The following is a 60,444-nucleotide window of genomic DNA, read 5'->3' on the forward strand; positions in this document are numbered from 1 at the left end:
CCGTGAACGGGTTAAAAACGTCACTTCCGTCGCGGAGGAGGTCCGATGAGTGTGTCGCTGTTCAGAAAATCGTCATTTCCGGCGCGACGAAGCCCGGGGGCGACTGGGGTCGCGCTCCAGAGGCGTCATTTCCGGCGCAAGGAAGGTCCTGCCAGCAGCTGCGACTTAGATGGGTTACGACACGACGTCATATTTACCGCTAAGCGACGTCAACGTGGCTGCGAATCACCCAACCGACGTCTCCCTGAAACTTCACGCTGTCGGTCATCCCCCCCAAAGTGGATTTACACGTGTTTTCTGCCCCGTCTAAACGTCACGCTTGCGGCGGTCTGACGAGCCCTGAAATGTCATGACGTCATGACGTACGTGCTACGTCATTTCGGCAGCGACCGGATATTCTCCCCGAGGTTTGGTCTCGCTGACGACGTAAACGTTTCTCCGGAGGCAAGGTGAGGTCGGTTTTACGTGATTTCCGGCGCCGGGAGACGTCACGGGCTTCAAAGTCGCTTGGGTCGCGGACGCCGGGGGCTTTGGGGTCGTTCCCGCCGCGGCGTGATGTTGCGTCAGGGCCGCTGCCTCGGGCATTCCTGTCCCGCCAGCGGGGACCGGACTTCACGGCGGCCGGGGAGGCCGCACCGGAGCCCCTGCCCGGTTAGGACGGCGGGGGTGTGTTTGGCCCGTCCCTGAGCCGCTTCCTCCTGCAGGTATGCAATCCCTTTATTTTTTAAAGTTGTTGTCTTTTAAATATTGTATCGCAAATCAGCGAGCCGGAAAACACGCCTTCATGAGTCAGTTCGGTCCTGGCCGGTGTGGCTCAGTGGGTAGAGCGTTGGCCTGGAGACTGAAGGGTCCCGGGTTCGATTTAGGTCAAGGGCATGTACCTTGGTTGCGGGCACATCCCCAGTGAGGGGTGTGCAGGAGGCAGCTGATGGATGTTTCTCTCTCGATGTTTCTAACTCATTTCTCTCCCTTCCGCTTTGTAAAAAATCAATAAAAAACAGTTTATTTTTTAAAAATGAGCCAGTTAGTTAAAAGTCACCTTCCTTGCGCGCAGGTTCAGAGCAGGTTATCTCTGTCCAATTCTAAACCCCCAAAGGAGGAAGCATTCTCTTTTTACATCTTTTCAGGTCCTTGAGTAAATTATTTTTACAGAGAGAGAAACATCGATCAGCTGCCTCCTGCACACCCCCCACCGGGGATGTGCCCGCAACCAAGGTACATACCCTTGACCAGAATCGAACCTGGGACCCTTCAGTCCACAGGTGGACGCTCTACCCACTGAGCCACACCAGTCAGGGCGATCCCTTCATTGTTAATGTTACCTGAGGGCCGTTTTGCCTCTCCAGGGGAGTGGAGTACCTTCTAGTTAAACGGTGGCGGGAGACGGTAGATTCTGCATATGATGGAAAAAAGGAATTTGATCCTTACCGCGTGCCGCCCAGGAAAGTGCTGTGAGGCGGTTCATTCATTAAATGTGAATGGACAACAGTCAAGTTTCTCCGAGAAAACGGGAGTATGTGTTTGTGATATCCAGGTAGGCACGTACTTAAACAGGATACAAAAACGCTCTGTCCTAATGGTATTGATTGATAAGTTGATTGAAGCCATCTGTTAAAAAAAAAAAAAAAAAAAAGGCTGCATTCAAAGAGTGCAAGGTAAGCCACGGAGTGGGAAATATATTTACAAAACCTATACCCAACCACGGACTCCTAACTGTAGCGCGTAAAGAACCTGTACAATTCAAAAAGGAAAAAAATATTACTCGATTTATTATTTTTTAATTTTAAAAATACATTTTATTGATATTTTTGCAGAGAGGAAGGAGAGATAGTCAGAAACGTTGATGAGATAAACACATCGATCAGCTGCCTCCTGCATCCCCGTCCCCTTCCCCACTGGGGTTGTGCCTGCAACCAAGGCACGTGCCCTTGATTGGAATCGAACCCCGGACCCTTCAGTCTTCAGGCTGATGTTCTGTGCTCTATCCACTCAGCCAAACTGGTTAGGCCTATCTGACTTTAAAAAAATAAAAAAAAAAAAATAAAAATAAAAAAAAAAAAAAAAATATATATATATATATATATATATTTTTTTTTTTTTTTTTTTAAAGCACATACAAATGGCCAGTTAACATTATCAACAGAAAAACTCTGTATTTTCTTTCCAAAACCCCCGTTCTTCCCAACTGGACCTTAGTCAGGGCTGAGCACGTCTCCCCCGGTTACAGAAACGTTGAGAACTTTGAGGAGCATCCTGTCCAGTCTCCCATCACCTTCGTCCTCTCACACGGCATCGCCTGTTCCTGGAATGCTCCTCCTGGGGTGCAAGTGTGACTGGGTCAAAGCCTTCGCTTCCACTCACTCTGGATAAGGTCTCCTCCTGTTAGCATGGCTTTAGACCTTTTATGATCTGGCCTCTGACCACCCCCAGCCTCTCTTCCTCTGGTGGTTGGGTTCTGGTTAAATCGAAACTAGAGGCAATAGGCCTTCCTTCCCTTGGCTTCCAGCACCGGTTTTCCTCCGGGATCCAGGCCTTCGCTCCGGACACCATCTTCATCTCTGTTGCAGACTGTGGAGTCTGCTCTCTTCATCTTCACTGCGGCCGGAGTGCCACTCCTGTAGATCCCTTTGCCCCCTGCTCTCCCTCTCATAGCAGGAGCCCTGCCTCACCCGGCCACTCCGTGCCTGGAGCAACCGGGCTGCCGCCATCTTTGCCTTCTAATTTGCATACCCCCTCCCGATTGGCTGGTGGGTGTAGCAGAGTGATGGTCAATTTGCATGCTCCTCTTTTATTAGTGTAGATAGTGTAGATTACGGTCTGGCCCCCCCCTTCCTTTATCAGCGCTTCCTCCTCAGCCTGACAAACTCCTACACATACTACAGTGTCCTTGTGCCATCAGGGAACTCATCCTGTGTTCCCCTCCTTCCGAGCTCTTGATCCAGGGTTTGCTATTGGCGTGAGGTTGGCTGTCTCCTTTGTCTCCTTCATCAGACTGTGGGCAGGTCAGAGGCTGCATCTTCCCTCCGGAGCCCCCAGTGCCCGGGAGGGGGCCGTCCCGCAGCCCAGGAATTCCTTCAAACAGGAAGGGTTTTACTGCAGACCAACCCGTGCAGCAGGTCAGGTTGCAGGTGTGGCCGGGAGAGGAGCTGCTGTGGCCACTTCGGGGGAGAGGGCGGGTTTTCTCAGGGGCCCTGGTTTTCACAGGCAGGGCCAGACCTTTGCGGGTGGTGCGGGAATCCTGGGCTCCCGGGCGGAAAGGGGAACTTGGCCTGTGCTGCAATTCCACTTGTGAACACGAGGTGGCGCTCTGTGGCGGCCTCCAGAACCCAGAGTAAGTGAACTGGTACCCGGGTGGTTAGTGATGCTGAGCAGGCTGAGGGATCCCCGCGTTTATTCATTCATGTCCCTACGGAGGTGTAGGGCGAACCTACAAATGGCGCTTCATGGATGTGTCCCGGGGCGCCAGCCCGGGTTTAGTGCTGGCCCCGCTGGTCCTGGGAAGGGGCCCGGCTCGCTCTGGGCTCCAGGTCCCTCCTGCAGAGCGGCGTTCAGACCTGCGCGGCCTTTTTTTTTTTAATACATATTTTATTGATTTTTTACAGAGAGGAAGCGAGAGGGATAGAGAGTTAGAAACATCGATGAGAGAGAATCATCGATCAGCTGCCTCTTGCACACCCCGCACTGGGGATGTGCCCGCAACCAAGGCACATGCCCTTGACCAGAATCGAACCCGGGACCTTTCGGGACGCTCTATCCACTGAGCCAAACCGGTCTCGGCAGACCTGGGCGGCTGTAAGGAGGGAGGTTGGCAGAGCTGGCGGCTCCGTTCCTGGCCCCTCCACCATGCCCGGCAGTGCTCACTTCCCTGGGGATCCCTGGCCACGCTCCCCGTGCCCTCTGACAGCCCGGGCAGACTCTCCCCGCCCCACCCTTTACTCTCCTACCCACCCCCGCCCTCACCCTCCCCGCCCTCCATCAGGCCGGGGACCCCTGAGGACCGGGCGGGTCAGCCGAGCTTTCTGGGTAAACACTCCACCGAAGGATGGAGAAGGATGACTGACCTCCACCACAGACACAGCCGAGTCCTTCAGGCACTTGAACAAGGATGAGCGTGTCCCTGGCCTGCGACTTTTCCCTTCCCACGCGAGACAGTTCAAACCCCTGGAGAGTTTTTCCGGTTTAGCTCAGTGGATAGAGCATCGGCTTGGGGACTGAAAGGTCCCGGGTTCGATTCCGGTCAAGGGCATGTACCTTGGTTGCGGGCATATCCCCAGTGGGGGGGGTGCAAGAGGCGGCTAATCGATGACTCTCTCTCATCGATGTTTCTAACTCTCTATCTCTCTCCCTTCCTCTCTGTACAAAATCAATAAAATATATTTTAAAAAATTAAAAAAAAACCCTGGAGAAATGGGAAGTGGGGGCAGGAGATTCTGGGAACCCCCCAGGTTTTGTAAGCTGGGGGTGGGGAGGTGTGGATCGAGGATGACAGGAGGGGCTTTCCTTCGGAAGATACCCCTCAGGGGCGGGGACAGCGCCAAGTGCCAGACGCTGATTCCCCGGCGCTTCTGTTTCTCTTCTTTTTTAAAATGTAGAAATTACTTTCAGAGAAGAGGGGAGAGAGAGAAACATCCATGACGAGAGAGAATCCTGGATCGGCTGCCTCCTGCACGCCCCACACGGGGGATGGAGCCTGCAATCTGGGCCTGTTCCCTGACCGGGAATCGAACCCTGACCTCCTGGTTCACAGGTCGACACTCCACCACTGAGCCATGCCGGCTGGGCATGCATTGTTAACCTTTTTAAAAAATATATATATATATATTTTTGACTTGTTACAGCGAGGAAGGGAGAAGGATAGAGAGTTAGAAATATCGGTGAGAGAGAAAGGTCCATGCCCTTGACCGGAATCGAACCCGGGACCCTACGGTCCGCAGACTGACGCTCTATCCACTGAGCCAAACCGGCTTCGACACTGACAACATTTTTGAGTTTGGGTTTGTTTATAAACCGAGAGATCTATTTATTGATTTATTATATTATATCTTTATTGATTTCAGAGAGGAAGGGAGAGGGAGATAGAGATAGAAACATCCATGATGAGAGAGAGAATCATGGATCGGCTGCTTTCTGAATGCCCGCACCCCGGGCATGTGCCCTGACCCGGAATCGAACCCGAGACCCTTTGGTCTGCAGGCTGACACTCTACCCACTGAGCCACACCGGCCAGGGCTATTTACTGATTTGAGAGAGAGAAAAAGAGAAACATGGGTGTGTGAGAGGACCATCCACAGACTGCCTCCCATACCAGCCCCAACCGGGAATCGAACCCTCAACCTCAGTCTGTAGGGACGATGCTCTAACCGGCTGAGCTACCCGGCCAAAGCACTCGGGTTCCTTTAAATTAGGGGTGTCGAACTCAATCAGAGAAGGGGCCAAAATCTAAAATCCAGCCTAAATCGCGGGCCGAATGGTTTACTGAACAGTCATAAACTGTCATTGTGATGGAAACGCAGCGGAGTGCAGTGATGACAGCGCGGTGCGGGCCACATTGCAAGGCCTGGCGGGACGGATTTGGCCCGCGGGCCTTGTGTTTGACACATGTGCTTTAAATCAACTTTCTCCAGGTTCCGTGTCCAAGTAGAAAGCTCACCCCCCTCAAGCGGACACCTCGGGGAGCCTGAGGGAGTTCCGAGGAACGGAAACGCCCCCATCGTGACAGACTGGGTCTCCACCCCCAACGTGCCCCACCCCCTCCTGGCCGGGCAGCTCAGTCTGTCCTGTGTTCTGTCCTCAGACTTCACCGAGCTGAAATCGGCCTGTCGGCGTTTTGTCCTGGGGCCCTGAGCATGGGGCAGGTGGGCTTTGTGGTGCCGTGTGAGTTGCCAGCTCCCCCCCCCCTGGACCCCCTGCAGGGAAGCCAGGGGGCAGGAGCGTGGCCCCCCGCGTACAGGACACCCCCACCCCCAGCAGGAGGCAGGTGCTCCCTTTGGGGGCCCCCCTCCCTCCTCCCCTCGCACCAGCAGGCACTTCTGCTTCCTCCCTGCCCTTTCCTGGGGCGGCGGGAAGTCCGGACCCTGTGCCCACAGCGCTGGGAGGCCCGCGCCCACAGGCCAGCTGATCGAAAGCGAAAAGTAGGGGGGGGGGGTCGCTGCAGCCACCATGGGGGCTGCCTGGAAGGAGGCGTTTATGACTGGCAGTACAATCCTAGAGTTCCCAGATGTCACCGCTGCCGGCTCTGCGGGCCTGGAGGGCGGGGGGCGGGGGGGGGAAGGCCGGGGGGAGGTCCCCCCGAGACCAGTGCTCCCGCCTGAAGTGTGCCTTTTACTCTTTCCATCTTGTTGTTGATCCCCCCCTGAGGCTATTTCTCCATTGATTTAAAAATATATATATATTTTTTTTTTGCCGAAACCGGTTTGGTTCAGTGGATAGAGAGCGTGGCTTGGGGACTGAAGGGTCCCGGGTTCGATTCCGGTCAAGGGCATGGACCTTGGTTGCAGGCACATCCCCAGTAGGGGGCGTGCAAGAGGCGGCTGATCTATGACTCTCTCTCATCGATGTTTCTAACTATCTCTCTCCCTTCCTCTCTGTACAAAATCAATAAAAAATATATATTTTTTTAATTTAAAGATATATATTTTTTATCGCCCTGGCCAGTGTGGCTCAGCAGATAGAGCATCACCTGTGGACTGAAGGGTCTCCGGTTCGACTCCAGTCAAGGGCACAGGCCCGGGTTGTGGGCTCCATTCCCCACGGGGGGGCGTGCAGGAGGCAGCCGATCCGGGATCCTCTGTCATCACGGATGTATTTTTAAAAAGCTTTCTTTTTTTTTATTGATTTCAGAGAGGAAGGGAGAGGGAGAGAAACATCCATAATGAGAGAGGGTCATGGATCGGCTGCCTCCTGCACGCCCCCTGCAGGGGATGGAGCCCGCAACCCGGGCCCGTGCCCTGACCGGGACTCGAACCCTGACCTCCTGGTTCACAGGTTGACTGACGCGGCTGCGGGGCCCCGACGGGCATTCCCATCGGAGACCACCGTTCTCCGGGTGTTCCGCCTTCGCCTTGGGCCGTGGTCGGCAAACTGTGGCTCTCGAGCCACATGCGGCTCTCTGGCCCCTCGAGTGTGGCTCTTCCACAAAGTACCGTATTTTTCGGACCATAAGACGCACTTTTTTCCTCCCAGAAGTGGGGGGGAAAAGTCCCTGCGTCTTATGGTCCAAATATAGCCTACACATATACTTTAAAAAAAAAGTTTTTTTACTTGCCCGGCTCTGTGTGGTCTCTGTGTGCTTGCCCGGCTCTAAAATGGTTCTAAATGCTGCTGTTTACTTTACAGGGTTGATTACATGTGTTTATGACTGTGATGTTGGGTTTTAATGCACATAAAATATTTTAGGACACTATTTGTTTCAGAATCTTTTTTTCTTCATTTCCCTTCTCTAAAAACGGGTGCGTCTTATGGTCCGGTGCGTCTTATGGTCCGAAAAATACGGTACCACATTCGGGCGCGCATTCAGTGCGATGGAAACTTCGTGGCCCATGCGCAGAAGTCGTTTTTGGCTCTCCAAAGAAATGTCAGTTGTTGTGCTGCTGCTATTGGGCTCTGTTAGCTAGTGAGTTTGCCGACCACCGGCCTTGGGGAGCGGAGAAGTTGCCTCAGCGGGGTCTCCCCTCGGTCACGGTCACGGTCACGGTCCTCGGATCCCTCCAGCCGGGCGCCCGGGCCTCCTCTCCCACTCCGCAGCCCAGGGGATCCTCGTCCGTCATTGCTCTCGGCTCCCGGGCGGGGCAGCAGGCGGACTCCTCCCTGGTAGAAACATTGACGAGCCCTGGCCGGTGTGGCTCAGTGGATAGAGCAGCAGCCTGCGGCGGGTTCGATTCCGGGTCAGGGGCACAGTTCTGTTTCCCAGCCCTGCACACAGTGTGTTTGGAGGCAACCAACAGATGTGTCTGCCTCGCATCCATGTTTCTCTCTCTCTCTCTTTCCCTCTCTAAGGAAAAAAAAAAAAAGGAAAAATATCCTTGGGTGAGGAATAAAAAAAATAATAACATCGTCCCATAATTTGCTAATCCATTCATCTGGTGATGCACACAGGTTCTTCCCACCTTATTTTTTGTGCTTTCTTTTTAAAACAATTATTTTATTCTTTAAATATATTTTATTGATTTTTCACAGAGAGGAAGAGAGAGGGATAGAGAGTCAGAAACATCGATGGGAGAGAAACATCGACCAGCTGCCTCCTGCACACCCCCCACCGGGATGTGCCCGCAACCAAGGTACATGCCCTTGACCGGAATCGAACCTGGGACCTTGAGTCCACAGACCGACGCTCTATCCACTGAGCCACACCGGTTTTGGCTCCACCTTGTTTATTATTATTATTATTATTAATTTTTGTTGTTGAGAATATTACCTATGTTCCCTCTTTCCCCCACGAGCCCCTTCCAGCCCAATCCGGGCCTTCCCCAGGGCTGTTCCTGCCTCGTGCGTAACGGTACTTACTTCTGCGTGTTTAAATGTGTCTGCGCCCCCGTTTCCCGTTATGTTTCCCGTTATTGGGGGCGCACACGCTCAGGCGTGGGGTTGCCCGGCCGCGCGGTGGTTTCCGAAGGAACGATTCGGGGACTTGCCGCATTTTCCCAGGGGCCGCACGTGGGCCAGCCCCCCAGTCTACGCGCCCCCCCCCCCCCCCCATCCCCAGCTGCAGCAGCCACGGGGCCGGATGGGGAAGTGGCGGCCGCTCTGAACTTTTCCTTTCGCCCCCGCCCGCCCTGCACAGGGGCCGGGAGGAAGGGCCTGGGCTGGAGCAGAAATCCCAGCGCTGATGTCACCCCCGGGCAGGCCCCCCGCACTCAGTTCTGCTCCGCGCCCTGCGCTCAGGCCTCAGATCGTGGCCGTGGCCGTGGAGGGAGGATGGCCCACGGCGAGGGCTTCGGCTACGTGCAGGGCCTGGCCCGGGACTACCTGCGGCACGCGCTGCGGGGCCCGCGGCCCGAGGCCCGGCCCGGCCCGGCGGCCCGGGTGCACCGGCTGCTGCGGGAGACGGCGGGGGCGGTGCAGCGGGACGCCGAGCGGGCGCTGCGGCCCTGCCTGGCCGGCCTGCCCGTGGGCTCCGCGGCGGCCGCCAGGGCCGTGTTCCTGGCCGTGGCGCGCAGCGAGTTCGAGGACGGCGTGGTCAACTGGGGCCGCCTGGTGACCCTGTTCGCCCTGGAGGGCATCCTGGCCAGGGAGCTGCTCCGCCAGCGGGGCGACCGGGAAGACTGGGACCCGGACCAGGACCTGGACCCGGGCCTGGACCCGGACCGGGACCTGGACCTGGACGCGGACACCGCCGAGGAGATCTCGCGCGTCGTGGCCGAGTTCATCACCTCGCAGGCGGGGGACTGGATCAGGCAGAACGGCGGCTGGGTAAGCAGGCTCCTCGCCCTTCACATGGTTTCCTGGCCCATCGGAAGTGTATATATACACGCCCTGGCCGGTGTGGCTCAGTGGATAGAGCGCCGGCCTGCGGGACCGAATGGTCCCGGGTTCGATCGCAGTCAAGGGCACCTACCTCGGGTGCAGGCTCCTCCCTGACGGGCCCTGGATGGGGCTCAAGCAGGAGACAACCCATCCATGTGTTTCTCTCACATCGATGCTCCTCTCTGTCTCTCTCCGGCTCTGGAACTCTCCCTAAAGAAATCAGTGAGGATTGGTAAGGTATATACGCATACAATACCTTAGTTTAAAAAAAAAATGAGAAAAAAAATCAATGGGAAACTATCCTCGAGTGAGGATTAACAAAAAATAAAAAATAATAATAATAATAATAAAGGCCACAATCCTTCGAAAAGAAGAAAGAAAGTGCCGAAACCGGTTTGGTTCAGTGGGTAGAGCGCCGGACTGCGGACTGAAAGGTCCCGGGTTCGATTCCGGTACCTTGGTTGCAGGCACATCCCCAGTCGGGGGTGTGCAGGAGGCAGCTGATCGATGACTCTCTCTCATCGATGTTTCTAACTCTCTCTCTCTCTCTTTCTTCCTCTCTGTACAAAATCAATAAAATATATTTTTTAAAAAAGAAAGAAAGAAAGTGTGTACACAGGCACCGGGCGCTGCAGTAGGCGCCCGCCCTGTGAGTGCCCGTCGCAGCGGCAGCTAAGTCGGTGTGTGTTCCTTTTCGTAGGTCATTCATAATGAAATTAATAATTAAGGGAAGGGTGTCTACACCCCGTATGTAGGGATTGTGGTTGCACATCCGCCCTGCCGGTCCGCAGTGGCGGGCAGCCAGCCCGGGCTCCGCCGTGGCTGCTGTTGTCATGACAACGCACGCTTTTCGCCCCAAGCGTGGGTCTGAGACGCTGTTACGTCTTCTCGCGTGTCCTCGCGAGACCTCCAAGGGCCGGTCTCTGCAAGTGGGTGGCTCCCAAGGTCATTTCCGCCCGGTCTGCTAAACCCTGCCAGGTTCGGGCTGGGCACCCGGATGACGGGAGAGGAACGAGCCGCAGGGACGCGCCTCCAGGATTCGCAAACGGGAGTCCGCGGCGCTGCTGTCAGGGGCCCGCGGGGGACGGGACTCCGCTAGGGATCCAGTGACCGGCCTGTCCCGCGGGTGTCTGCTTTTCCTCCACATCCCACGCCCCGTGCTTCGCTTTTTAAAAACACTGTGTTGCGGCCGAAACCGGTTTGGCTCAGTGGATAAGAGCGTCGGCTTGGGGACTGACGGGTCCTGGGTTCGATTCGGGTCAAGGGCATGTACCTTGGTTGCGGGCACATTCCCAGTAGGGGGTGTGCAAGAGGCAGCTGATCGATGACTCTCTCTCTCATCGATGTTTCTAACTTGCTATCTCTCTCCCTTCCTCTCTGTACAAAATCAATAAACTATATATTAAAAAATAAATAAAATAAACTAGCTCTGACCATATGCCCAATCAGAAATGAAGACTATAAATTAGTATTTCAAACAAAATTAAAATAAAAACACTGTGTTGCATCTCGCCCAGCTAGCTCAGTCGGTAGAGCATGAGACTCTTAAAAACACTGTGTTGCCCTGACTGGTGTGGCTCAATGGATAGAGCATCAGCCTGTGGACTGAGAGGTCCTGGGTTCAATTCCGGTCAAAGGATTGTACCGTGGTTGCGGGCACATCCCCAGTAGGAGGCGTGCAGGAGGCAGCTGGTCGATGATTCTAACTACCCCTTTCTCTTCCTCTCTGTACAAAATCAATAAAATATATATTTTTTAAAAACACTGTGTCCCCAGGCGGCCTCTCCCCAGAGGTACCCCTGCTACCAGCTATTTTAATGCAAAACATAGCTGTGACCACAGCCATAGGAAATACCTATCGTGCATCTTTATTTTATTTATTTTTAAATATATTTTATTGACTTTTTTTTACAGAGAGGAAGAGAGAGGGATAGAGAGTTAGAAACATCGATGAGAGAGAATCATCGACCAGCTGCCTCCTGCACGCCTCCTACTGGGGATGTGCCCGCAACCAAGGCACATGCCCTTGACCGGAATCGAACCCGGGACCCTTCAGTCCGCAGGCCGACGCTCCATCCACTGAGCCACACCGTTTAGGCCCATCGTGCATCTTTGTAAAATACGGATAAATAGCACACGGTGCGCATTCTGCTTTTTCTTTACTGGAGGTATTTAAAATAGTATTTTTATGTATTTATTTTAAAATGTGTACATATATCTATATAGCTGCCTTTTTTCAAAACTTGATTTATTCTTTCCTTAAATATGTATTTTTATTGATCTCAGAGAGGAAGGGAGAGGGACAGAAACACCAATGATGAGAGAGAATCACGGATCGGCTGCCTCCTGCACGCCTCCCTCCTGGGATGGAGCCCACAACCCGGGCGTGTGCCCTTGTTCGGAATCAAACCGGGGGCCCTGCAGTCCACAGGCCGGCACTCGCTAACCACTGAGCCACACTGGCCAGGGCTAAAACAGCCTTTTTAAAAGCGCGCTACCTCCGTGCCGTGTGCAGATGCTCCTCCTGTTGGCTTTCAGAGCCCTGGGTGGCTTCATTTATCATGAACTTTTTCTTTTTTTAAAAAAAATATATTTTATTGATTTTTTACAGAGAGAAAAGGAGAGGGACAGAGAGTTAGAAGCATTGATGAGAGAAAAACATTGACCAGCTGCCTCCTGCACACCCCCCACTGGGGATGTGCCCACAACCAAGGTACATGCCCTTGACCGGAATCGAACCCGGGACCTTTCAGTCCGCAGGCCGATGCTCTACCCACTGAGCCACACCGGTTTCGGCTAAAAATATATTTTATTGATTTTGTACAGAGAGGAAGGGAAAGGGGTAGTTAGAAACATCGATCAGCTGCCTCCTGCACACCCCCCACTGGGGATGAGCCCACAACCCAGGTCCATGCCCTTGACCAGAAAATCGAACCTGGGACCCCTCAGTCCGCAGGCGGACGCCCTATCCACTGAGCCACACCGGGTTTCGGCTCATGAACGTTTTGAAACTTGGTGTGACCTTTGCATGTTGGAGGCTTAACCACACCCACCTCCCCGCAGCCCTCCCCCTTCAACTGACCTTTCCTTCCTGCGATTCCTCTGACTCAGCAGGCCCGGCCGGGGGCTGGGCGGCCTGAGAGATCCTGTCAGTGTCTTCCTGGGTGTGGGCAGCCAGAGGAAGGAGGGGGAAGAAGGAGGAGGCTTCTGCTGTGGGTGCAGGTTTAGTTTCAAGCGAAGGCAGACGTTGGGCCGGGGGCTCAGAGCCCCCCCCCCCCCCCCCCCGTGAGCCTGGACTGGGACTGAGTCCCCAATGTGTGGAGTATCTGTAGCAGAGACAAGGGATGAATATTATTTTAAAAACTAGGGGCCAGCTGAAACCGGTTTGGCTCAGTGGATCGAGTGTCTGAAAGGTCCCAGGTTCGATTCCGGTCAAGGGCATGGACCTTGGTTGCGGGCACATCCCCAGTGGGGGGTGTGCAAGAGGCAGCTGATGGATGATTCTCTCTCATTGATGTTTCTAACTCTATCTATCCCTCTCTCTTCCTCTGTAAAAAAAATCAATAAAATACTTTTTTTTTTAAATTAAAAAAACAAAACGAAAAAAACTAGAGGGCTGTATGCACCCATGGGGCCCCTCAGCTTGGCCTGTATCCTCTCTTCATCTGGGACCCCTCGGGGGATGTCTGGTGCCCGTTGGTCAGCTGAGCGGCACTCCCGCCATGGGAGTGCAATGACCACCAAGGGGCAGCTCCCGCGTTGAGCGTCTGCCCCCTGGTGGTCAGTGTGCATTATAGCAACCGGTCAAACGGTCAACTGGTCTACTGATCACTTAGGGTTTTATAAACAAGATGTAAACGAGTGGATAGAGTGTCGGTCTGCAGACCAAAAGATCCCAGGTTTGATTCCGGTCAAGGGCATGTACCTTGGTTGCGGGCACATCCCCAGTAGGAGGCAGCTGATCAATGTTTCTCTCTCATCCATGTATCTAGCTCTCTGTCCCTCTCTCCCTTCCTCTCTGTAAAAAATCAATAAAATAGCTGAGACCGGTTTGGCTCAATGGATAGAGCATCGGCTTGGGGACTGAAGGGTCCCGGGTTCGATTCCGGTCAAGGGCATGTACCTTGGTTGCGGGCATATCCCCGGTAGGGGTGTGCAAGAGGCAGCTGATCGATGACTCTCTCTCATCATTGTTTCTAGCTCTCTATCTCTCTCCCTTCCTCTCTGTACAAAATCAATAAAATATTCAATAAAAAAAAAAAATAAAAAAAATTAAAAAAAAAAAAGATGTAACCTCGTAGCAATGAATGCTGGGAGCTCCTGGGACTCCCGATCTGTTGGGGGTGGGGAGCTGTCTGGGGAATTTCTAGAAGTGAACTCACCTTCCCGGGAGGCACAGGGAGCAGGGGGAGCCTCCACGCACGTAAGGACACACGTGTGCCCGCACACGCACGCTCTGCCGTCATGCGGCCCTTGGGTTGCTTCCAGCTCCCCATGTGACACCTGCAGGACGTGGGTCTGAGCCGGGGTGGACACACCTGGCGGGAGGGCATTTCAAGGTCGCCCCGGCCTTCCTTCCTGGGCTCCCCCGAGCCCCCACTCTGCACACGGGAGGCCCGGCCCCTCGGAGTCAGGACGCTAGCCGGCGAAAGGGCAAAGGGCACCTTCTCACGGTGCCTGGGACAGACGCGCTGGAATGAATGAACTTGACCTTGAGTGACTCACTTCCGGGGACGGCACAGCCCGGGCCTGCGTGTCGAGGCCCCTCCTGGGAAGCGGGCGGACCCGGTTCCTTTCCGGGGGGGGAACCTGACAGGTTGTGTACCTTCTCAGCCACGGGGCCTCCCTGCAGCTCGGGGTGACCCGGCCACCTCCCGCCTCCGCTGGAGGCGCCCCGTTAACTGCTGTAGGGGGAGCACCCCGAACCAGTTCCACAAAGAGTCCTCAGCCCTCACTGTTACTGTTATTAACGGTAGGATCGCCGAAACCGGTGTGGCTCAGTGGATAGAGCTTCGGCCTGCGGACTGGAAGTTCCCGGGTTCGATTCCGGTCAAGGGCATGGACCTTGGTTGCGGGCACATCCCCAGTAGGGGGTGTGCAGGAGGCAGCTGATCGATGATTCTCTCTCATCGATGTTTCTAACTCTCTATCCCTCTTTGTGAAAAATCAATAAAATATTTTAAAAAATAAAAAAATACTTTAAAAAAATTGTAGTATCGCCTTATCCGAGGTGGGCAAACGGCGGCTCATGAGCCACATGCGGCTCTTTGGCCCCTTGCGTATGGCTCTTCCACAGAAGACCACGGCCTGGGCGAGTCTGTGTTGAAGAAGTGGCGTTAGAAGAAGTTTAGGTTTAAAAAATGTGGCTCTCCAGGCGAAACCGGTGTGGGTCAGTGGATAGAGTGTCGGCCTGCGGACTGAAAGGTTTCAGGTTCGATTCCGGTCAAGGGCATGGACCTTGGTTGTGGGCACATCCCCAGTAGGGGATGTGCAAGAGGCAGCTAATCGATGATTCTCTCTCATTGGTGTTTCTAACTCTCTATTCCTCTCTCTTCCTCTCTGTAAAAAATCAATAACATATATTTATAAAAAAAAAGTGGCTTTCCAAAGAAATTTCAATCATTGTGCTGTTGGTATTTGGCTCTGTGGATGAATGAGTTTGCCGACCACTGCTAAGTTCCCTGAACAAATAGACGGATCCCCGATAATTATATGACCAATTACAAATGGCAGTTAGCTGCCATCTAAAACAGATGCCCTAAGAGGGGGAGGGAGGGAGGGAGGGAATACCAGTGTATCAATAATGAGATTTATGAGCTCCTGCTTTATTCTCTTTCTCATTTTTTAAATGGGTTGCAGGCTCCATACCTAGTAGGGGCTGTGCAGGAGGCAGCCAATCAATGATTCTCTGTCATCATTGATGTTTCTCTCTCTCTCCCTCTCCCTTCCTCTCTGAAATCAATAAAAAAAATATCTATACTAATAAAAGGGTAATATGCTAATTAAACCAGATTGACCGACTTCTCTCCCTCCCTCCCTCCCCCTCTTAGGGCATCTGTTTTAGATGGCAGCTAACTGCCATCTGTAATTGGTCATATAATTATCGGGGAGGTAAGGTAGGGGCGATCAGACCAGGAGGGGGCAAGGTAGGGGTGATCAGGCTGGGAGGGGGGCAAGGTAGGGGCGAGCAGGCCGGCAGGCAGAGGGTTAGGGGCGAGCAGGCAGGCAGGCAGGTGGTTAGGAACTAATTGTCCCGGATTGCGAGAGGGATGTCCAACTGCCGGCTTAGGCCTGGTCCCTGCGGAGACAGACGGTGCAGGCCGGACTGAGGAACGCCCTCTGTGTATGGATTTCGTGCACCAGGCCCCTAGTTTAAAATAAATAAAACATGGTTACCGAGAAATCAGAATTAGAACCACAGACGCTGCTCCCTGAGGATGCTGCCGAGGTGAGAGCCCGGAGAGACGAGCCCTCGGCCTCACCGCGGTGACACGTCCCCTGTTCTAAGACGGTGCCCTCTCTCCTCTCCCAGGAACACGGCTTCGTGCAGAAGTTCGAGCCACGGCCGGGCTGGCCGGCCTTCCTGGGGGCGGCGGCCCAGGTTCTGCTCTGCGTGCTGAGGCAGCTGCCCTGACCGCCGGGACCGGCCTTGGGAGACGGGGACTCTTGCGAGAGGCATTGCCGACGCTCACGTCTCCTCCTCCTCCTGAGCAAACGGCCCTCGTGCTGCAACCGGAGGGCACGGACTCTCTGCCCCGTTTCCATGCGGTGACCAGATTTTCACGTTGGTAACGCCAACGGGACACCACTGACTGGGGTGGGGGTGGGGGTTCTTGATTCAAACTGTGGTCTATATGGAGCAACAAACATTTTCATAGAACACAAACATAGTATTGTAATATATTTTTTTACGTTTCAACATAAGTACAATTTACAAATATGATAAACAAATAAAAATGATGTATAGTATTATTTTATTCTTTGGCATATTTCTCATTTGAGTGGATTTTTTTTTAGTAGATTGCTGTCGTCGTTGAAAAGGTCACGAAATTGCCAAAGCCGGTGTGGCGCAGTGGATAGAGCGTCGGCCTGCGGACTGGAAGGTCCCAGGTTCGATTCCGGTCAAGGGAATGTGCCTTGGTTGCGGGCACATCCCCAGTGGGGGAGTGTGCAGGAGGCAGCTGATGGATGTTTCTCTCTCATCGATGTTTCTAACTCTCCATCCCTCTCCCTTCCTCTCTGTAAAAAATCAATAAAATATATTTTTTTAAAAAGGTCATGCAACGTTTCACAAGAATTTGTTAAATTATATTTCACACATACTGTAAAATGACTTTCAACGTCTCAACACTGAATTGTGATTTTCCTGACGTCCACACTTCATTTACCGTAGAAAAAACGCATTCAGTCGCAGCATTAGTTCCCGGTAAGGACACTATGTATTCCACAATTCTAACAACTGATCGACCATGCAAACTTGGATAAGTAGTTCTCAACAATTATTTGTTATTATTAAAGTTTAACAGTACAAAATTAACAAAAATAATATAAAACTCACATCCTGGCTAAATAGCCACCTGGCCATCGAAACCATATATTCCCTTCCTGTTCTCCACCGTTCCCTAGCTTGTCGTGCATTCTTTCCAAACATCGGGACTTTTTTTTTCTTCTTTTTAATATATTTTATTGATTTTTTACAGAGAGGAAGGGAAGGGGACAGAGAGCTAGAAACATCGATGAGAGAGAGACATCGACCAGCTGCCTCCTGCACACCCCCCACTGGGGATGTGCCCGCAACCAAGGTCCATGCCCTTGACCGGAATCGAACCTGGGACCCTTCAGTCTGCAGGCCGATGCTCTATCCACTGAGCCAAACCGGTTAGGACTGTGCTCCGACTTTTAAAAATATAATTTTTGTTGATTTTACAGAGGAAGGGAGAGGGAGAGAGACACATCCATGATGAGGTAGAATCACAGATCGGCTGCTTCCTCCACGCCCCCCACTGGGGTTGGAGCCCCCCAACCTGGGCGTGTGCCCTGACCGGGAATTGAACCCGGACCTCCTGGGTCCTGGCTCAAGCATGGAGCCACGCCAGCCGGGCGAGGTCAGCAAATACACCTTCCCACTCCTCCTCCTCCTCCTCCTCCTTCTCCTGCTTCTCCTCCTCCCACCTCACCGTCTCCACCCCTTGGGGTTTGCCTTGCTCTGCTTGGACGTTGTAGGCGGATCCCCATTTTCCCCTGCAGGAAACAGGCTTACACGCAGAAAGTCTGGGGTCCAAGGTCATGGGGTTGGTGGGCGGGTCACTGAACACCCAGGCCCTCGCTGGTCCTCAGGGCCAGAGCGGCCTTCACGGCCTCGCTTCCTCCTGGTCAGATGGGACTGCCAGGCCCTCGGTCCCCCCCACCCCTGGCAGGAGCCGGAGCTGCCGGCCAAGGTCAGCCGGGTGACCTGGGCTGCCCACCCACAGGGCGTGTCGTCAGCACCCGTGACTGTCCCGTGTCTTCCCCGCGGCATCGCCTGACTTAAAGCCAGCCGGTGGCCACTGTTTTGAATCTGGAAACTTCTACCGCAGGGTGAGGGCTGCCGACGGGGGAGGGCTGCTTTGTATAATTCCGTATGGAAATAAACCCCTTGCTTTATTATTATTATTTTTAAATCTTTTTTTTATTTATTTCTGAGAGGAAGGGAGAGAGGAACATCTGAAGGGAATGATTCTTGATGCCTGCGATCCCGCTGCTTTGTGTTAAGAGCAGTGCCTGGACCAGGCCCTGACAAATTATGCCTTTCTGAAGATTCTTTTAAATTTCAAAAATGAAATATACGTTAATAAATGCTGGTTTTATCACCATTCAAAGCGTGTATACTTTTTTTTTGGGGGGGGGACACCTGTCTATACTAATAAAAGAGTAATATGCCAATGAGACTGGACATCTTTTGGACAAAGCCACGGTCACGGGGGCCAAGGCGAGACGGTTAGGGACAATGAGGCCAGCAGGGGAGAGCAGTTAGGGGAGATCAGGCCGGGACAGGGGAGAGCAGTTAGGGGCGATCAGGCAGGCAGGGGAGGGCAGTTAGGGGCGATCAGGCAGGCAGAGGAGAGCAGTTAGGGGTGATCAGGCAGGCAGGGGAGGGCAGTTAGGAGGTTTAGGCTGGCAGCAGAGGTGATTATCGGCCATCAGGAAGGCAGGAGTTCCAGATTGGAGAAGGTGCAGGCTGAGCTGAGGGATGCTTCCCCAACACCGTCGTGCATTAATTTCGTGTATGGGGCCCCAGTATTTGTACAGTTATTTCTGTCTTCAGCCTTATGGCATTTCGTCAAAATAGTCCAAAGTTACTCAAGCTCTCCGCCCACTTGGTTGTGGTTATGTTAATCATTTGCAATGCAGTTCACTTTGGTCCCTGCTTGGGTTGCATCCTGGCTCCCTCCCCTACCCTTCCCCCACCCCCACGCACACCCCAGTTGTATGCACGTCTGTCTGTGAAACGTGACCGTGGTCCTAGCAGGGCTATGCAGAAACCAGGAGCAGTAGAGAAATGCCCCTTTCTCCTCCTTGCTGCTACTCCCCGCCCGTTCCCCATTCCACCCTTCTCACACCCGTTCCCGCCCGGGCGCCCACACTCAGTCAGGCGCTGGCTTATACACGTAGCGCATCTTCCCCGCAAATGAATGGAAACATTTATGTTTTCTTTCATGCCTTTTTATTTTATGGAGATACCATTTGCATGGAATTAACCCTTTTATCTTTTTAAAAAACACATATTTCTTTTTTTTCTTTTTTTAATATATTTTATTATTTTTAAAAATATATTTTATTGATTTTGTACAGAGAGGAAGGGAGAGAGTTAAGTTAGAAACATCGATGAGAGATAGACATCGATCAGCTGCCTCTTGCACACCACCTCCTGGGGATATGCCCGCAACCAAGGTACATGCCCTTGACCGGAATCAAACCCGGGACCTTTCAGTCCCCAAGCCGACGCTCTATCCACTGAGCCAAACCGGTTTCGGCTCTTTTTTCTTTAAAAAAAGATATATTTTATTGATTTTTCACAGACAGGAAGGGAGAGGGATAGAGAGCTAGAAACATGGATGAGAGAGAAACATCGACCAGCTGCCTCCTGCACACCCCCCACCGGGATGTGCCCGCAACCAAAGTCCATGCCCTTGACGGGAATCGAACCCGGGACCCTTCAGTCCACAGACCAACGCTCTATCCACTGAGCAACACCGGTTTCGGCAATACATATTTATTGATGTCTGAGAGGGAGAGGAAGAGAAACATCTGTGATGAGAGGATCATGGATCAGCTGCCTCCTGTCCGCCCCCTAGTGGGGATCGAGCCCACAAACCAGAGGTGTGCCCTTGACTGGGAATCAAACCCGGGACCCTTTAGTCCGCAGGCCGACCCTCTATACCACATGTGTCAAACACAAGGCCCTCGGGCCAAATCCGTCCCGCCAGGCCTTGCAATGTGGCCCGCACCTTGCTGTCATCACTGCACTCCGCTGCGTTTCCATGACAATGACAGTTTATGACTGTCCAGTAAACCATTCGGCCCCCGATTTAGGCTGGACTTTAGATTTTGGCCCCTTCTCTGATTGAGTTCGACAACCCTATCTATGCACTGAGCCAAACCGGTAGGGGCGGAACTGACCCTTTTAAAACATACAATTCCGTGCTTGTTAGCATAGTCAGCATGGCACCACTGGCACCGCAGCTGAGTTTTAGGACGTGGTCATCATCCCCCAAAAAAATCCCGAACTCTAGTGCCCTCGGCCCCCCAGGCCGTGGCAGCCACTCAGCTGCTTTGTGACCTGGGCCTTTCCTATACCTGGGATCATAAAACACGAAACCCATTTGGCTCAGTGGACAGAGCGTCAACCTGTGGACTGAAGGGTCCCGGGTTCGATCCCGGCCAAGGGCATGTGCCTTGGCTGCGGGGGTGTGCAGGGGGCAGCTGATGGATGGTTCTCTCTCATCCATGTTTCTAACTCTCTATCCCTCTCTTCCTCTCTGTAAAAAGTCAATAAAAAATATATTTTTAAAAAAGTTCATGTCCTTACCCGTGGGGGGGGGGGGTTCCCCGAGCGGCCTGACCTGACCTACAGGAGTCCGTCTCCCACCTGGAGGACCCGGGGAGGCGCCCTCGCCCCCCGATCCAGGTGGAGGCCCCGCAGGGAGGAAGGCCCGGTGCCTCCATGGTTTCTGCCGGCGCTCGGCCGCCATCGGAGGAGCGAACCCAGCTTGTCACCCGGCCACCCCGCCGAGGGTCCCGGAGCGGGTCAGGAGCCGGGGTGGCCCGCGCAGGTCAGCTCCGCGGGGCGTGGCGGGGGCGGGGCGCTCGCAGCCCGGAAGCCGCCAGACCCTCCCGGGCCTGCGGACCAGCGGCACCGACGGAGCGAGAGGGCGGCCTGCACCCCCCCATGGCGGCGGCGGCTGTGAGCGGCGCCAAGCGGAGCCTGCGGGCCGAGCTGAAGCAGCGCCTGCGGGCCATCAGCGCCGAGGAGCGGCTGCGCCAGTCCCACCTCCTGGCCCAGAAGGTGCGCGATCGCGGGGACGGCCGCGGTGGCGGCCCCGGTGTGGGCCCTCTTGGCCGCTCGGCGCGGGTTTCCGGATCTGCGCAGGCGCGGGCGCAGGCGCAGGCGCGCGCATCCTCCCTCCCCGTGTGCGTGCGTCCCCGAGCGCGCGTTCACCCACAACGCGCACGCGCACGCTTGTTTCCCCGCCCCCCAGGCGCGCGCGCGTTTCCCCCTCGCCCCTCCCTCCGCCGCACTTCCGGCAACCGCGGGGCGTGCCTACGTCCCACGCACGACGTGCGTACGTCCCCTCCCTCCGGCACGCTCACGTGCTTTGGAGCGTGTCGGGGCGCAAGAAGGCGCGAGGTCCCGGAGGGCGGGCGGCTGTGGGGATGGCCGTGAGGGCGGAGCGGTGACGCCCTGTTCCCGGGAGGCGGACAGTCACCCCTGGGGGCGCGAGGCGGTCCCGCCGAGGTGCCTTCTGTCAGCGTTTGAGGTGGGGAACCCAGAGGAGGCGGGAAGGTCCCTCTCGGTGAAATGGCGGGAGACTCGGGGCGCCGGCGGCCCCGTGAGCGAAGGCCGCCCTGACTGAGCCTGTCAGCGGGTGACAGGACGTGCTTTATTTTTCCGAGTGAATGAGAGAAAACATGGATTCTCCCGCTGCCCGCGAAGGTGGGGAGCCACTGGGGTGACCGGCGGAGGGGACTGAGCGGGGGTTCCAAACCCGCCATTGCTTCCTCTCACCGCTGCCTCGTGAGATACAGTAGGGGTGTCGAACTCAATCAGAGAAGGGGCCAAAATCTAAAATCCAGCCTAAATCGCGGGCCGAATGGTTTACTGAACAGTCATAAACTGTCATTGTGATGGAAACGCAGCAGAGTGCAGTGATGACAGCGCGGTGCGGGCCACATTGCAAGGCCTGGTGGGACGGATTTGGCCCGCGGGCCTTGTGTTTGACACATGTGAGATACAGGGTGCCCCCCCCCCCCCAAAAAAAAAAAACGGACACACACTTTGAGTGCTTACTAATTCCAATGGTTTAAGTGTGAAAAGAAGAAACAGCAGTGGAGCTGCCAGCTGTTCAAAGTGGACCTGCTTTTGGGGGGACACCCTGTGTGCCAGGCTGTTGAGGGGATGGGGGTTGGTTTGTCTAAAGGTGTCGGGGGGACTGATTTTGGTGGCACACCAGAGGAAAAAAAATCCATGTCCTGGGAGGAGGTAAATACTAGTAACTTTTAAAATATTCCAGAGGCCCCGTGCAAGAGAATGTGTGCATTTGCGGGGTGAGAGGGGGGTCCCTCAGCCAGGCCTGTGCCCTCTGGCAGTGCAGTGCGGGACCCCTGGGGGGATGTCCACCTGCCGGCGTAGGCCCCTCCCCTGGGGGATCCGGCCTGAGCTGACAGTCAGACATCCCCCTGGCGTCCCGAGCCCTCAGCAGGAGCAGGCCTACGATCAATAAAAATATCCTGCCGAGACCGGTTTGACTCAATGGATGCAGCATCGGTCTGCGGACTGAAGGGTCCCAGGTTCGATTCCGGTCAAGGGCATGTACGTACGTTGGTTGCGGGCACATCCCCGGCAGGGGGCGTGCAGGAGGCAGCTGGTCGATGTCTCTCTCTCATTGATGTTTCTAGCTCTCTATCCCTTTTCCTTCCTCTCTGTAAAAAATCAATAAGATATATATTTTTAAAAATAAAAGTATCCTATCTAATAAAAAAAAAAAGTAATATGCAAATTAGCTATCACTCTGCTACACCCACCAGCCAATCAGGAGCGAGTATGCAAATTAACCCAAACAAGATGTCTGCGGCCACAGAGTGAGCAGAAGGTTTGGGTGGACATCCTTTGCGCTATGGAGGCATAAGGGGCTCCCACCATTGTTGCCGGGCTGGCAGGTGTCAGCCTGGCTGTGGCTGACTGGAGCTCGCCTTGTGGGAGTTCCTGCCTTGAGTGTCTGCCCCCTGGTGGTCAATGCATGTCATAGCGACCGGTTGTTCCTTATTGTTCAGCATTAGGGTCAATTTGCATATTAGCCTTTTATTATATAGGACTGGAGGCCCAGTGCATGAAATTCATGCATGGGTAGGGTCCCCTAGGCCTGGCTGACAATTAGGACTGATCAGGTTCTCCTCCCTCCCTCCTCCCTGCCTCCTTCTTCCCTCACTTGCTCAGCACCCCACTGCTGCTGGTTGCCTGCCATGATCCATGCTGCCCCCTGGTGGTCAGCACACATCATAGTGGGCAATCAAATTCCTGTTCTCCTGGTCGAACTCCAGAGGGAACACTTTGCATATCAGCTTTTTATGTATGTAGATAAAGGCTTGATGCTCGGGTCGAGGCCAGCTGGTTTGTCCTGAAGAGTGTCCTGGGTCAGGGTGGGAGTTTCCTTAGGGTGTGGGGCAGCCTGGTTGAGGGGCCTGTCATTGTTTGCAGGCTGGACATGCCCCCCCCGGTAACCTAAGCGGAGACCCTGGGATCCGGGATTTATTGATCTTCTATAATTGAAATTTTGTCACCTTGAGCCGAGGCCTGGGCCAGCCAGGGTGTGCAGAAAGCTTGGCTTCCTCCATCACCAGGGAAACCCAAGCCTCCTGCTTGCTTAGTGGGCGTGGCCATTTTTGTTGGGATTTATTTATCTTCTATAATTAAAACTTTGTAGCCTTGAGTGGAGAGGTCAGGGGCAGCCTGGAAGTTTTTCTTCTTCCATCACCAGGGAAACCCAAGCTTCCTGCTCACTCCACGGCTGCAGAGATCTTGGTTGGGTTAATTTGCATACTTGCTCCTGATTGGCTGGTGGGTGTAGCAGAGTGATGGTTAATTTGCATATCACTCTTTTATTAGGTTTTTTTTTTTTAATATATTTTATTGATTTTGTACAGAGAGGAAGGGAGAGAGACAGAAAGCTAGAAACATCGATGAGAGAGAGTCATCGACCAGCTGCCTCTTGCACACCCCCCACTGGGGATATGTCCGCAACCAAGGTACATGCCCTTGACCGGAATCGAACCCGGGTCCCTTCAGTCCCCAAGCCGACGCTCTATCCATTGAGCCAAACCGGTCTCAGCTATTAGGATATTTTTATTGAGCTCAGAGAGGAAGGGAGAGGGAGCGAGAGAAACATTGATGATGAGAGAGAATCATGGATCAGTTGCCTCCTGCACGCCCCACACTAGACATGGAGCCCACAACCAGGGCATGTGCCCTTGACCCTCATGACCTCCTGGTTCATAGGTCAACCTTCAACCACTGAGCCATGTCGGCTGGGTCAGAGTTTCTTGAATACCCTTCACTCTTCTGTCATCCATTAGTTTCTCACATGCAAGATTTCTCTAGGTGAAAGCAGTGGAATTCACAGCATTCCACCCCTTCCTTCACACACGTAGGTCTCTCCAAGGCCATCCAGTGAGAGACCACTGAGAGCTGGCATCAGAGGAGGGGAGAGAGAGAAATTAAAAGGCTTGATAGCCCACAGCTGCCCTCCCTTGCAGGCCTGGTCCCTCCCAACTGCCATCCTCTGCTAGCCATCTTTAATGGTGGCTCTCTTGTTGTTGGGGTGATGGTCAATTTGCATATTACCTCTTTAGTATATAGGACACTTCCTGTGCTATACTTTATTATTTTTTTTTAATATATTTTATTAATTTTATACAGAGAGGAAGGGAGAGAGATGGAGAGTTAGAAACATTGATGAGAGAGTCATCGATCAGCTGCCTCCTGCACACACCCTACAGGGATATGCCCGCAACCAAGGTACATGCACTTGACAGGAATCGAACCTGGGACCCTTCAGTCCCCAAGCCGACGCTCTATCCATTGAGCCAAACCGGTCCCGGCGCTGTGCTATACTTTCTACTGGTTCAACCCACCCCTTTCTTAATCCTTTTATTTTGTGTTTTGGCTTTCTGAAATATTGGATGAGCCTCTACTGTCTATACCTATTTATGAATGAGAGTGTGACAGCTAATGGGGATTTCCTTTGCCTTCTGTAGTCACTTTGGAATTCCCTGAGAGAATGGATGCTGCCTGCCCTATGTCCATTGTGTTCTCTGAGTGCTGTGATCTGCTGCCGTTATGTGTGTAAACTCTCTCCCATCCGCTCTCTGACTTATATAAACGAGTCAGATCTCTCTTCTCTTGTTCTCAGTGTTGTAATGTGTTTGGTTGTGTGTTTTTTTAATTATTATCTGTGTACATATTTTAATATTAGCACCCCCCCTTCCATACATACCCTCCCTCCCCAGAGTTTTGTGTCCATTGGTTGTACTTATATGCATGTATACAAGTCCTTTGGTTGATCTCTTATCTCCCCCAGATCTCCCTAACAGTGTTGTAATGTTTTTTTACTGCGGACTCAAGAGTCCCAGGTTCGATTCCCGTCGAGGGCATGTACCTTGTTTGCAGGCACATCTCCAGTGGAGGCAGCTGATTGATGTTTCTCTCTCATCTATGTTTCTAACTCTCTCTCCCTCTCCCTTCCTCTCTGACATCAATAAATATATATATTTTAGCCATGACCGATTTGGCTCAGTAAATATAGGGTCGGCCTGCAGACTGAAGGGTCCCAGGTTCTATTCTGGTCAAGGGCATGTACCTTGGTTGTGGGCACATCCCCAGTGGGGGCGGTGCAGGAGGTAGCTGATCGATGTTTCTCTCTCATCGATGTTTCTAACTCTCCCTCTCCCTCTCTCTAACAAATCAATAAAATATATATATATATTTTTGAGTTAATGTTCTTTTTTTTTTAATTATTTTTTATTTTACTGATTTTGTACAGAGAGGAAGGGAGAGAGATAGAGAGTTAGAAACATCGATGAGAGAGAGTCATCAATCAGCTGCCTCTTGCACACCCCCTACTGGGGATATGCCCGCAACCAAGGTACATGTCCTTGACCGGAATCGAACCCGGGACCCTTCAGTCCCCAAGCTGACGCTCTATCCATTGAGCCAAACCGGTTTTGGCAAAAAAAAAAAAAAAAAAAAAAAAAAAAAAAAAAAATATATATATATATATATATATATATATATATTTTTTTTTTTTTTTTTTTTTTTTTTTTTTAAAGAAGTTGAAGACGGCGGGGGTGGGGGGGAATGTTGCCACTGTTCGGGGAGTCCCTGATTTTTTGAAAGCCTCACCTCGGCCAATGTCACGCCATGGCTTCCCACACAGGTGATCGCCCACAGCCAGTATCAGAAGGCCCAGAGGATCTCCATCTTCCTGAGCATGCCCGACGAGATCGAGACCGACGAGATCATCAAGGACATTTTCCGCCGCGGCAAGACCTGCTTTATCCCCCGGTACCGGTTCCAGAGCAGACACATGGACATGGTGCGGTTAGCGTCGCCCGAGGAGATCGCTTCGCTCCCCAAAACATCCTGGAATATCCCTCAGCCTGGCGAGGACGAGGCTCGGGAGGAGGCCTTGGCCACAGGTGAGCATGCGGTGCCAGGATGGGCATCCTAGGTGCTGAGAGACTGTGATGAGTTATTCTTATTTATTTTTTTAAATTATGTTCAATTTCTCTTGAACTCTATTCTTTTCTCCCCCCCCCCCCGCCATATATATTTTATTGATTTTTTACAGAGAGGAAGGAAGAAGGAGGGAGAGAGAGAAACATCGATGAAAGAGAAGCATTGATCGGCTGCCTCCTGCACACCTCCTGCTGGGGATGTGCCCGCAACCAAGGTCCATGCCCTTGACCGAAATCGAACCTGGGACCCTTCAGTCCGCAGGCCGACGCTCTATCCACTGGGCCACACTGCTTTTGGCCAACGCCTCACCCTTGACCTCCATGTATGTGACCAGTTTCTGGTGAATGACGGCAGTGAGAAGAGGAAGGGGGAAGCAGATCTTTCCTCTCAATGTAGTTGCATTTCCAGGTCTAAACATGAGCGCAGGCCGAAACCGGTGTGGCTCAGTGGATAGAGCGTCGGTCTGCGGACTGAAAGGTCCCGGGTTCGATACCGGTCAAGGGCATGTACATTGGTTGCAGGCACATCCCCGGTGGTAGGGGGTGTGCACGAGGCAGCTGGTCAATGTTTCTCTCTCATCTAGCTCTCTATCCCTCTCCCTTCCTCTCTGCAAAAAATCAATAAAATATATTTAATAAAATAAACATGAGCGCAGGCATTCACGTACGGCTTTTAGCACGTCGTCTCGCACATGTGAGCTGTTCGTGTAGCTATTATTAACTCTGAGCAAGGCACCGAGAAGTATTCGTTATGCAATCAACGCATTGCCTGTCGAGTGTGATACATTTTGATAATTTCCAGCAAACACGTCTGCGCATCTGCTTTGTGTCAGACACCTCGTTAGCTCGGGAAAGAGAGCGTCCAGGCCTTCCCAGGGCCCGGCTGTCGCTGGGGAGACAGAAGAATGTGTACATAGAATCAGCATCCCCACCTCTTAACATCTGTCAGATGCAAGTGTGAAATTAAAATGTACAGAATACTAGAGGCCCAGTGTGCGAAATTCGTGCAGGGGGGTTCCTCAGCCCAGCCTGCAGCCTCTCCAATCTGGGACCTCTTGGGGGATGTCCAACTGCTGGCTTAGGCCTGTGGGATCGGGCCTACATCGGCAATCGGACATCTCTCTCGCAATTCGGGACTGCTGGCTCCTAACAGCTCACCTGCCTGCCTGCCTGCTTGATCACCCCTAACCACTTACCTGCCTGTCTCATCGCCCCTAACCACTTCTGCCTCGGCCCCCGCTGCCTGGGCTTCGTCCGGAATGATGTCCAGAAGGTCGTTCGGCTATCCGGTCTAATTAGCATATTACACTTTTATTATTATAGATAATACAGAAACCCAGTGCTTGAGCCTGATTAGAAAAAGTCAGCTCCAACCTGGTTGCCCCTCCTCCACAGCATTATCCGCACGGTTTTCCCGACACAGGTCCCTCTCTCACCCGTGCTCCTCCCTGCAGGTACGCAGCGGGTAGCAGGCCGTCCCTGTTGCTTCTCTTGACTGCCGTCTGCACGCTGGCCCTCTCGCTATTACAGAGTCCACGTAGGCGGCCTCCGCGCTTCCTTATCTCCCAGTATCCCGTTCCGCCGAGGATTTTTCCTCGCGTCAGCAGCTCGGCGCTAAAGCATCCATCCAGCTTTGTGTGCCGGGAACAAGCTGATTAGAGCTGATTGTCAGCGGTGTGGCTTATGCAGCCAATTTATCTTCCTGGTTAGCTCACATTAGCATGGCCTAGAAAACGGCGAGGTGTCCTCCGGGGCGATAAGTTCCTCAGCACAAATGTCACACACGCTGTTTCTGTGTTAGGATTTTTTAAAAATCGACTGGAGAGAGATTTGTTGTTCCACTCGTTCATACATTAATCAGTCGGTCCTTGTCTGTGCCCTGACCGGGGACTGAGCCCACAACCTTGGCATAGCAGGACGATGCTCTAACCAACTGAGCTACCCAGCTAGGGCCCTGTTTTTATTTATTTACTAGAGGCCCGGTGCACAAAATGCATGCACGGGGGGCCCCCCTCAGCCCAGCCTGCACCTTCTCCAATTTGGGACCCCTCGAGTGATGTCCCAGGGATCGGGCCTAAACCAGCAGTCAGACATACCTCTCACAATCATAGAATCTGGTTCCTAATCGCTCACTTGCCCGCCTGCCTGATCGCCCCTAACTGCCCCCTCTGCCAGCCTGGTCACCCCTAACTGCCCCCCCCCGTCAGCCTGGTTGTCCCCAACTGCTCCCCCCTGCCAGTCTGGTCACCCCTCACAGCCTCCTCCCACTCCCCCACGGGCCTGGTTGCCCCACGCAGCCTGCTGTTCAATCATTTGGTTGTCCCTCACACCCCTGGTTGTAGGCTGCCATCTTGTGAGGATGTGAGGGTTAATTTGCATATTACCTCTATTATATAGGATTTTTTTTTTTTCCAGAGAAGAAGGGAGAGGGAGAGAGAGATAGAAACATCAGTGATGAGAAAGAACCATTGATCGGCTGCCTCCTGCACACCCCCTACTGGGTGCCCTTGACTGGAATTGAACCTGGGACCCTTCAGTCCGCAGGCCGATGCTCTATCCACTGGGCCACACCAGCCGGGGCTAGGGCCCCATTTTCTTGTGATGTGTACAGCAAAGCATCAGATTGGTAGATGAAGATTGGTAGAGACCTAAACATCCACAGAAGGGTGAGCTTTGGCGGTGGCCAGGTCAGTGTCGTTAGGATCCCCCTGTCTCTGACCTTGGACTCCGCTCCATACCCCTGCCGGCTGCGGACTGGCGTCGCGGCTGGACGAGAGGATGGGACGGACAGGCAGAGTGCAGGTGACCCCTGTGAGGATGCCGGGGTCCTTGCCCTGTTACCAGCACCGCCGTGGTGTTACCCATAATGCCCTGGGGAGACTGACACCGCTGTCCCCCAGCACTGTCTGACGTCGGGGAGAGTGACTTTTTTTTAAAATATATTTTGATTTTTTACAGAGAATGAGAGAGGGATAGAGAGTTAGAAACATCGATGAGAGAGAATCATCGATCAGCTGCCTCTCGCACATCCCCTACTGGGGATGTACCCGCAACCAAGTTCCATGCCCTTGACCGGAATCAAACCTGGGACCCTTCAGTCCGCAGACCAACACTCTATCCACTGAGCCACACCAGGTAGTGCCTCACCCATATTTTTAAAAACAAAGAGTTGGGCACTAGGTCTGAGTTTTCTTTTTTCTTTTTCTTTTTTAAACAGAATTTTCAGCACTTATTTAATAAATTCCATTCTTTATTTTTTTTTTAATATATTTTATTGATTTTGTAACATAGAGGAAGGGAGAGAGATAGAGAGTTAGAAACATCGATGAGAGAGAGTCATCGATCAGCTGCCTCTTGCACACCCCCTACTGGAGATATGCCCGCAACCAACGTACATGCCCTTGCCGGGAATCGAACCCGGGTCCCTTCAGTCCCCAAGCCGACGCTCTATCCACTGAGCCAAACCGGTTTCGGCTAGGTCTGAGTTTTCGAAGCCACCACGCAGGCCTCCCCTGGGCTGCCAGGTCAGCATGGGGCCCCTTTCGTCCCCAGAATTCTGGTTCGCTTTCCCAGGGGAGCCCTCGCGCTGAGTCAGGCGTCTCTAAAAGACACCGGTCATGTCCTAACCAGTTTGGCTCAATGGATAGAGCGTCGGCCTGCGGACTGAAAGGTCCCAGGTTCGATTCCGGTCAAGGGCATGTACCTGGGTTGCGGGCACATCCCCAGTTGGAGGTGTGCAGGAGGCAGCTGGTGAATGTTTCTCTCTCATTGATGTTTCTGACTCTCTAATCTTCTCCCTTCCTCTCTGTAAAAAATCAATTAAAATAAATATATTTAATAAATAAATTAATTAAATTAAATAAAAGACACCTGTCATAAGCTCAGGTTACACACACGCGCACACACACGCACACACACACACACACACACACACACACACACACACACACCCCGGCTATTTGATACACAGGGAAACACGCGGAGGAAGTTCCAAGGCTTACACGGGCACGGGGTCTCCCGCTCCAATGACCAGGGCCCCCTATGGCTTCCGCGGAGCCGTTCAAAATTGTCTGCTGCGTCTTGTGCAGCAGCACGCCAAGACCACATTCTCACGTCCCAGCAGCAGTTTGCTTGCTGTTAACTCCCAGCCCATTAAGATGCAAAGGCGCTTCCTTCGGGGGCTCCGGCCTGTTGTTCTCGCCCGCGTGGGTGAGCCCGCCCCACGCTCTCCTCACAAACGACATCCACCGAGGGCGCCATCCAGCACTGAAGTGTCATTACAAGGCTGACCCAGGCGGCCGAGAGTGCCTGCACGCAGCTCGTCAGCCATTCAGCTCCTCTCGCAATTCGCCTTTTATCTCATTACCTTTCCCCAGACCTCAGAAACGCCTCTTAGGTGCATGCACGTGTCCGTATATGTTCAGTCCAGGGAAGTGGCAGATGTTTAATTTTAAGAGCGGTTTGAAGTGAGAAAAAAAAGAAATGGTTTTTCGTTGCGTGTTCTCGCCATCGCACCTCAAGCTAGAGCAGTGAGACCTGCGTGTACATCATGGCCGTCATGGGGGTACGGGGCTGTGCTGTTCGTCCCCCTCCCCTTCCTCTTTATTTCCTTCTGCAATTTATTGGGGTGACATCCTGTAGAATAAAAGGCTAATATGCAAATTTCCCCCTTGACCAGGAGGTCATCCAGCAGGCAGGCCGGCCAACCATCCATGTCCCCGCCCCCTGGCCAGGCTGGCCGGACCCCACCCATGCACAAGTTCATGCACCAGGCCTAATAAGTGTGTGTGTGTGTGTATGCCACTCTCTAAGTGGCCAGGTTATTATGCATTCAGAGATCATGATAATCTGGCCACTCGGTGTGTATAAAGCCAAGCGACCTGAATGACCAGAATGACTGGTTGCTATAACACACAATGGGGCCCGCCAACTGGCCTGATTGGGGATGGGGCCGGCCTGTCAACCTCCTACAGCCCCTTTTCCCCCTACCCCCCTGCCCCCGCTGCCAGCCCTGCCCTCAATTTCCTTCCCTCCCTGAGAGGGGGTGTGGCCAGCCAGGCAACCTCCCATGGGCCCTCCTTCAGCTGGTCCCAGCCCCAATCAGCCCCACCCCCCAATTGGGGGCGGGCTGGCCAACCTCTTACAGCGCCCCCTGCCCCACAGAGATTGGGCCTAAACAGGCAGTCGAACATCCCCCAAGGGGAACTGGATTGTGAGAGGGTGCAGGCCAGGCTGTGGGGCTCTTCCCCCTAACGCCCCCCCCCATCCCTGTGCATGAATTTTGTGCACCGGGCCCCTAGTAAGTTCATAATTCCTCTCCCCTTTCGGCCTCGTGTGTCCCTCCTTCAGCGACCCTAACCTCATCACTTATACCCAGCCCTATCGACGTTACTTGTCTGTGTGCATTCAGCCCAGCCCAGTGTCTGCTCAGGTGCTTAATCCCTGGAGTTACCAGCAGCTCATTCTCTCCGGGCCCCTGCTCGTCAGACAGCGAGTGGTTAGCAGTGGCTGTTTCATAACTCCATTCCCTTGCATTTTGATTGAGCTGCAAATCCTCAGAATTTTTTTTTCCTTCTGCTTCCTTTTCCCCATCCAGGTGCTCTATCAGGATTTAGAGAACATTTAGGGTTTTAAGAGCAAGCTTATCTCCCCCCTGCTCCCCCAGAAGACTTACTGAAGCAGATAGAAGGGCAGCTGGAGGGACAAAAGCCCTCGGAGCTTTTAGGAAAGGCCGTCATATGAAAAGCGGCCGCTATTATTCCCAAGTAGCAGGCCACCTTATCGCGGGCCGCAGTGAAAAGATCTGTGCTCCAGGCACAGCCCATCCGAGCCCACGAGGAGCCCTCCGAGGCCGGTGAGGAGAGCGAGCAGGAGAAATAGAACGTGCTTATGGCTTCATTTCAGGTAAATGTGCCCGTTTGGCCAGCCTCAGTAAAGCAAATGGTGGAGCCCCGGCCGGTGTGGCTCAGTGGATAGAGCGTCGGCCTGCGGACTGAAGGGTCCCGGGTTCGATTCCGGTCAAGGGCATGGACCTTGGTTGCGGGCACATCCTCAGGAGGCAGATGATGGATGTTTCTAACTCTTTCTCCCTCTCCCTTCCTCTCTGTAAACAATCAATGAAATATATATATATATATTTTTTTTCTTTTTAATATATATTTTATTGAGTTTTTACAGAGAGGAAGAAAGAGGGATAGAAAGAAAGCTAGAAACATTTATGAGAGAGAAACATAGACAAGCTGCCTCTTGCACCCCCCTCACTGGGGATGTGCCCGCAACCAAGGTCCATGCCCTTGACTGGAATCGAACCCAGGACCTTTCAGTCCGCAGACCAACGCTCTGTCCACTGAGCCAAACTGGTTTCGGCATAAAAATATATTTTAAAAAAAAAATTAAAAAACAAAACTAATGGCAGAGGCTGCTGTCAGGGCTTCGGAGCCGGGCCTTGCTCTGATTGCGTGCCCCTTAATGATGAGAGTTTATCACCTAAAAAGCGAGAAAGGAGGGCCAGGAGCACCCCCGCATCCCGGTGTCTGAAGAAACCCGCCTCGCTGCTCTCGGGAGTCCCCAGGCATTGCTCTCCTTCCGAAGCACGGGGCTGCCGGCCAGACTCAACCGCACTGGCCCCACCCCTCAGGGCGTGCTTTCCGTGGTTTTTTTAAAATATATTTTATTGATTTTTTACAGAGAGGAAGAGAGAGGGATAGAGAGTTAGAAACATCGATGAGAGAGAAACATTGACCAGCTGCCTCTTGCACACCCCTCACTGGGGATGTGCCCGCAACCAAGGTACATGCCCTTGACCGGAATCGAACCCGTGACCCTTCAGTCCGCAGACCAACGCTCTATCCACTGAGCCAAACCAGTTTCGGCAGCTTTCCGTGTTTTTTCATCCTCACCTGAGGATAGGATTTTCAGAGAGTGTGTGTCTGTGATAAAGACAGCTGAATCCACCGCAGCTGGGTGAAGATTAAAACATAAATTAAAGAATAAATAGCCCTAACTGGTGTTGCTCAGTGGATAGAGCCTCGGCCTGCGGTCTGAAGGGTCCCGGGTTTGATTTGTCAAGAGCATGTACCTTGGTTGCGGGCACATCCCCAGCAGGGGGTGTGCAGGAGGCAGCGGATGGATGTTTCTCTTTCATCGATGTTTCTAACTCTCTCTCTCTCTCTCTCTTCCTTCCTCTTTGTAAAAAAAATCAATAAAATATATATTTTTAAGAAAGACAGCTTAACCACACACACACAGCCCCCAGGGAGATGCATTTTGGTCAGGATCTGTGGCACAGAATAAGCTGAAGTCGAGTTTTCCTTTTCTTTTTTCTTTCTTTATTGATTTTTTTACAGAGATGAAGGGAGAGAGCTAGAAACGTTGATGAGAGAGAAACATCCACCAGCTGCCTCTTGCACACCCCCTACTGGGGATGTGCCCGCAACCAAGGTACATGCCCTTGACCGGAATCGAACCAGGGACCTTTCAGTCCGCAGACCGACGCTCTATCACTGAGCCAAACCGGTTTTGGCTCCTTTTCTCTTTTAACTTTTGTAGACGCCGTAAAGCTGGCTCAGCGAACTCTTTGTCAAGGGCCTGAGAGCTCATATCTGGGCTCTGCTTGTGCACTGTCTGGTGGGCGATTCAGTGCTGCTGTGTCAACAGGAGGCAGGGTGAGGCGGTGGCCAGGCTGGGCTCTCAGCCAGTCACCCTCACCCCTCTGCTTGAGTGTTGGGACCCCCACTTCTCTTCTGGTCCTTGGTGTGTCTTGTGCTTTCTTAAATATATTTTTATTGCCCAGCTGGTATGGCTCAGCAGTTGAGCCAGGAGCCAGGAGGTCACTGGTTCGATTCCCAGTCTGGGCACAGGCCCAGGTTGTGGGCTCCATCCCCAGTGGGGAACGTGCAGGAGGCAGTCGATTCCATGATTTCCTCTCATCATTGGTGTTTCCATCTCTTTCTCCCGGTTCCTCTCTGAAATCAATTAAAAATATATAAGTTTTAAAAATATTTTTATTGCCGAAACCGGTTTGGCTCAGCGGTAGAGCGTCGGTCTGCGGACTGAAAGGTCCCGGGTTCGATTCCGGTCAAGGGCATGTACCTTGGTTGCGGGCACATCCCCGATAGGGGGTGTGCAAGAGGCAGCTGGTCGATGTTTCTCTCTCATCGACATTTCTAGCTCTCTGTCCCTCTCTCCTCCTCTCTGTAAAAAATCAATAAAATATATTTAAAAAAAATAAAAATAAAAAAATAAAAATAAAAATATTTTTATTGATTTTTAGAGAGAGAGGAAGGGAAAGGGAGAGAAAGATAGAAACATCAATGACAGAAAGTCATCTCTCCCTTGTAGGTAATTAACTGCTTTTCTCTTGCTGCTTTTAATATTTTCTCTTTGTCTTTTGCTCTTGGCATTTTAATTATGATGTGTCTTGGTGTGGTCCTCTTTGGATTCCTCTTGTTTGGGGTTCTGTGTGCTTCCTGGACTTGTAAGTCTATTTCTTTCACCAGGTGGAGGGCGTTTTCTGTCATTATTTCTTCAAATAGGTTTTCAGTATCTTGTTCTCTCTCTTCTTCTGGCACCCCCATAATTCTGATGTTGGTACGCTTAAAGTTGTCCCAGAGGCTCCTTACAGTATCTTCAAATTTTTTATTCTTTTTGCTTTTTGCTCTTCTGCTTGAGTTTTTTGTTGTTGTTGTTGTTGTTTGTTTCTTTGTATTTCAAATCTTTGACTTGATTCTTGTGTTCCTCTAGTCTGCTGTTGGGTCTCTGTATAATATTTATTTCAGTCAGTGTATGCTTAATTTCTAGTTGGTCCTTTTTCATATCCTCGAGAGTCTCGCTAAATTTATCAGCCTTTTCTAGGAAATTCTTGAAAAACTTTATAACCGTGGTTTTGAACCCTATATCCAGTTGTTTGTTCTCCTCCATTTCTTTTGTTTGTTATTTGTTTTTTTGTCTCCACATTTTCGCTGCTTCCCTGAGTTGGTAGGGTAGCTTTTGTGTGCTAGGTGTCCTTTATGGGCCAGTGGCTTGGCCTCCCAAGTTATTGGTACACCCCTTTGTGGACTGTGTGTGTACAGCCTTGTTGTAGTTAAGTCTTGGTTGTTGTTGGTATCACTGGGAGGGATTGACCTCCAGGCCAACTGGCTGTGAGGATCAGCTGTGTCTATGCCAGGAGACAGCCTTATAAGACCAGACTTGCAAAATTGCGAAAGCCTCTGTGCTCAGCTTGGATGGGGCGGAGTCTCAGGGCTGAGCAGACAGCCTTGGCTTCCTGTCAGCCCTGCCCTGTGTGCATGTCTCCAGACCTCTGCCTTCCACGGCTGCCCTGAGTTTCCGCCTGACAGTCCAGATTCCCCCATAAGAGCATGGGTCTCCAGGGCTCGCCCGGAACTGGGGTTCAGTGCAGTCGGAACTGGGGTTCAGTGCAGTCGGGGGCTTCCTTCCCCCTCCCGCCAGAGAAAGCCAGCCAGGCACTCAGCCGCCCTTCCTCTCCGCACGTGTGCCTCCGTACCCCAGCCCTTTGCGGCTCCTCTGATTCTCCGTGAGCTTTCCTCTTTCCTTCTAGCTGTAGAATTCCCACTCAGCCAGCTCTCCCGTGGTTCTGGACGATGTCCGTTCTGCCTTTTAGCTGTGGTTTTAAAAACTGTCGCGTGAGGCAGCAGTTGAGGCGCTTCCCTATGCCGCCATCTTGCTTTCTCCCTCGCTTGCTATCTTTGAGAGGGGAGACAGCTGCCATCGTTGCTCACGGTGACGACGAGGATGATAAGAAAATAATGCAAACCCAGCGATCACTATCTGCCGACTGGCACTCCTTTAATAACGCTGGAGTTCCTCTCTGTGCACCACGCCAGCTAGCCTTCCAATGCAATAGCCAGCGCCCGGAGGGAAGCAGCTGGCGTGTCTGAAGTACGTCTTCGAGGGGAGACGGGAGGTTTGCTGAGTTTTCCTGAAAACCCTGCTTTTCGTAAAGGAAGATAGCGTCGTTCGGATCATAAAAACAAAACGGACTCAACAAAACAGAGAAATACAAAGAGGAAAACACACACAGCCGGTCCCCACACCCGGCGGTCAGCCGGGATCCATGGGGCAGTCTCTTCCCGGACCCGTCACGTGGCCCCTCCGCCCACTGTCCGTCCCCCCTGTCCGTCCCCCTCCCCCCGCCGCCCGCTCGCGCACGGAGGCGCTGTGTGTGGATGCGCAGGCGTCCTCGCCCTGGTTCGGGTTCTTCAGCCCCTGGAGGCGCAGGCGGGAGGGGAGGTGGAGGTGAGAGGCGTTAGTTCTCTGCTGGAGGGGGGAGGGAGAGGAGGGGGAGGTGGAGGTGAGAGGTGTTAATTCCCTGCTTTCCCACCCCCAGCACATCAGCCCCTCGCTGCCTGTCGCCATGAGAGGAGGGGGAAGTGGAGGTGAGAGGCATTTTAATTCCTTGCTGTCCCACCCCCAGCACATCAGCCCCTCGTTGCCTGTCGCCATGAGAGGAGGGGGAAGTGGAGGTGAGAGGTGTTTATTCCCTGCTGTCCCACCCCCAGCACATCAGCCCCTCGCTGGCAGTAGCCATGCCCCCTCCTCACACTTAAGCCTCAGGTCTGGGGGTGACCCAGGCCCTCCCCCCCCCCCCCCCCCCCCCCCCCCCCCCCCCCCCCGTGAACCCTCCGGGATAAAAGTGTGCTCTCATCCGGTGAGCGTGCCCCGCCCGCACGTGGCCCCGACGGACAGAAACAAGGTCATGTCTCATTTGAGTGACACCCAAAACACACACACACCTACACACACACACATACACACCCATTCATACCCGCGTGCGCACACACACACCCATACACACACCCACATATGCACATACCCACACACATACCCCACACACACACCTACACACGCACACACGCACACACATCCATTCATACCCCCCCCACACAAACCCATACACACACCCACATATACACACCCACACACACACACCTACACCCACACATACAGCCATATACACACACACCCCACACACACACCTACACACACACACACACCTATACCCACACACACACACACACACACACCTTCATACTCGCACACACACAAACCCATACACACACCCACATATACACACCCCCCACACACACCTACACACACACATACAGCCATATACGCCCACATACACACACACCTACACACACACGTATACCCACACACAACCTATACCCACACACACACACACACCCCTTCATACTTGCACACACACAAACCCATACACACACCCACATATACACACCCCCCACACACACCTACACACACACATACAGCCATATACGCCCACATACACACACCCCACACACACACCTACACACACACACACACCTACACCCACACATACAGCCATATACGCCCACATACACACACCCCACACACACACCTACACACACACACACACCTATACACACACACACACACACACACACCCTTCATACTCGCACACACACAAACCCATACACACCCACATATACACACCACCACACACACACACCTACACACACACATACAGCCATATACACCCACATACACACCCCTGCACACACAGCCACATATACACACACACACACACCCTCCACATGCAGCCACATATAGCCACACACACACACACACACCCGCACACACAGCCACACATACACCCGCACACACACATACACCCCCATACACACACTCTCCACATACAGCCACATATACACACACACAGCCACACATACACCCGCACACACACATACACCCCCATACACACACACACTCTCCACATACAGCCACATATACACACACACACACACACACACTCTCCACACACAGCCACATATACACCCACCCACCCACACACTCTCCACATACAGACACATACAGACACACACACACACACACACCCGCACACATAGCCACATATACACTCGCACACACACATACACCCCCATACACACACACACTCTCCACACACAGCCACACACACACACACACACACACTCTGCTCTCCCTCTCCAGGCCGGACCCGGAGCGCTGTGCCCGCCCAGGCGGTGACGGGCCGTGTCACCAGGGGGTGACAGCTCCTCAGGGCGCAGCCGCCCGTCGGAAGGAGAGGGAGGCTGGCACCTGCCCCGGTCGCCCCGGCTGCCAAGTGCATTAGCGCCGGCCTGGCAGCCGCTCCCGGGGCCGAAAGGGACTCTGAGGAGCCGTTCCTCTTCCTGGTGGGAAGCGGGGTCTCCTCCCGGGGCCTTTGTGCACGGGAAGGCCATGCGTGACGGGGAGGGGGGGCCATGCGTGACCGGGAGGGGGGCCATGCGTGACCGGGAGGGGAGGCCATGCGTGACCAGGAGGTCTGGCAGAATCCTGGGCCCCTGCTCTGCCCAGGCAGCCGGCTCCTGGCCCCTCCGGCCAGCACGTGTCCGCTGCCAGCAGGTGGCAGTAGAGAGCCTCACCGCCCGCCAGTGGTGCGGGCAGTAGACCTTGCCCACCCCCCCTCCGCCCTCCTTCCCGCCCCTCTCCCGCAGGAGCCTGCCTGCCTGCCAGGCTCCTGCCTGCCGCCTCCTTCCCGGACTGAAAACCGCAGCTGGGGGCACGGGCTGAACGATAGCCCGGCTCAGGAGCGCCGAGGCTTTCAGCGGGAGGAGGTTTGCAGAAACCGCCTCACCTCCCGCCGCCTGCCAGCCGGAGCCCTGATGCAGTCCCTGTGCTCCCTGGCGGGAACTCAGACCCTGTGGAAAGAAAGGGCTTTATAATGATGCAGAAGCGAACAGTCCTTCGGGTAGCAGGTCTTTAGTGGGTGGTTTTACTGCCGCGTGTCTGATTCTGGGTGGAGATTCCCCAAAGGCCAAAATGCACCGAGACCCAACGTACCAGAAAGAGCGGAGGAGCCTTCCCAATGTAAGGTTTTGTTTTAAAAATATATATATATTTTATTGACTTTTCACAGAGAGGAAGGGAGAGGGATAGAGAGCTAGAAACGTCAATGAGAGAATCATCGACCAGTTGCCTCCTGCACACCCCCCACCGGGGATGTGCCTGCAACCAAGGCACATGCCCTTGACCGGATTCAAACCCGGGACCTTTCAGTCCGCAAACCGACGCTCTATCCACTGAGCCACACCGGTTTCGGCACAATGTAAGGTTTTATAAAAAGTTAGCTGTCTCATTAGGCGGTCTAGTCCACTGGTCGGCAAACTCATTCGTCCACAGAGCCAAACATCAACAGCACAACGACTGACATTTCTCCGGAGAGCCACATTTTTTAAAAACGTAAACTTCTTCTAACACCACGTCTTCAACACAGACTCGCCCAGGCCGTGGTGTTTTGTGGAAGAGCCACCCTCCAGGGGCCAAAGAGCTGCCTGTGGCTCGCGAGCCGCGGTTTGCCGACCGCGGGTTTAGTGGAATCCTAAGAGCACTGTGAGTTTTCAGGGAAATACACTTTTTTTTTCTTTTTCTTTTTTATTGTTTCAAGTATTACAAATGGTAGTTCATATATCGTCTTTTTCCCCACAAATTGACGTTCCCCCAGCCCCCCCCCCCCCCGCGCACCCCAGTGTCTGTGTCCATTGGTTGTACTTATATGCATGCATACAAGTCCTTTGGTGATCTCTTACTTTCCCGCCCCGCCCCCAACCCTCCCCAGCCTTCCCGCTGTCATTTGACAGTCTGCCTCTGGATCTATTTTTTTTTTAAATATATATTTTATTGATTTTTTACAGAGAGGAAGGAAGAGAGAGAGAGAGCTAGAAATGTCGATGAGAGAGAAACACCCATCAGCTGCCTCTTGCACACCCCCTGCCGGGGATGTGCCTGCAACCAAGGTACATGCCCCTGACCGGAATCGAACCTGGGACCTTTCAGTCCTCAGGCCGACGCTCCATCCACTGAGCGAAACCGGTCTCGGCTGGATCTATTTTTGTTCATCAGTTTATAATGTTCTTTATTATCCATAAATGAGTGAGAGCCTGTGATATCTTTCTCCGCCTGGCTTATTTCGCTCAGCATAAAGTCCATCTGTGCTGCTGCCAATGGTAAAAGTGCCTCCTTCTTCACAGCAGCATAGTATTCCATTGTGGAGACGGACCACAGTTTCTATAATACACTCACCTGCTGACGGGCACCTCGCTGTTTCCAAATCTTAGCTGTGGTGGGTGGTGCTGCTATGAACATAGGGGTGCATATATCCTTTCTGATGGGTGTTTCTAGTTTCTTGGGATATATTCCTAGGAGTGGGATCACTGCGTCAAATGGGAGTTCCAGTTTCAGTTTTTTAAGGAAGCTCCATACTGTCCTCCACAGTGGCTGCCCCAGTCTGCATTCCCACCGGCAGTGCACGAGGGCTCCTTTTTCTCCGCATCCTCGCCAGCTCTTGTCGTGTGTTGATCTGTTGATGATAGAAAATCAGTTTCTAAAAGCCCCATTTTTACAGATAACCAGAGGTGCGGTCGGTTTGACGACCCGTCACAGGAAGGGTTGCGTGTCTCCCCTCGTGTGCAGTGCTGTGTCCCTCTGAGGAGGGGCTCTGAGCTGAGTTCCAGTCTGTTCTTCCGGGGCAGCCGTGAGCTTCAAGAACACAGTGGGGTTCTGAGAGCCCTGCCCCGGAGCTGCCCCGGATTCCTGGCTCTGCATTTTCTTCGAGGATTTCCGCTTCTCCATGTTTTCAATATACGTTACTGATTTTTTTACAGAGCGGAAGGGAGAGGGATAGAGAGTTAGAAACATCGACGAGAGAGAAATATCCATCAGCTGCCTCCTGCACACCCCCCACTGGGGATGTGCCCGCAACCTAGGACCATGCCCTTGACCGGAATCGAACCTGTGACTCTTGAGTCCGCAGGCCGACGCTCTATCCACTGAGCCGCACCGGCCAGGGCCTCTCTGTACTTCCGGACTCGCTTTTGAGGAAGAGGCAGAGACTGTGCCTGGCTTTGGGGTGGAGATGACACAGGCGTGCTTTAGGCTAACTGACCTTCACCACCTCCCTCCCAGGACTTCACACGGTCGTGGGCAGAGCTGCCCGGTGGGGAGCACGTCGGGGGGGCGAGGTCTGAGTGTGCAAGCCGCTGGCCACCCCAAGGGAGAAAGATGAGCCGGCTGGGGCCAGGATGGGCCTAGACAGCAGGTGTGCCCAGCAAGGTCATGACAGTCACATGATGGGCTCTGGCGAGCAGGGCGGCAGGCGTGTGCTGGGAGCTCACCTCGCCGTTCTCCTGGTCATCGGCACAGCTGCTGAGAGAACAACCCGTTCCAGAGAGTTCTCGGCTCCCGCCTGCGTGTCCCGGCCAGCAGGGCTGAGGAGTGCCCCGTCCGCATGCCTAGAGGTCAGCCAGGAGCCCCGTGGCAGCCCGCAGGGGTCCAAGCCCCGGACAGGAGGCTGGGCCGGCAGGACGGAGTGTCCCCGGAGTGTGAGGACACCGGGTCAGACATGCGATGTGGCTCTTGATCTCCATCCGCTCCCTGCCCGCGGCTGCAGGGCCCCTTCCTGGGCCTCCCAGGCCCGTGGTTCTCCCCCGTGACCTCCATCTTTCTGCACGGCCCCCCCCCCTCCCCGCCTCTCACAGCGCTGGGAGCCCCGCTGGCTGCTCTGTCCGGCTGCTGCTGTGGCCACTTCCGGTCCCTGTGTGCCCCGAGGGATCCAGCCGGGAGCCGGGTCTGCAGCCTCGATCCTGTCCTTCAGGAATGGCTCCGAGGAGATCAGAGCCAGCCCTCGCGTCGGCCCGGGACGGCTGACCACCTGTTCCGGCTTTCTTTTTTATATATATATATATATCTTATTGATTGTTTACAGAGAGGGAGATGAAGAGAGAGAGAAACATCGATGAGAGAGAAGCATTGATCAGCTGCCTCCTGCACACCGCCAACTGGGGATGTGCCCGCAACCAAGGTTCATGCCCTTGACCGGAATCGAACCTGGGACCCTTCACTCCACAGGCCGATGCTCTATCCATTGAGCCACACCAGTCAGGGCTGGTCTGGCTTTCTTATGCCCTCCTCCCAACCCCTCCAGGGGTCACATTCTGGGATACGGGCTCCCCTGCCAGGCCCGTGTGTAGGATCACCCGAGGCTTAAACAGAGAAAGGAAGGAAGAAACAAGATCCTAGGCCCTGCCCTGACCAGTGTGGCTCAGTGGGTAGAGCGTCGGCCTGCAGACTGAAGGGTCCCGGGTTCGATTCCGTTCAAGGGCATGGACCTTTTTGCGGGCACATCCCCAGTAGGGGGCGTGCAGGTGGCAGCTAATGGATGTTTCTCTCTCATCGATGTTTCTAACTCTCTCTCCCTCTCCTTCCTCTCTGTAAAAAATCAATGAAATATATTTTTAAAATAATTTTTAAAAGATCGTCGGCCTTGTCCTTGGCATCGCCGAGCTCGGTTGTGGCCGGGCTGGGTCTGACGTTTATGCCATGACCTGCAATCAGGACACGGAGCCCTGGCGGGCGGGGATGGGCCTGCTGAGGGGCCGGTCGTGTTTCTCTCCTCCTTTGTCCAACCCGGGCCTCGTGGGTCTTAAGAGTGATCACGTGTTTCCGTAGACATCAGAGGAAGTTGTCACTAAAAACAAAACGCAGCCGGTGTGGCTCAGTGGATAGAGCGTCGGCCTGTGGACTGAAGGGTCCCGGGTTCGATTCCGGTCAGGGGCATGGACCTTGGTTGCGGGCACATCCCCGGTGGGGGCTGTGCAGGGGGCAGCTGATGGATGTTTCTCTCTCATCGATGTTTCTAGCTCTCTATCCCCTCTCTCTTCCTCTCTGCAAAAAAAAAAAAATCAATAAAAGATATAAAAATAAATTTAAAAAAATTAAATAAAAATAAAAACCAAACGCAGTCCTCCCAGGGGTGTCCGTCTCCCCGAAGCCGCTCACCCCCATCCGTGCGCTCCTCTCCCCGCAGGCGGCCTGGACCTCATCTTCATGCCCGGCCTCGGGTTCGACCGGCACGGCCACCGGCTGGGCCGGGGCCGCGGCTACTACGACGCCTACCTGAGCCGCTGCGAGCAGCACCAGCGGGCGAAGCCCTACACGCTGGCCCTGGCGTTCAGGGAGCAGATCTGCGCCCAGGTCCCCGTGGACGAGCATGACGTGAAGGTGGACGAGGTCCTCTACGAAGACGCCCCCTGAGCCCCGCCCCGCAGCCCGAGAGGGGGGCACGGGGGACAGGCGTGTCCCGCCGGGGGCCCGTCAGCACCGCACCCCACCGGGAGCCCGGGCTGCACCGCGGCGATCATTATAAGATACCTGTCCCCAGACCACCTTTAAAAACGGATAGAGCTGCCCTGGCCGGTGTGGCTCAGTGGGTAGAGCGTCGGCCTGCCGACCGAAGGGTCCCAGGTTCGATTCCCAGGTTTCGGGCTCGATCCCCAGAGTGGAGCGTGCAGGAGGCAGCCGATCCATGATTCTCTCTCATCATTGATTTTTTTTTTTCTCTCTCTCTCTCTCTCCCTCTCCCTTCCTCTCTGAAATCAATAAAAAATATTTTTAAAAAAATAGAGCTAAAAATGAGGAACATTTGTTAATAACAGGAACAATACAGATTTATTTTAAAATAGATAAATAAAAAGGAAAAGTGAGGCCAGAATGATAAAATAAAAATAATAATAATAATAGAGCCAAAACCGGTGTGGCTCAGTGGATAGAGCGTCGGCCTCCGGACTGAAAGGTCCCAGGTTCGATTCTGGTCAGGGGCATGAACCTGGGTTGCGGGCACATCCCCAGTAGGGGGAAAGGGGGTGCAGGAGGCAGCTGATCAATGATTCTCTCTCATCGGTGTTTCTAACTCTCTATCCCTCTCTCTTCCTCTCTGTAAAAAAATCAATAAAGTATATTAATAAATAAATAAAAGAAAAGAAAATGGAGGCCCTTGTCATAGGATTTCGAGCTTCATTTCCAGGTTCGAACATGAGTAGTCGAACTCTCTGCTGTTCAGTGTAAGGAAATATTTGTGAGGACCTTGCTCTGGCTCCGGGAGGGAGGGGGGTGAACTCCGGGGAGCGGGCGCTGTCCAGGGTCCTGCCTTGGGCCCGCTGCCTTGGCAGGTGTGTGCACGCTCACCAGGACCAGTGATGTGCTTCAGGCACAGGGATCCTCAGGAACATCACTGCTCACACTTCCTTAGCTGACTGGGCTTACCATGGGGTGTTTCAGATACATACACACACGCAGTGGCCAGATGATGATGATGCTCTCCAAACGCATAACAATCTGGCCACTCTGTGTAGATCCTTCCTATAGAATAAAAGGCTAATGTGCACATGGTCCCCTCGACCCGGAGTTCCGCCAGCAGGCAGGCCGGCCCACCGCCCACGTCCCCTCCCCCTGGCCAGGCTGGCCGGACCCCACCCATGCACGAATGCATGCACCGGGCCTCTAATACAAATATACAATATATCAGTATATTATACACTGAGTGGTCAGATTATTGTTATGTCCAGAGATCATAGTAATCTGGCCGCTCAATGTATATGTGTTTTGATAACTTTTTTAAAAAATATATATTTTTATTGATTTTTACAGAGAGGAAGAGAGAGGGATAGAGAGTTAGAAACGTCGATGAGAGAGAAACATCGACCAGCTGCCTCTTGCACGCCCCCTACAGGGGATGTGCCCGCAACCAACGTACATGCCCCTGACCGGAATCGAACCCTGGACCTTTCAGTCCGCAAACCAACACTCTACCACTGAGCCAAACCGGTTTCGGCTGTATATGTGTTTTGGATCAGTTAATGGAATATATTCAGGATATTTTCATCTATGCTCTTTGGATGATAGCTTATGATTTGATGTTTAAGCTACAAAAGTGGGGGGGGGGGACACTTTAAAAATGTCCTCTGGCCGAAACCCATGTTGCTCAGTGGATAGAGCATCGGCCTGCGGACTGAAGGGTCCCAGGTTCGATTCCGGTCAAGGGCATGTACCTTGGTTGTGGGCACATCCCCAATGGGGGGTGTGCAGGAGGCGGCTGATCGGTGTTTCTCATTGATGTTTCTGACTCTCTGTTCCTCTCTTCCTCTCTGTAAAAAAATCAATAAAATATATATGTTTTTAAATGCCCTCTGACCTCACGTGGGACCTTCCCAGCGCAGCGTGCACCGTGGGAGGCGGGAGGGAGACCGTTCTGTGAGCTGCGAGGTCCCATGACCTTGCTGCTGACACGTCGGAGGGGTGACTTCCCCCGTGAGGTCAGGTGCCATGCTCACAGCGCTGACCGGGCGATGGGTCCACACTGGGTAACCAGTCAGCTCTGAGCCGCTGCGGGTCTGGCAGCTTTAGCTCCTCCCGCCAAAGGGGTGCCCCACGCCCCGCCCCAGCCTCTCCCGTGCAGGCAGGTGCTGGGGCTGCAGGGCCTCCCAGAACGGGGCGCCCCCCCGCCCCAGGGTCCCCTTGTGGGCCGAGGTCCCTGTGCAGAATGTGAAAAGCCATGGCCAGCTTGGCTCTCAGGTTCAAAGACTTGGAGAAAGAGCTGACAGACAAACTGACACACAAGACAGGAAATATTGATCTGGAATTGTGGGGGGAAGCAAGGGGGTGTGCAAGAGGCAGCTGATCGATGATTCTCTCTCATCGATGTTTCTAACTCTCTATCCCTCTCTCCTCCTCTCTGTAAAAAAATCAATAATATATATATATATATATATATATATATATATATATATATATATATATATATATATAAAGTCAGCAAGTGCTTGAAGGCCCAGCAGCAGGCCCGCCTCTGTGGTTTTCTCTCTGTGATCCCGGGCCTCTTGGGCAGGCTCTCTCTCTCTCTTTTAATAAGTGCTTCTCAGATCTCTGTGTCTGATAAAACATGGGCTGTAGCCATGTCAGAACATAGTGTTTCATTGATTTTCTTCCCACAAAATGCAATTATGGTGGCACAGAAGTTGTAACCCGTTTCTTTCTAAGATTCGGGACCATCCTTCTTAAGAATCTGTTGATGAGAACCCTGACCGGTGTGGCTCAGTGGATAGAGTGCCGGCCTGCGGACTGAACGGTCCCGGGTTCGATTCCTGTCAAGGGCATGGATCTTCGTTGTAAGCACATCCCCAGTGGGGGGGGGGGGGTGCAGGAGGCAGCTGATGGATGTGTCTCTCTCATCGACGTTTCTAGCTCTCTATCACTCCCTTCCTCTCTGTAAAAAAAATCAATAAAATATATTTTAAATATATATATATTACATAAAATAAAAATAAATTAATAAAAAATATGTTTTTTATTGATGTCAGAGAGGAAGGGAGAGGGAGAGAGAGATAGAAAACATCCATGAGGAGAGAGAGTCATGGACCGGCTGCCTCCTGCACGCCCCACACTGGGCATGGAGCCCGCCACCTGGGCCTGTGCCCTGACCGGGAATCGAACCCTGACCTCCTGATTCAGAGGTCGACACCATCCCTCTTCCTTTAAAAAACACGCCCGTGGCTGCTGTGAGCCGGGGAGATGTTCGCTGCCTCCAGCTGTGTGTCCCCCCGGCTTCCTGGCACACTTCCACTGGGGAACAGGGCAGCCCTCCAGGGCCGGCTGGCTGAGAGGTGTCGAAGCTGGTGTCCAGGTGGGGATGGACCTTGTGGGGCTCAGAGCAAAGGCAAGTCCTTCTCCTCTTGGGTTGAGCCTTAGAGCTCACTCCCCTTGACCTTGAAGAAGAGCAAGGTCATTGCCTAGTCCCCGGCGCTCAGAGGGGCGATGGCGCCCCCTGGGGGGCATCGGGCCAGGTCTGGGCTGCCCCGGGTTAGGACAGCCGGCGGGAGGGGGGTCCAGCGATGCTGCTACCATGCACCGGGCAGCACCACACATCTGTCAGGCCATGGGGGAGACCCTGCCCTGGCTTGGCGTGTGCGTGTGCATGCGTGTTTGTGCATGTATGCACGTGTATGTGTATATGTGTGTATGCATGTACACGCAAGAACAAGTGTACTTGTTCATGTATTTTTTTAAATACAGTATATATATATTATTGATTTTTTACAGATAGAAAGGGAGAGGAATAAAGAGTCAGAAACATCGACGAGAGAGAAACATCCATCAGCTGCCTCCTGCACACCCCCCACTGGGGATGCGCCCGCAACCAAGGTCCATGCCCTTGACCGGAATCGAACCCGGGACCCTGGATATTCACAGTGGATATACACTGAGCCAAATTAGCCAGAGCTAAAAATATATTTTTAAATGGTTATGTGTGTGTGGGGGGGGGGGGTGTATTTTATTTCTATTTTATTTTTTCAAATATATTTTATTGATTTTTTACAGATAGGAAGGTAGAGGAATAAAGAGTCAGAAACATTGACGAGAGAGAAATATCCATCAGCTGCCTCCTGCACACCACATACTGGGGATGTGCCTGCAACCAAGGTACATGTCCTTGACCGGAATCGAACCCGGGACCCTTCCGTCCACAGGCCGACGCTCTAGCCACTGAGCCACACCGGTTTCGGCTATTTTATTTTATTTTATTTTATTTTATTTTATTTTATTTTATTTTTTGCCATTCAAGGCATTTTAAATAACTCTACCTCCGTCTCCAGGGCAGCTTCTCGCTAACAAATTCCCGTTTCCATGTGGCACGCTGGGTTTTATGGCGCCTCCTCCCCCGGCCGCCGCTCCGAGGGGACATCATCACTCAGATAAGAACTCACACGTGTGACTCCGGGGCGTCCTCACAGGCCCTGTTTCCGTGTATTTCTCCCGAGCTGCACCACGGGGCAGTCCCGGTAGGGCTGTCAGCCCTTCCCATCCCTAGCACACACCGGTTTCGCTGACACATGAGAAAAGAGGCTGTTTTATCGTCTCAGGCCCCCGTTGGTATTGGGGGGCTGTTTCCGAGCAGGAGGAGGAACCCACAGACAGTGCTTTGGAGGAGTCCCCCTTCCCCCCCAGTGGGTCTCAGCCCTGGCCGGGCATCGGAATAATCTGCCGATGCTTTGAAAACGCCTGCCCAGCCCTGGCCGGTGTGGTTCAGTGGATAGAGCGTCGGCCTGCAGACTGAAGGGTCCCGGGTTCGATTCCGGTCAAGGGCATGGACCTTGGTTGCGGGCACATCCCCAGTAGGGAGTGTGCAGGAGGCAGCTGATCGATGTTTCTCTCTCATCGACGTTTCTAGCTCTCTATCCCTCTTCCTTCCTCTCTGTAAAAAATCAATAAAATATATTTTTAAAAATAAAAATAAAATTAAGCCAAAACTGGTTTGGCTCAATGGATAGAGCGTCGGTCTGCGGACTCGAGGGTCCTGGGTTCGATTCCGGTCAAGGGCATGTACCTGGGTTGCGGGCACATCCCCAGTGGGCGGTGTGCGGAAGGCAGCTGATCAATGTTGCTCTCTCATCGATGTTTCTAACTTTCTAACCCTCTTCCTTCCTCTCTGTGAAATATCAATAAAATATATTTATAAAAAATAAAATAAAATAAATTTAAAAATAACAATAAAAACAACCTCAGAACGCGCTTCTCTGGTTTGAGACAAGGGCCAGCCTGACCCCGTGCCCTTCCCGTGGCCGCCTCAGTGGCCTTCTCGGTGGCCGTGGTGGACACGGATTTATGTCCCTGGGATTCATACTGGCCGTTCCAGTCAGGCGTCCGCCCAGCCAGCCGCCCGGCAGGCCGCCAAAGCCTGCCTTTGCCAAGCGACAGACGTGATGAAAAATGAGGCACAGACTCACACGCATCAGGGAAGGACCGAGCCTTCCCGGCTGCTCCCCCCACCAGGCCAGCTGATACCAGGAAGAGCCCGCTGGGTGGGCAGCCGCTGTGGATGCTGTGGGCAGAAGGACAGACAGAGGGCTGAGTGCCTGGCCAGTGTGGCTCAGTGGGTAGAGCATCGACCTAGGAACCTGGAGGGTCCCGGTTCGATTCCCGGTGCAGGAGACAGCTGATCCGTGACTCTCATCATGGATGTTTCTGTCTCTCTCTCTCTCTCTCTCTCTCTCTCTCTCTCTCTCTCTCCTCCTGGCTGAAATCAATAAAAAATATCCTATATAGACGAAAACGGTTTGGCTCAATGGATAGAGCATCGACCTGTGGACTGAAGAGTCCCGGGTTCACGGTCAAGGGCATGCACCTTGGTTGCGGGCACATCCCCAGTAGGGGGTGTGCAGGAGGCAGCTGGTCGATGTTTCTCTCTCATTAACATTTCTAACTCTCTATCCCTCTCTCTTCCACTCTGTAAAAAAATCAACAAAATATATATTTTTAAAAATACCGTTACTTTAAAAAATATATATCCTATATAATAAAAGCCTAATATGTTAAGTGTCTGATCATCCAGTTGTCTGTTCAACCAATCAAAGCATAATATGCTAATGATATGCTAAGGCTTCTCAACTGCTCGCTATGACATGCACTGACCACCAGGGGGCAGACTCTCTGGTAGGTTAGCTGGCTGCTTAATTTGCCTTCTCTCTTCTGTCGTAATGAGTGCACTTAAAGCGATGGCTTTTTTTCTCATTCTGATGTATCGATGCGTGGCAGTCCCACTCCATGGCCTAAGCCTTTTAGAATTGCTATTTATTTTTCCCCTTTATGCTAGAGTTACTCACAACAATGCTTTATAAAATTTTTAAGCGATTGGATTTTAAGAATACATATTTTATTAGGCTTGGAAAATGAGTGCATCTCCATCATCGTTCTTTGGCAAGCTGCTTCTTCTTTAAAAAATTTTTTTAAAATATATTTTATTGATTTTTTTTTTTTTTTTTTTTTTTTTTTACCAAGAGAAAGGGAGAGGGATGGAGAGTTAGAAACATCAATCAGCTGCCTCCTGCACGCCCCCCACTGGGGATGGGCCCAGAACCAAGGTCCATGCCCTTGACCGGAATCGAACCCGGGACCCTTCAGTCCACAGGCCGACGCTCTATCCACTGAGCCACACTGGTCAGGGCTGGCAAGCTTCTTCTTAAAATGTTCTTATTTCTTCCATTTTATTTTTTTTCTTCATTTTTTTATTAAATTATTACTTGAGTACATATTTTAACATTGATTAAAATGTTCTTTGTAGCCCAACCCTCGCCAGGTATTTGGGCCGGAAAAAAGGTGTCAGGCTCATAGGAGCCAGACTGCAATGTAAAGTAGGGGATCCGAGTTACGATGGTGTGATCCCAGCCCTTTATGTCCCTGTCTGTTGTACGCCTGCCTCGTCTGGGAAACATGGACCAGCAGACGGATTCCTCACTGCTGTTCTTTTTTTTCTTGTTTTTAATAGTTTTTATTGATTTCAGAGGAAGGGAGAGAAAGAAAAAGAGGGAGGGAGGGAGGGAGAGACAGACAGACAGAGAGAGAGAGAGAAACATCCATGATGAGAGAGGACAGAAGGGTCCAGGGTTCGATTCCGGTCAAGGGCAGATACCTGGCCCTGGTCGGAGCACATGCAGGAGGCATCCAATCAATGTGTCTCTCTCACATCGTGTTTCTCTCTCTGTCTTTCCCTCTACTTTTTACTCTCTCTAAAAAGAAGGAGGAGGAGGAAGAGGAGGAGGAAGAGGAGGAGGGGGAGGAGATGGAGGAGGAGGAGGAGGAGAAGGAGGAAAAGGAGGAGGAGAAGATGGAGGAGGAGAAGGAGGAGGAGAAGGAGGAGGAGAAGGAGGAGGAAGAGATGGAGATGGAGGAAGGGGAGGAGGAAGAGGAGGAGGAGGAGATAGAGGAGGAGGAGGAGATGGAGGAGGGGGAAGAGGAGAAGGAAGAGGAGCAGGAGGAGGAGTAGGAGGAGATGGAGGAAGGTGACGAGGAAGAGGAGGAGGAGGAGACGGAGGAGGAGAGGAGGAGGAGGAGGAGGAGATGGAGATGGAGGAGGAAGAGGAGATGGAGATGGAGGAAGAGGAGGAGGAAGAGGAGGAGGAGGAGGAGATGGAGGAGGGGGAAGAGGAGAAGGAGGAGTAGGAGGAGGAGAAGGAGAAGGAGGAGGAGGAGCAGAAGGAGGAGGAGGAGGAGATGGAGGAGGGGGAAGAGGAGAAGGCGGAGGAGAAGGAGGAGAAGGAGGAAGAGGAGAAGGAGGAGATGGAGGAAGGGTAGGAGGAAGAGGAGGAGGAGGAGATGGAGGAGGAGAGGAGAAGGAGGAGGAGGAGATGGAGGATGGGGAGGAGGAAGAGATGGAGGACGAGGAGATGGAGGATGGGGAGGAGGAAGAGGAGAAGAAGGAAGAGGAGGAGGAGGAGGAGGAGGATGGGGAGCGGGAATGGGAGCGGGAGGGGAGGGTGTGGGGAGCTGGCGCCCTCACTGCCCAAACGCCAGGCGCCTGGAGCCAGGCCCATTTGTCTTGTGTTGTTGTGAGATCCCGCGCCGCCCGCCTGGCAGCCAGGGTGATGGATGGGTTTCCCTCGCCGCCGCCCCTGCTGCCCCGGAGCCGCCCGCCGGCGGGAGAGGAAATTAAACCGCCTCCCGCGCTGCTCAGCCGCGGCCTCAGGGAGGGCACCCCTGCTCCTCTGCCGCCCGGGAGCCAGCCCCAGCGCCAGGGCTGCGCCAGACACAGCCCCAGCAGCTCCCCCCGGCCAGGGCCAGGCTGGCTGGCCGCCGCCCGTCCTGTTCATTTTTTCCCCTTTTTTTCTTTTTGTGTGTGTTTTTAAATATATGTTATTGATTTTGTACAGAGAGGAAGAGAGAGGGATAGAGAGTTAGAAACATCGATGAGAGAGAAACATCCATCAGCTGCCTCCTGCACAACCCCCAATGGGGATGTGCCCGCCACCAAGGTACAGGCCCTTGACCGGAATCGAACCCCGGACCCTTCAGTCCGCAGGCCGACGCTCTATCCTAGGGGTGTCGAACTCAATCAGAGAAGGGGCCAAAATCTAAAATCCAGTCTAAATCGCAGGCCAAATGGTTTACTGAACAGTCATAAACTGTCATTGTGATGGAAACGCAGCGGAGTGCAGTGATGACAGCGCGGTGCGGGCCACACTGCAAGGCCTGGCGGGACGGATTTGGCCCGCGGGCCTTGTGTTTGACACATGTGCTCTATGCACTGAGCCAACCCGGTTTCGGCTGTGTGTGTGTGTGTGTGTGTGTGTGTGTGTGTTTGAATGCATTTTTATGGATGATCAGTTAGGGACGATCAGACCAGCAGGGGGCAGTTAGGGAGGATCAGGCAGGCAGGCAGAGGTGATTAGGGGCAATCAGGCCAGCAGGGGAGCAGCTGGAGCAGCGCCCGGTACACCACACGATTGCGGGTTCGATCCCTGGTCAGGGCACATACCCAGACTGCAGGCCGGAGCTCCAGGCGGGCTCTGTATAGGATGAAATCGCTGTCTCGCTCTTTTTCACTGCCCCCGCCCATCGCTCTCTAAAATCAATAAAAACATGTCCTCAGGCTTTGACCCGTGTGGCTCAGTGGATAGAGCGTCGGCCTGCAGACTGAAGGGTCCCGGGTTCGATTCCAGGCAAGGGCATGTGCCTTGGTTGCGGGCACATCCCCAGTGGGGGGCGTGCAGGAGGCAGCTGATGGATGTTTCTCTCTCATCGATGTCTCTTATCCCTCTCCCCTCCTCTCTGTAAAGATCAATAAAATATATATTTTTGAAAATAGTGGGGAAATAGCCTCCGGTGAGGATTAGAGGGAGAGAGGCGTGTCTGGGTGCACACCCACCAGCTGCTCCGTGTGCTGAGCAGGGTGTTGGGGAGCCGTCCCCCGGACCCTGGGGGCCAGCGCCTGTGTGCACGGGGCGGGCGTGTCAGACACGCTGTGCGCACGCGGGCCGGGCTCAGTGAGGGCGTGTCCGCACGGCGGGAAAGGCCCGGAGCTTGGGGTGCCCGGGAGAGCCCAGCTCGGTGGGCAGTGGGGCCCCCTGAGTGCCCCTCGGACCTTCCGGACGTCCTGTGCCTGAGACGGGCACCAAAAGGGCAGGAGCCGGCGCTGCCAGCTGAGCCCGGGCCTGTGCCCTGACCGGGAATCGAACCCTGGACCTCCTGGGTCCTAGGCCGAGGCTCAGCCCCTGAGCCCGGCCGGCCGGACCGAGGCCCCGGCCGTTGCTGTGGGTGCCGGCCCCACGGGCGGAGAGCCAGCCAGCGGGGCACGGGGACCCGGTGGAATAACACCTCCCGCCGGGCCTCCCGTTCCCGCTTATTCACCGATTCCGCCTGGAGAGGCAGAGGCGACGCGGGCCGTCAGACCAGCCGGGGCCGTCAGCCAGATTTCACACTCGCCGCTCAGAAAAAAAATATATATAAATATATATATTAATATATATATAAAAATATGCTTCCCTCCCGGGCCGGCTCCGAGAGCCTGCGGGCTGGACGGGGCGCGTCCCCGCCTCCCGGACCCCCTCGCCCTCACACGTCACACCCCGTGCTCACCAGGCATAGCCACTGCATACGTGTGCCCTCCTCTCCAGCCGTCCCGACAACTGGGTGACACCTGGGCCTTCACACACAAATCTCCGCGGCACAACGTACACGGAGCGGGCAGAGGAGGATGGTCTCTGAACGCATCATCATCCGGCCCCTCCGTGTGTGTGCGTGTGCGTGTGCGTGTGTGTGTTAGAGGCCCGGTGCATGCATTCGTGCTTGGGTGGGGTCCGGCCAGCCTGGCCAGGGGGAGGGGACAGGGGCGGTTGGCCGGTCTGCCTGCTGGTCGGACTCCTGGTCGGGGGGACCATGTGCACATTAGCCTTTTATTCTATAGGACAGACACGGAGTGGCCAAGTGATTGTGCGTTCAGAGATCATCGTCATCTGGCCGCTCCGTGTATACATATTAAAAAAAAGAAGAAAAAGGAGGAGAGGATTCTGGGAAATTGTTTTATGCTTCTGCAAGGCAGGGCTCTGAGGCGATTCAAACCAGAAGAGAGAACACGGGATCTGAATTTAACCGTCGCCTGAGGCCGTCTGCTTTCAAACAAACCCCTCAAATCATGTCGGAATGTTCTTTTTTTTTTCCCCTTTAATGCAGGAAAATAAGGTTGGGGGTGGGCTGGATGCCAATCCCTGAGGCTCGAACCTCCGAGCTGTCTTCCTGGCGTCTCTGTCGGGAGCTGGGTGGTCGGGGGGCCGCCGGCTCCTGTCCAGCACTGGCTTCGAAGGTCAGAGGCGGAGAGGAGAGGGGGGCCAGGGTGCCCAAGCCCGCCCGCTCCGCTGGGGGGGAGGTGGAGGGGGCACAGAGGAGACGATGAAACACAAGTGGGTATGGCGACGGACACAGAGACGGACGGATACGCAGCTGCGGAGTGGTGACGACTGGGCGGTGGGCCGGTGTCCAGACCTGGACCAGGGCCTGGGTGTGTGGGGGGAGGGGGCGGCTGAGATGGCCCAGCGCCTCCATCCCAGCACCAACACAAGCTGGCAAAGCCCCTGGACACGGGGTTCTGGGCACCGTCATGGCGTCTACCCTTCAAGGCACCAGGACAAGGCCCCCGGAACCCCTCACCTCCGAGCAAGGGAGTGGCCGAAGCCGGTGTGGCTCAGTGGACAGAGCATCGGTCTGCGGACTGAAGGGTCCCGGGTTCGATTCCGGTCAAGGGCATGGACCTTGGTTGCGGGCGCATCCCCGGTGGGAGGTGTGCAGGAGGCAGCTGGTCGATGTTTCTCTCTCATCGACGTTTCTAGCTCTCTCTCTCTCTCTCCCTTTCTCTAAGAAATCAATAAAATATATATATTTTTTAAAAAGGGAGTGAGGGGGCCAACGGGAGACAGGATTTGAGGAGCAGAGACTCACAGCCAAGCAGAAACGGGGGACCCCGGGGGAGGGAAGGGCCATGACTCACATCCACACGTGGGCCTCCCACTGTCCGAGGTCTCTCAGCCCCCCACCCCCCACTCGGGGGGCGGCGGCCTGCATTGCCTGGCCTGGCCCCTGGCCCGCGGAGCAGAGAGGGGGCGCTGTGTGTGCCATCCGCTCCCTCCCGCTGTGGGCTCCCGGGGAGATCCGCTGTGAACTCCCCAGTGGCCGCCGGAGGGCGGAGGGCGGGCGTGTCGCAGCCCTTGGTGGATGTCAGCCGAGAAGGGACGTGCCCTGTGGACACCCCCTCGGCCTCCCTTGCAGACCTCGGGAGCCGTAGGCGACCCCCCCACCCCCCTTCCAGGGCAGGCGTTCCCCATCCCCACCGGGAAACACCATCGAAACGGAAAGAATCGAATCCATGTTCTGCCTTTTTTGTGTGTTTGTTTGTTTCCTTTATAATTCCATTTTTTATTGCCGGCCGTTCATTCATTCCAACTGTTCGGCAGGAAACGCCGTGGAACATCTGAGAACGAACACAACATCCGGGAGCCCCTGCCGGTGTGGCTCCGCCGGCCTGCAGACCCAAGGGGTCCCGGGTTCGATTCCGGTCGAGGCCGCGTACCCGGGTGGCAGGCTCCGCCCCGGCCAGGCCCGGGCCCTGGTCCACAGGGGGCTTTATCGGAGGCGACCGATCCGTGTGTGTCTCTCTCCCATCGATGTTCCTCTCCGTCTCTCCCTCTCCCTCCCCGTCTCCCTAACCGCCAGCGGGAAAACACCCTCGGGGGAGGGTTAACAAATAAATAAAGGGTGTCCGCCGTCACGCCATCACGGCTCCCGGGCGGGTGCCAGCCTCGGGAGGGCCTCGGGAGGGCCCCGGGGGGGTCTGTCTGGGCCTCGGCCGCCCGGTGCAGCCCGCGGGGGAGGGCGTGGAGGAGGGGGACGTGGAGGAGGAGGAGGAGGGCGCGGTGGGGCCGCTCAGGACTTCATGGTGCACAGCGGCACCACGATGACCAGGATGACGGTGCAGGCGGCCGCCGCCACCAGCGCCACCAGCTTGCAGAGCCGGGCCCGGCGGAACTCGGCCTCCTTGCGCTTCAGGAGCGAGTCGTAGCCCGGTGTGTAGATGTCCTCCATCCAGTACTCCAGGTGGTTGGGGTTCAGCGACTCCTGCGCCTGAGAGGGGGGAGGCGGCGTCAGAGGCACCCGGGCCACGGCCCGACTCCCACGCACCTGCCCCTCCCTGACTGCAATGTCCTCGCGTTGTTTTTGTTTTTGAATATATTTTATTGATTTTTTTAGAGAGAGGAAGAGAGAGGGATAGAGTTAGAAACATCAGTGAGAGCCAGGACCGGTTTGGCTCAGTGGATAGAGCATCAGCCTGAGGACTGAAAGGTCCCGGGTTCGATTCCGGTCAAGGGCATGGACCTTGGTTGCGGGCACATCCCCAGTAGGGGGTGTGCAAGAGGCAGCTGATCGATGATTCTCTCTCATCGACGTTTCTAACTCTCTATCTCTCTCTCTTCCTCTCTGTGAAAAATCAATAAAATATATTTTTTTTAAAAAAAGAAACATCAATGAGAATCATCGATCGGCTGCCTCTTGCACGCCCCCCACCGGGGATGTGCCCGCAACCAAGGTCCATGCCCTTGACCGGAATCGAACCCGGGACCCTTCAAGTCCGCAGGCTGATGCTCTATCCACTGAGCCACACCGCTCAGGGCTATTAAAGTTTTTTTTTTTTTTTTAAGAAAAGCTCAGTCATGCACTGTCACTAGCGGACTACCGATGACTAACGCTAGCTCGCCGTCCTCCCCCCGCCTGCCCAGGGCCCCGTGTGCTCGTGTGCGCCTGGCTCTGCGCCCGGGAGACTGGCCCCCAGGCGGGGTCAGCCGGCGGGGATGGCATGGGTGCTCCTGGCCTGCCCTGGTGCCTGCAGCTCGGGTCAGGCCCCGAGGAGGCCCAGTTCCTGGCAGAGATTCCCAAACAGCTCCCAGCCCGGCCGGCCGGCGTGGCTCAGGGGCTGAGCGTCGACCTGTGAACCAGGAGGTCAGGGTTCGATTCCCGGTCAGGGCACAGGCCCGGGTTGCGGGCTCGATTCCCAGTAGGGGGTGTGCAGGAGGCAGCCCAATCCATGATTCTCTCTCATCACGGATGTTCCTCTCTCCCTCTCTCTCCCTTCTACTCTGTCTAAAATAAAAATTAAAAAATTAAAAAATCACCCTAGCTAGTGTGGCTCAGTGGATAGAACGCTGGTCTGTGGACTGCAGGGTTCCCGGTCTGGTTCCCGGCCAGGGCACATGCTCAGACTGCGGGCTCCATCCGCAGTGTGAGGCGTGTAGGAGGCAGCCGATCAGTGATTCTCTCTCATCACTGATGTTTCTCTCTCTAAAAAATAAATAAAAATCAGCCGAAACCGGTTTGGCTCAGTGGATAGAGTGTCGGCCTTTGGACTGGAAGGTCCCGGGTTCGATTCCGGTCAAGGGCATGGACCTTGGTTGCGGGCACATCCCCAGTAGGGGGTGTGCAGGAGGCAGCTGATCGATGATTCTCTCTCATCAGTGTTTCTAGCTCTCTCTCCCTCTCCCTTCCTCTCTGTGAAATACCAATAAAATATCTTTCTTTTAAAAAAAGAATAAATTTAAAAATAAAACTTGTAAAAATTAAAAATCAAAATCAAAATCACCCTAGTTAGTGTGGTTCAGTGGATAGAGTGCTGGTTTGTGTTTTGCTGGAGCGAAGTGGCTGCTACGCCTTCAGAGGTTGGGGGGGGTGGGGGGGGGCCTAGAGGCTCAGCCATCCCCGAGGAGCCCCTGGGAACCAGGCTCCGGCCTCCTGGCCTCCCCAGCCGGCCCCCGACGGGCTGTGAACCCCACATCCGATGCGAGCTCTCCCCACCCAACCCCGCCAGCAGGCACTCGGCTTCCTCCCGTAATTACGCTCGCTCTGTGGGCTGCGAGCCGGCCTGGGGAACCAGATGTTACATGCCCGGGGGGCACACTGGGCTCTCGTGGGGGGGAGGGGGCGGGGCCTGCACCTGCCGGGGCGCTGGCAGGGGCCCCGGGGACACCCCGTAGGCGACCCAGATGCTGGCGGGGCCCTGTGACGGGGCCTGCCTTTCTGAGCCTCACTGCTCACACCCTCAAGCAGGCCTGCGGGGCTGCTTCTGCGTATTTTAAATCACGTCGCCTAACGCGCTGGGATCCGACGATCCATTTTTTTTTTTTTAATTCATTGTTTAAAAATGTATTTTTATTAATTTCAGAGAGGAAGGGGGAGGGAGAGAGGGAGAGAGAAACAGCCGTGATGAGAGAGAATCACGGACCGGCTGCCTCCTGCACGCCCCCCACTGGGGATCCAGCCCGCCACCCGGGCCTGTGCCCTGAGCGGGAATCGAACCCTGGTTCCTGGGTGGATGCTCAGTCACGGAGCCACGCTGGCTGGGCCTGCGATGACCAGCAGGGACACAGGCAGACGGTGTAGCTGCCACCAAAATGACCGAGCAGAGTGCCGCCCTGCCTGCGGGCGGACAGACAGCCTGCTCTCCCGGCACACCCGCCCTCACAGGCCCTGGGCTGCTCCGTGGGGAAACACGGCTTGGCCCCCCCCGCATGCTTATGCCATATGCTACAGAGGGAGGGAGAGACCAGCTTGCATCGCATCAGACAGTTTGGCTCGGGTCTGCCGGGCAGATGTGAGCTCCCTGGGGCGGAGCCAGAGCCGTGAACTTGACCTTAGCAGGTCAGAAGGTCCAAGCCAGCAGATGAGCGAGGCATCCCGGCTGTGCGTTTGCAAACACGTAACCAAATAGCAGCTACCTGTTTGCAAACACGAGACCAAACAGCAGCTACAGCCCTGGCAGAGTGTCTGCCTGTGGACTGAAAGGTCCCAGGTTCGATTCCGGCCAAGGGCACGTGCCTGGGCTCCATCCTCAGGAGGAGGCCTGCAGAAAGCAGCCGGTCCATGATTCTCTCTCATCATGGATGTGTCTCTCTCTCCCTCACCTTCCTCTCTGACATCAATAAAAATATATTTTAAAAATATATATTTTATAAAAACGAACAGCAGCTACATGTTTGCAAACAAGTAACAAAACGGGAGCCCGCTTGTGAAAACTCTGCTCAGAATCCGGGGGCGGCCCGGAGCTGGAGGCCCAGCGCACTGGCAGGTCTGGGCCGCCGTGGTCCGTTCCCGCACTCGGAGGGCGCGGCACCCCCTCTCCCGGGCCCCCCTCCCCACCCCCGCGGCCCCGGATGGAGGCTCACCTGCAGGTCCAGGGCGGCCAGCTTGCCCTTGTCGCCCCGGCTCCGCGCGTACTCCTCGGCGGCCCAGGCGGGCTGGCCCCGCCGCCCCTCGGCCAGCTCGGCCAGCCGCAGGTCCGTGTACAGGGGGCGGCCCTTGAGGGCCTGGAGCGAGGCGGGGTAGGGGTGCGGGCTGAACACCTGCTCCACCCGGAGGTCCCGGGGCGGCTTGGCCCGGCGGTGCTGCGGGGGGCCGTCGTGCTGCCTGTCCGCCTGCGGGGGGCACAGCGCGGGCGGGTCTCCCGGGGCCGGCAGCCGCCAGCTTTGCCTCCCTCGGCCCCGGGCACCCCACGGGCATCAGATGGCAGCACGCAGGGATCCCCGCACCAATGGCCCGTGCCAGGGAGACCCGGATTTATCCAAGTCCCAGCCTCCCGCTCTCCACCCCTCCCGAGGCCAGAGCAGGAGAGGAGCCCAGAGAGGCCCAGACAGCGTCAGGGAACCTGTGCGGAACCCTCTCACCCAGCCAGGGCGTGGCCTCACCAGCAGGGGGCGTGGCCCACCAAGCAGGAGGCGGGGCCTCAGTGAGCTGGGGGCGGAGCCTCACCGCACAGGGGCGTGGCCCACCAAGCAGGAGGTGGGGCCTCAGTGAGCTGGGGGCGGGGCCTCACCACTGAGCTGGGGCGGGGCCTCAGAGCTGGGGGCGGGACCTAACTGAGCTGGGGCGTGGCCTCACCGCACAGGGGCGTGGCCCACCAAGCAGGAGGTGGGGCCTCAGTGAGCTGGGGGCGGAGCCTCACCAAGCAGGGGGCGTGGCCTCACCACTGAGCTGGGGCGTGGTCTCACGACACAGGGGGCGTGGTCTCACTGAGCTGGGGTCTCACCAAGTATGGGGGCGTGGCTTCACCAAGCTGGGGGCGGGGTCTCACCAAGGGGGCGGGGCCAGACTGAGCACCTGCACCTGAACGCGCCCTGACCCCATTACCCCGGTTCCCTTTACCTCTTTCGACTTCCGACGCCAACCCTTGCTCTCCCCGGAGCCTCGACCCCGGACCTCCTCCTCCTCCTCCGCCCCGTCCAGGCTCAGGCGGCTGGCGTAGGTGATGGTGCGCCAGTCCCGGGGCGAGTCGGAGAT

The 60,444-nt window shown here is 54.3% G+C and overlaps 3 protein-coding genes across 4 annotated transcripts in view; 2 read left to right on the forward strand and 1 right to left on the reverse strand.

Moving 5' to 3' along the window:
- Positions 1-486: 486 nt before the first annotated feature.
- On the forward strand, positions 487-43,789 carry MTHFS (methenyltetrahydrofolate synthetase). 2 transcript variants are annotated; one of them, XM_036436314.2, is made up of 3 exons: positions 487-704; positions 26,151-26,412; positions 43,334-43,789. In XM_036436314.2, the coding sequence occupies exons 2-3, from the start codon at positions 26,205-26,207 to the stop codon at positions 43,558-43,560; spliced, it is 435 nt and encodes a 144-aa protein (XP_036292207.1). In that variant the 5' UTR covers positions 487-704; positions 26,151-26,204; the 3' UTR covers positions 43,561-43,789. The 2 variants fall into 2 exon arrangements, with proteins under 2 accessions (XP_036292207.1, XP_036292206.1); XM_036436313.2 differs by lacking the exon at positions 487-704 and adding an exon at positions 20,808-21,007 and having other exon boundaries at positions 43,334-43,786.
- Positions 8,395-16,354, forward strand: BCL2A1 (BCL2 related protein A1). Its single transcript, XM_036436316.2, has 2 exons — positions 8,395-9,408; positions 15,995-16,354. The coding sequence occupies exons 1-2, from the start codon at positions 8,416-8,418 to the stop codon at positions 16,094-16,096; spliced, it is 1,095 nt and encodes a 364-aa protein (XP_036292209.2). The 5' UTR covers positions 8,395-8,415; the 3' UTR covers positions 16,097-16,354.
- Positions 43,790-55,441: 11,652 nt separating the features above from the next.
- The window catches only part of MINAR1 (membrane integral NOTCH2 associated receptor 1), a 7,353-nt gene continuing 2,350 nt past the window's right edge, over positions 55,442-60,444 (reverse strand). Inside the window, exons 1-3 of the mRNA XM_045581115.1 lie at positions 60,310-60,444; positions 59,334-59,582; positions 55,442-56,244 (exon numbers count right to left, since the gene is read on the reverse strand). The exon at positions 60,310-60,444 is cut by the window's right edge and continues 2,350 nt beyond it. Of these exons, the coding sequence (XP_045437071.1) occupies positions 56,047-56,244; positions 59,334-59,582; positions 60,310-60,444 (582 nt within the window). The 3' untranslated portion in view covers positions 55,442-56,046. The remainder of the gene's footprint in view (positions 56,245-59,333; positions 59,583-60,309) is intronic.

This window comes from Pipistrellus kuhlii, unplaced genomic scaffold (assembly GCF_014108245.1).
Source record: "Pipistrellus kuhlii isolate mPipKuh1 unplaced genomic scaffold, mPipKuh1.p scaffold_m20_p_134, whole genome shotgun sequence".
NCBI classification, from domain to species: Eukaryota; Metazoa; Chordata; class Mammalia; order Chiroptera; family Vespertilionidae; genus Pipistrellus; species Pipistrellus kuhlii.

Bases quoted from the DNA above. Each gene is read 5' to 3' on its own strand.
- BCL2A1 (XM_036436316.2), top strand. From the start codon at position 8,416: ATGTTCCCTCTTTCCCCCACGAGCCCCTTCCAGCCCAATCCGGGCCTT. The intron at 9,409-15,994 runs GTAAGCAGGCTC...CTCCTCTCCCAG, and splicing joins TCAGGCAGAACGGCGGCTGG to GAACACGGCTTCGTGCAGAA.
- MTHFS (XM_036436313.2), top strand. From the start codon at position 20,891: ATGGCGGCGGCGGCTGTGAGCGGCGCCAAGCGGAGCCTGCGGGCCGAG. The intron at 21,008-26,150 runs GTGCGCGATCGC...CTTCCCACACAG, and splicing joins CCCACCTCCTGGCCCAGAAG to GTGATCGCCCACAGCCAGTA. The intron at 26,413-43,333 runs GTGAGCATGCGG...CTCTCCCCGCAG, and splicing joins GGAGGAGGCCTTGGCCACAG to GCGGCCTGGACCTCATCTTC.